The sequence below is a fragment of the Onychomys torridus genome, chromosome 3 (assembly GCF_903995425.1).
Source record: "Onychomys torridus chromosome 3, mOncTor1.1, whole genome shotgun sequence".
NCBI classification, from domain to species: domain Eukaryota; kingdom Metazoa; phylum Chordata; class Mammalia; order Rodentia; family Cricetidae; genus Onychomys; species Onychomys torridus.
Window position 1 is genome coordinate 104689123 of NC_050445.1, and position 71708 is coordinate 104760830.

Genomic DNA, 71708 nt, shown 5'->3' on the forward strand with positions numbered 1-71708 from the left:
CAGGTCTTTTTGAGGCTCAAATGACCTATAAATAGTACCTGTCATATAGTAGATGCTCACTAATGTTGCTGCTTCTTGAGGTGCTCAATAAGTGTTGGTTCTCAATGTCATAGTCATTGAACAGCTAACGCATGTTGGATACTGTCAACGGGATCTGATAGGATGGCTTCTCCTCTCTTTTCTGGTCAGTGAGTGCTATTCTCATTTAATGGCTTGCTCCTCATGGTTTGCTTTGATTGCTTATTTGTTTATTTGTTTGTGTTTTTCGAGACAGGGTTTCTCTGTGTAGTTTTGGTGCCTGTCCTGGAACTTGCAGGGTGTGTGTGTGTGTGTGTGTGTGTGTGTGTGTGTGTGTGTGTGTGTGTGTGCCACATGCATATATAGTGCCTGCAGAGGCCAGTCAAGGACATTGGATCTTCTGGAACTGGAGTTGCAGACAGTTGAGTGGATGCTGGCAATCTCACCTGGATCCTCTCGGGAATAGCCAGTGCTCTTAACCACTGAGCCATCTCTCCAGCCCCCTCAATATACATTTGAAGTGGTGTCTTTTCCATGAAGAGCAGTCAGGAGCCATCATTTATGGGGTGTCCACTCTCTGCCTGGCCTTCACCAGGGGTGTTCCAAATAGACGCTTCACTGAAATTCACAGTGACTCCTTGAAGTCAGTAGTACTCTGCTCTGTAACTGAGCAGACTGTGGACCTAAGATGCTCAGGTACTTTCCTGAAGTCACACAGTCAGAACTCTCTGGACTGTGGAAACAAGCAGACTGAGTACAGAAGGCCATGAGGAGGGCAAAGGGACTGAGAGACTGCAGTTTGTTACCCGTCCCTTGAGAGTGACAGGATTGTGAGCCATAGAGATGACAAGCATCCCAAGAGACCAGCCTCTTCCAACCAGCAAACAGCAGGCCAACTCAAACAGTCCCTTGAGAGTGTGGCACCATGATGTCACCTTGTTTATTCCCTGGGTGGGAATCAGGCCCACACAGAGGCTTGATGAACTGCTGGTCTCAGACAGCAAAATGACAATGCCTTGTGACTTACTCTCTGTGCCACCAGCGGCTTCTCAGCCGCAGGTCACCCAGAAGTAAATCACAGGGTTGCTTAATCTTTGCTCTAATTCCACAGTTTAGAAACCATTCTGTGTCACTTCCATCACTGACCCTACTTAAGGGCAGGGTGACAGCAGTGTGCTTAGAGACAGCAGACTCAGGGTTTCTTTCAAGCCTGGTTATGGGCTAGTTGCTTAAGAATAAGATTCAGCCTTACTTGTTTTCTTTAGAATTTAAAAATTTATAAAATATAAACATATATACAATCATATACAATCCAATATATAATAAATTATATATAATATATAAACATATACACACAAAAATATAGTGTGTGTGTGTGTGTGTGTGTGTGTGTGTGTGTGTGCGTGTGTGTGTGTGTTTTGAGAAACCCCCCCTCAGGGCTTATTCTTCTCCTTTTTCTCTTGTTAGTCCCCTCTGCTGGCTCCTTTGCTTGGGAGCCTGTGAGGTAACACATCTTGGTGACAGAAGAAATTGCCCTGTTTATGGCAGCTGGGAGGGAAAGAGGAAGAGAAAGGAAGGGCAGGGTCCCAGGACCTCCATCTGGACCCCACCTCTGCAGGCCTTCACCAACACCCATCTTCACTCTGACAGACAGGACCAAGCTGTCACATGTGCCTTCAAGGGACTAAAGTGTCAGGTGCACCTTGAAGTTATTTATTTATTCTGTGTTCATATATTCTATGTTCTAAGCTACAACTCTAGCTTCTTCTAAACTCCACAGGAGCATACACACACATACACATGGATAAAAATAAATCTTTACAAATTTTATTTAAGCCGTATATGAGCCTTTTCATGTATAAAGTAACACAAATCACACACACACACACACACACACACACACACACACACACCTTTTAGAAGCCAGTGTTGCTGAGCCAGATGGTGGCGGCGACGGCAGCACCACCAGTACTTGGGAGGCAGAGGCAGGCGGATCTTTGAGTTCAAAGCCAGCCTGGTCTACAGAGTGAGTTCCAGGACAGCCAGGGCTACATGGAGAAACCCTGTCTTAAACCAATCCTCCCTGCCCCACTCTCCTACCTCCCCAAAAAAGAAAAGAAAATCCAGTGCTGTGCTGGCAAAGAAAACTCAGTCAGTCCTGTTAGGCCGCGGCCTGCAGGCAGTGCTGTGGCTTAGCACCACTGACGTGTTACAAGCACCTGATCTTGCCGTGTTACAAGCACCTGATCTTGCTCTTCTGGAGTTTTGCTGTTCCCCTTTCATTTAAATCATAGGTGCTGGAACCATGGATGGAACCAGGCTTTGTTTTCTTCCCATCGTTTCTTCTGCAGAGTCAACAACAGAATATAAGCGTTTTGTGTGGTTCTCCTTAGGGACAATCCCATTATTAAATGGACTCAGGACCTACTGGGCTCTCAGCTTTTATGCCCCTACCACCACACACAAGCATACGTGGAAGCAGCTGTGCATCAATCACCACGCTTCACCAGTCACCATGTGTCAACCCCTAACCAAAGGGCAGATCATATCAGGCCCTTTATATGTGTTAGCCATTCATTAAACCTAGTCATCAAACGTCTATGGTGGCCACACCATAATTCCCTTTTCAATACATAGTCAAATTGAGATTTGAAGAAGTTATGAAACTTATGTGAGTTATGGATTTACAAGAGGTAAAGACAGCATTCTAAACCAAGTCACTTCTAGTTTCAAATCCTTAGAATATTCCACATTAAATACATATATGCATGCTACACATACAAACATACACACACACACACACACACAAATTTCTGCAGTTATTCTGTAAGCTCATATTAGAAACACATTCAACATTCACATTATAGCTCCGTTTCCTTCCTTCCTAACTCTGGGGACTAAAAGATCTCAATGCTAGGCACATGCTTAGAATATATGAGCACAGAATAACTAAATAACGTAAGCAGTGCATTAACACTTGGGTCTGCTGTGAAAATTTTTTATAAGCTGTATGGGCTCAACCTATGGTTCCTAACAAGTGTAAAATATCATCCAGCGGGAACACCACTTAATATTCTTGGGCTGTTGGGGCCAGTGAGATGGCTCAGCAAGCAAAGGAGGTTGCTGCTAAGTCTGACAACCTGAGTTTGATTCCCAGACTCACATGACGGAAGAATCCACTTCTGCAAGCTGTCCTCTGACCTCCACATGTAGTGCCATGTCATGTGCATACATGTGCATGAACACAAACATGTATGTATGTATGCATGTATGTATACTAGAAAGGTGCAGTGGTGCCTGCCTGTAGCCATAGCTTCTCAAATGCCGAGGCAGCAGGATTAGTGTAGTCTTGATAGCCATGTGGAGCCACCAGACTGCCATCTACAGCAGCTTTACTGTGTTACAGCTCCACTGGCAACGTGCCAGGGTTATGCCTTTTACCACGAGTGCCATCCTAGTGCGTGTGAAGCGCTTACGGCACTGTGCCTTTGATTTACACTGTCCTAGTGAGCATTTTCATGTGCTCACTGGCCACTGGCATGCCTCCTGTGGTAGGTCCCGAATGTACCTGAGGTGAAAGGAGTAGGACAGTTAGTTTCTTGCATCTTGTCAGAAGAAAAAACAGTCTGTATTTCTCGAGTTACACACCCATCCAGTTATCTTCTGAGCACCTTCACTGCTCCAGCCACCAGAAGACACAGAGATGAAGAAGGCCAAGGCAGGAAGTCAAACCATAGATACAATGCTCTGCTCAGCTTCCTGGCACTCTAATGAAAGTCTGAACCTAACTTGGCTTTTGTCCAGACAGTTTATCTGTTCCTGGCAGGGGTAGAATGGAACAAGATCCCTGGTTCCTCGTGGCTCATTGTCTCACACACCAAGCTCCAGGCACAGAGGCGAGAGCCATAGAAATGGCGGGGATGACAGTCTGACATGTCCCAGGCTGGTCTCAAACTCACTATGTAGCTGAGGATGGCCCTGAACGCTCTTGTTTTGCTTTTGGAGACAGAGTCTCTCTATATAGCCCTGGCTGTCCTGGGCCTTGCTCTGTAGACCAGGCTGGCCTCAAACTCCCAAAGATCTGCCTGCCTTTGCCTCCCAAGTGCAAGGCTCGGAGGTGGGAGGCACCACACCACACCCAGCTTGGGCCTGGCCTTTTTCCTTTAAGGATTTGTTTTATTTACATGTGTGCTTATGTATGTATTTGTGTTCAGGTGTCCAGGGAGGTCAGAAGTGGGGTGTCAGATCCCTGGGAGCTGTAGTTACAGGCATTTGTGAGCTGCCCTGTGGGGGTACTGGGATCCAAACTCAGGTCTTCTGATAGAGCAGTGGGTGCCCCTGAGCCTTCTCTCTAGCTGTTTGGATTTGGTCTTAAAGGATATTTATAAGTTTGACAGGACAAGACAGAGCATGGCCTTGAACTTCTGATTTTCTGGCCTCCCATTTCCTAGGTGCTGAAGTTGTAATGTGTACCATGGTGCTTGGTTGGTAGAGTGCTGAGGATTGAGCCCAGTGACCCCTACGTGATAGGCAAACACTCTGTCAATTGAGCCACATGGACAGCCCTGAACTGGGAGATTTATGGGTTTTTTGTTTGTTTGTTTTTTTGTTTTGTTTTTGTTTTGTTTTTGTGTGTGTGGCAGGGTGTCATTCCATAGCCCTAGCTGGCCAGGATCTCACTATTTAGCCTAGTGTACTTATCAGTTAGCTTAGGATGAAGACTGTGAGGAATGTATGAGTGTATGCAACGCTTCTGTGAAAACATGGCCCTGCAGAGGAGACTGGAGGGCAGCTGAATGTGATCTGCTCAGAACGCCTGTGTAGCCCCATCCAGCAGCTGAGCCTGAGATTGAGTCTGGGCTACACATTGTCTCTTGGCTGGGATTTCCCCAAGGGAGTAACAGGGTCCCCCGGCAAGCACTTGTAGGCTTTCAAAAAGACATTTTAAAGGCTCTGCTGCCTGATGAAAGCTGTCAAGTTTCTTTGCTTTTAGGATTAAGACAACGCAGGTAGAAACACTGGTTAGGCCAAGTTGATCAGCAGCTCTGATTGGCTGCTGATGACCTAATGGGGATTTCAGGAGCACCAGTGGGCTGGCAGTCACTTATAACCGGCAGAGCCACAAAGCAGGAAGGTGGAGCATGCAAACTGATAGCGTGCTTAAGGGCGGGCAGTGTATTTGAGGAGCTTATGGGGGCCACCAACTAGGGATTTTTAAAGCACATGGTATGTTGTAAGCAATAAAAGAGAGTCTCACATACGAGAAACAACGCTACTTCTCAGGGCCTCCTGGGTTCCTCTGTGTTGCCTCTGTCTTCTGAATATGCCAGGTGTCTTTCTCTCCAGAGAGCAGGCTGAGTATGCAGACAAGCACCAACAAGTCCCTCCTTCACTCAGTCCCCTCCCTCTGCCCAAACCTGCTCCCCACGGCCCTGAGGCTGCCATCCACTCGTACCTTGAACTCATGCCAAACTACCTACCCAGACCTTTTCTCCTCCAGGTGGCCACAAGGTCAGCATGCCAGGCTTTGGCCATATGCTGGGACAGGCTTAAAACACACGTTATGAATTCTCCAAACAGTAGGGAGGGAAAAAAATAACAGGGAATACAAACCTGTGGGCACAGTCAGGGAGGAGCGTTTTCTGTAACAGGAAGAGTCGCTGGGGACTGGCTCACCTGGTGAGTCACCGCAAGCTCCTTCCTCTTGGCTGGCTACCAAAAGAGAAGGGAACACAGGCAACAGCCTGTGGCCTCTGGGGAGGCATGTGGGGCATTTTAGAGAGACTGCGGTTTGTACTAGAGGATAGCAGAGCCGGTGGAGAACCACCAGGAGTGGGATTCCATGGGGCCTTGCTGTCTCTGGATGACCCAGGTCCCCCTCTGCATGACCTCAGCTGCCTCCTTTGCCGAGTCAGGAGCCCCCCACCCTTTCCAGCCCAGCTTGGCCCTCTTGGAGCTTCATGAGCTGGACAAAGTGCTCTGATACTACCTCAGATTACAGGCAGGATCCGTCATGGGCTTCACATGTACGCAAGCTAGTCCTGAGAATCCTGCCTCGTGCAGTGGGTCCCCAGAGGAGAATGTGGGTTCCTAGGACCAAGTTGTTCAGTGTCACAAACCTAAGGCTTTTGATTCAAACCTCTGGTCTTGTGACTCTGAAGTTTCCCAAATGTGATTTGCTTAAAACAAACAAACAAACAAAAACAAAAACAAAAACAAAAAACACCAACAAATAATAGCAAAAACCTAAGGCTGGGGAGCTGACTCAGCAGGTCTGAGTGCCTGCTCTGAATGTCTGAGGACTTGAGTGAGTCTCCAGCACCCATGTAAAAAGGTAGGCATGTCTTTGCAGGGGCCTTTAACCTCAGTGCTGCAAGGACGAGGACAGGAGAATCACTGTGGCTGGCTGCCAGCCTCGCTCTAGGTTCACTGAGAGACCCTGGTTCGGGAGAATACAGCAGAGAGCGACAGAGAAGAACCCCTTTGTCCTCCTCTGGCCTCCACACACATGGCCTCTCACATATGTGCATATACCACATACATACTCTTAGGAAAATAAATAAAACAGTTAAATAACAACAAAACACACAAACAAAAGACTAGTGGCAATTTTAAGTCTTCTTTGATGACCAAAACTATTGGCTGAGAGAGACACTTGCAAACATGGTCCTGGCCAGCTCACTAGCTTGTGTTCTTGAGAGCCACTGTGTTTATGGATGTGATTTTTCTCAATTTACAACAGCATACATATTTAATTAAGCAGAATGCTCCTAACTGGAGCTCAATACTAAACCCACTGATGTGTTCTGAGCTAAGTAGACACTTAAAACAGGTTTGGGCACCTTATGCTTTGATTAGATGGGTGCTCCGTGCATATACAGGGAACTTCCTGGAGAAAGCAGGGCCAAGGAGAGTTCTCTTAGCAGCTTGGAAGGCACAGAGAATCAGTAGGTACAACAGCCTTTTGTCTAAGGAGAATGCTCTCCTCAGAACCAGAGTGGCAGAGCAGGCCCACCACTACCCTTCTTCCAACAGTAACATTGCAGGATGAGCAGGTGTTAACTGGAAGGCTGCCCTAGGACCTGCCAGCTGTACCAAGGGCAGAAAAGGGAGTGTTTTCCATAGAACAGCCACATGCCGCTGTCCCATGGCCAGAATCTGCAGTCCCCAGACATAAGGCATGCTCTGGGCCCAACCCTACCCTTTCTCCCTTTGAGGTTTTATCCTCACCAATTTGGCTTCTTTAAGAAATTGCTATAACTGAGTGGCTTATAAACAATAAAAAAGCATTTTTCACAGTTCTGGAAGCCTTGGTAGAATTGATATCTGTTAAGGGTCACCTCCTCACAGTGGCAGAAGCAGATCATGTTGATTGGGGTCTCCTATAAAGGACTAATTGCCTCAAAGGCTCCACCTCTTTTTGTAAAGATTTATTTAAATTTTTTAAATGTGTGTGTGTGTGTGTGTGTGTGTGTGTGTGTGTGTGTGTGTGTGTAGGGGGTTTGTGTGAGTGTGAATGAAGCACCCACAGAGATCAGAAGAGGACATCAGAGCCCCCGAAGCTAGAGTTACAAGCAATTGTAAGTCGATGGATATGGATGCAAGGACTGAACTCAGGTCCTCTGGAAGAGCAGCGCGCATGCTCTTAACAGCTGAGCCATCTCGCCAGTCCACAGCCCATCTCTCAATGCAGTCATCTCAAGGGCAAGGGTTTCAACATGGGAATTTGGGGGAACAAAAACCTTCAGATGTAGCAAGGTTCAAGCTATGACTAGACCATTTCCTCATGGCTGCCATTCACTAATGGTTGTTCAACCACCATATTGGCCTCCGGCTTTGAGCTCCCTGCACCCAATTCATCTCAGTCACATTCCCAACTCCATCCTGGTGCTTTCCAAAACCCATATGAATGACCTGCCCTGAAGCTATGTTTCTCAGGGACACAGCTTCTCCATGTTAAACCTTCATCAACATGGGGTGAGCCCGGCCATTCATTTCCAACAGCTATATGCAAACCTATGCATTTTTTGTTTTTGTTTTGTTTTTGGTCTGTCTCTGTGTATGTATACGTGTGTGTGTGTGTGTGTGTGTGTGTGTGTGTGTGTGTCTGCGTGTGTCCATGTGTGGGCACGTGGAGGCTCAGGTTTATGTTGGCTGTCTTCCTCAGTTTCTCTTCATCTTATTTGTTGAGACAGTCTCCCACTGAACCTGGAGCTGCTGAGTCAATTAGACTAGCTGCCCGATTACAGGGACATGCTGCAGGGCCCGACTTTCTGCTTTGTTTTGAGACAGGGTCTTACTATGTAGCCTGGCTGGCCTAGAATTTACTATATAGATCAGGCTAGCCTCAAACTCAGAGATTCACCTGCCTCAGCCTCTCAGGTGCTGGAATTAAAGGCATATGACACCATGCCTAGCCACAACTTTTTTTTTTTTTTTAAATATAGGTTCTGGGGATCAGACCTTGGTCCTCATGCATGTAAAAGAATTCTTTAAGACTGTAAACTAGTCCTAAGAGGTTTGTATGTTGAGACGTTTTATAGAAAGCCACACTAGAATGCTGGTGGAAGTGACTTGGCTCATGCTGGGTTTACTGATTGCTTACCATGATCCAACAGTGCACAAGGTATTAGTTACAGTCTGTTGTCTGACCGGACCTGAAATTAACCATTTGAATAGGCTAAGTCACATCGGGCATGAAACAGAGACAATCGAAGCATTGCTGACTTACATATCTGTGTGTGTGCATGTATGTGCGCATGTGTACACGTGACTGGGCAGGTAGGAATGTACACATGAGTGCAGGGCATCGCATCTCCCAGAGCTGGAGTCCCAGGCAGTTGTGAGTCACCCAACAAGGTGTTGGGCACTGAACTCTGGTGTTCTGTAAACACAGCCCACACTCTTCATCACTGAGCCGGCTCTCCAGCCCTGTCGGCCAGGCCTCAATAATGCCGGAAGAAAAGCAAAGAGCTTCCTTGCTTTTTTTTCCAGAGTCACTGGAGCTCCAAGGAGTTTGAGGTTTCAAAAAGGAGTGGAGGGATTACTAAATGGTGTCAGGATTAATGAGACTACAGCTTCCCAGAGAAAGCCGAGGGCAGTGATTAGGATAAGTGAACTCCCCAAGGCCACACAGTAAGCGGTGAATGGAAACTTGAACTTGAGCCTACAAGGCACAGCGAGGCGAGTGCTGCACAATGGAAGTATCAGCAACTCCCCACCACCCAGGGCAGCTGAAGGAGTGATATGGCTTCCAGAAGGTGCCAGTCTGGTAGTGGGTACTTAGGTATTACGGCCCTCTCTCCCTCTCTTGACTCCACATCCAGCATTCTCTCTGTCAGAAGACACAAGCTCATAATCACCTGACTTAATCCAAGAAGACAACATCGGCATGCCTAAGGATGGAGAAGATAGCATGGCAGTCATCTGAGGCCCAAGCCAACCCTGGGAGAGAGATGTTATCCTTGTTTTCCAGAGGAAGAAAGGCAACTTCTTGGAGGATAAATGGGCTCCCGGGGCCTTCTGCTCAGGAGCAATACTCTGGGATTTGAACTGAGTTCTGACTGCCTGCTGAGGCCTGTGAAACCCACAGCCATTTTCTAAGGCAGAAAGTGAGCCCCGTACTGCGGAAGCATGGAAAGGCTGGGGACTTGCTTTGCGGAGGGAAGGATTGCATGCAGGCCCTGTTTTGAACTGCTAGAGTAGAAATGCGTGCTCTCCTGTGACTAAGGAAGGAGAAGCTGAAAGTCAGGCTGCAGGATCCTGTAACTATGTAACTATCTGCAAAATGACTACGTGCTCCAGCCTCATGAGACCATCTGCTTCCAGAGTCACCCAACCATGGACTGTCACATGTACACAGTGAAGCCTATGATGGTTGCCTCTGTACTGAATGAAGGTCTGTGACATTTTTCCTTCTCCTTATTTCCTAAATAATATGTCACAGCGATTTACATAAGTCTACACATTGAAGCCGGCATTACAAAGCACCCTAGAAGATATAAAGCATGCAGAAGGATGATCATAGGTTCAATGCAAACAGGACCCCACTGGCAACAGGAGGACCTGCAGATTTTGGTACCTTTGAGGCCCTAGAAGCAATCCATTGTAGATAACGGAAGACAAATGTACACTTTTACAAGATGATGTAGCTGAGGTACAGTTTAAGTGACCTACCAGAAGTAAGAGAACTAGTCAGCGGAGTCACAGGGCAAACCCAGGGAATCTCGTGTGTGTGTGTGTGTGTGTGTGTGTGTGTGTGTGTGTGTGTGTGTGTGTGTGTGTGTGTGTGTGTGTGTGTGTGTGTGTGTCTGTGTATGTGTGTGTGTGTGTCTGTGTCCAGTGGCCTAATCTGTTAGTACATGGTGCTTATACAGCAAGTGTGTCCTGACACACAGCTGAATTTGTTTTTTGTTGTTGTTTTGATTTTTGCTTTTCCAGACAGGGGCTTCTCTGTGAAGCCCTGGCTGTTCTTAAACTTGCTCTATAGCCCAGATCTGGCCTTGAACTCAGAGATCCACCTGCCTCTGCCTCCTGAGTGCTGGGATTAAAGGTGTGTAGCACTTGCCCAGCCTCAAAACCTGTTTTAAGCTAACATTGAAATCCATGGGTTTCATGATGGCATTTCATGTAGATGTCTCATCTATGTCTCCCCTAGGGTAACTATTTTTTTTGTAAGTGCATTTCACACTTATAAACGAGTTAAGCCTTCACTGTATTGGAAGAAAAGGCAGATGCTTTTTTGTGTGTGTTGATTAAAAATATCTGCAAAACATATGCTTGTTGTTCTAGTTAAACCAAGCCCTGCTATCTCCGCGCTTGTGTGAGCTGGGACTGCAGTCCTAATAAAAGCATCGAAACCCCAGCTCCCACCCTTCCCAGCCGCCTGAACTGGCGTGGCCCACCTCGAAGCGAATTCAGTTTTTTGCTTCCAATAGGTTCATATTTGGAAGTAGTTCCAAAATTTGAAGCACACAGCTGTTACTCCCAAAAAGGAAACTTTAAAATAACCCTTGAGTTAAGAAAGATACCTACCCCTGTCAGAGAAACAACTAGAATATATGTTCTAGCTCATTTTTCTGTTGTGGCAAGACACTGACCAAAAGCAACATGAGAAGAAAAAGGTTTATTTAGCATCCAGGTTACAGTCCATCATTGAGAGAAGCCAGGAAAGGCACTCAAGGCAGGAGCTTGGCGCAGAGAACCTGGAGGCACGCTGCTTACTGGCTTGCTTCTATGCTACACTGTTTTATGATGTCTAGAAAAGAAGGTTTGGTTGGAAAGAACTCTCTGAAGGTTTCTCCTGAATTACGGAGGCACCAAGGTTTCCAATCTTTAAAAAAAAAAAAAGTCCAGAAGGCTTTCTGAATTCAGCACTAGAGATTTTCTCTCTAGAAAGGGGCAGGCATTGCTTCAGCTGGCAAGCCTCTTGACTCTGAAGGCTCACAGCTGAGTCCTGCTGTGCAAACAGTAACACTTAAAGAAAGTCCAGGCTCAAGCCTTCAGCTCTGATAATATGGATAGTACCATACAAAGGCTGTCCGCCTTGCCTCAGTTTAGGACCAGCTTCTCAAAGGTCTTCTATGTTAGTAAGCATGAAGCACAATGACAACATACTTGATGGTCAACTGATGAGGAAAAAAGAAAACTATTTTGGCTCACTGTTTTGGAGGCTTCAGTTCATTCTCAACTAGTCCCATTGCTTTTGAGCCTGTGTGTGGTGGTGGCATGTTATGTCAAAGATGCTCACCTCATGGTGAAGGAAAGAGAAATGAGGAACTAGGGTTCCACGGCCCCCTTTATTGCTGCTCCCAATGACCCTTCATTAGGCCCCTTCTCTTAGTCCTCCACTACCCCAAATAGTGCCACAGACTGATAACCAAGCCTTTCACACTTACCTAAAGCACTGCAGCCAGCTCCGACACATCCCATGTAGCTGGTGAGGAGTCTACCACAGCTCAGTTATACTGTGGCCCAGTCTCTTGCTGCCCTCATGATCTCCCAGGTGTTAGTTCGATCCTCCCCAGTGTCTTCAGGTGAATCCCATTTTCAGAATCTGTTTCCCTGGGAACCTACCAGTGCCAAAGGACTCAGACACACAACTGTGGTCTACTATCCTTCAGGGAAACAGCTGTGAGAACAGAGTTGGAACTCGTTAGGCACTTAGGAGGATACCCAGGTCTGTGGGTCTCTTGCCAGAGGACTGCTACACATCTGCAGCAAGGGAGAAAATGCACCATCATGATAGACTCCCTCTTAAAACCTGAAGCTTCAGTGTGGCAGCAGTGGTGGTGCACACCTTTAATCCCAGCATTCAGGAGGCAGAGGCAGGTGGATCTCTGTGAGTCCAAGGCCAGCCTGGTCTACAGAGCAAGTTCCAGGACAGCCAGGGATATACAGAAAAACCCAGTCTCAAAAAAACAACAAAACAACTTCACAGCTTCAGAAATCCTATCATTTCTATAAAGAAAGGTGGGAACCTTCCCCTCAGCATGCAAACAAGAGATTAGATGCCACACAGCTGCCATTCCTGCCCTGCCTCCCTATCCACACAAGGTTCATAAACACTCAGCTCAACAACTGATTCATGATCAGCTCTGGAGATGGCCAATGGTTCCTATCTTCTGATAGAGTGCTGGAGACAGTGGAGTGGACACCAGGGATTTTTGCACAGCATTTGACAAAAGACAGACAAGATGACATTTTCTCATCTCTCTCTCTCTCTCTCTCTCTCTCTCTCTCTCTCTCTCTCTCTCTGTAAAATTACAGGTCTTAGACTCAGTTTGGCGATTTGGTAAAACTGAAGAGTCAATGTGGCGCTAGCTGGGGTACAGTGGTCATGGGGGAGAATGCTGAAGAGTCCCAGGCAGTTCAGTGATCTGAGTACATGCACAAGACACTGAAATGGGGAACTGTCTTAGTTTGGGATTTTACTGCTGTGAAGAGACACCATGACCATGGCAACTCTTGCTTCTCCATCTTTCCCACACCTCTTCATTCATCCTAATGGCATCGGGAGCTGCAGTGCATCACACAGTGTGTGAAAGGGACTGGTCCTGCAGAACTATAACTACAGAATCTCCACGATTGGGGCAACCCGCTATTGGAGAGGAGTTTTGATGAGGGCCCAGTGATGATGATGTGCCAGAAACCAGAGACCTTGAACCAGCCATAGCAACTCTTATAAAGAAAACATTTAATTGGGATGGCTTGCTTAAGTTTCAGTCCATTATCATCATGGCAGGGAGCATGACGGCATGCAGTCAGACATGGTGCTGAAGGATAGCTGAGAGTCTTACATCTTGTAAGCATCATGGTCCTTATTTTCATTTTATGCATAGAAGTATTCTGCCAGCATCTATGTTGGTGTATCATGTGTATGCAGTGCCCACTGAGGTCAGAAGAGGGTGATGGATTCCTTGGATCTGAAGTTGCCATGTAGGTGCTGGGAACTGAACCTGGGTCCTATACAAGAGCAGCCAGTGTTTTTAACCATTGAGCAATCTCACCAGCCCTTAGGCAAATTTTAAAAAGATTAATTTATTTAGAGACCGAGTCTCACTAACTATGTAGCCTTGCTGGCCTGGAACTCACTGTGTAGATAGGTTGGCCTCAAAATAACTAAGGTCTGCTTGACTCTGCCTCTGGAGTGTTGAGATTCAAGGCATGCATCACCATACTCAGTAAGATTTATTTACTTTATGTGTATGAAAGATTTGTTTGCATCTATGTATGGGAATCACATGTATACATACCTGCTTTCATGTGGGGTCTGAGATGCAGGCTAAGGTCCTCACACTCATGCAGCAAGTACTTTAAACACTGAGATGTCTCCTTGGCACTGCCTCCCCCCACTCATTTTTTTTTTTTTTAGAGAGATTATCCCATTACAACTGGACTGGCTGGCTAGCAAGTCCCAGGGATTCCCCGTCCCTCCCTCTGAAGTGCTGGGATTAGAGGCACACTCTGAGGTGCCCAGTTTTTACATGAGTGCTGGGGATTGCACTCAAGTCTGCAGGCAAGTACTTTTTTGGCTGAGCTATCTCCTCAGCCTCTTTATTCATTGTGGTTGCTGCTGACAAAAATAGTCCATTGCATGGCATTTTGGGTTTTGTTTGTTTGTTTGTTTTGTTTTTAAAGATTTATTTATTTATTATGTATACGGTGTTCTGCCTGCATGTTTACCTACATGCCAGAAGAGGGCACCAGATCTCATTACAGATGGTTGTGAGCCACCATGTGGTTACTGGGAATTGAACTCAGGACCTCTGGAAGAGCAGCCAATGCTCTTAACCGCTAAGTTATCTCTCCAGCCCCGACATTTGTTAATTTATTCACTCACCAATTGATAAAATGGGATTGTTTTCATTTAACTACGGAGGATGAGGGTACTAGGCACAGCCATGTCCAAGGTTTTGTATGGATATATGTACCCATTTCTCTTGGATATAGACCCAGGAGTGGAATCACCAGGTCATAGTAACTGGGTGTTTAACCTTTTAAGGAACTGCCCAAATGTTTTCTAAAGCGGCCTCACCTCTTTATGTTCCTATCAGCAGCAAAACTAGGTTCCCATTTCTCCACATTCATTAAAATGTTTTTTCACTTAAGCCTTCCTAGTGGCTGTGGAACTGTATCTCACTGTGGTTTGTTTATTTATTTATTTAGACAGTGTCTCGCTATGTAGGCCAGACTGGCTTTAAATTCACAAAGATTCACCTGCCCCGCCCCCAGTGCTGGGATCAAAGGCATGCAACCACCTTAACTTTCTTGACGGTGCACTTTCATCTTCAAACCAGGTCTGGTGGCATACAGCTGTAATGTAGAGGTAGAGGCAAGAAGATCAGAAGTTCAAGGTCAGTAACATAGTCAGTTTGAGGCTAGCCTGGGATATGAGACCCTGCATACATACATACATACATACATACATACATACATACATACATACATACATACACACACACACACACACACACACACACACACACACACACACAACTTTATTTATAGACAATGCCTCAATATAGTCTAGGCTGCCCTCCAACTCATATACAGCTGAGGATGACCTGAACTTCTGGTTCCCCTCCCTCTCCATAGGCTGGGATGACAGGCATTCACCACCACACCTGCTTTGTGCAGTGCTGGGGACTGGAGCCAGGGCTCTGTACACACCAGGCAAGCACGCTACCAAATGAGGTCATCCCTAGCCCCATGATACTACTACTTATTGATTACACTTTGGAGCTGTGTCTGAGAAGTCACTGACTAAGGTTGAGAAGATTTACTTCCTTCTTTTCCTCTGAACTTTGTTGTTTAGCTGTTACTTTTCAGTCTTTGACCTATTGAGTTGGTATGGTAGATGGTGTGTGATGAGGGATCAATGTCATTTTTTCGACGGTGGGTATCCTGTTGCCCAGTACGAGTCATTGAAAAGGTTACTCCCTCCTTCATTTATGTGTTGGAACCCTTGTCAAATCATCAAAACTTCTGTAGCCCCTTCCAACTAAGTGACTTCTCTGTCAGTCAGGCTAGGCTACGGGTAATAGCAACAAGTGATTCCCAAATCACACAGACTACAACAGATAATTCTCTCACTCAAGTTCAGGGGAGATCATGGGTCAGCTGTGACCCTGCTCAACATGGTCATAATACCAGGCCCCAGTTGCTAGCTAGAGCGGCATTTATCAAGACTCTCCCCAGGCTGTGGCTGAGGGAGAGTGAGTAAATTGGGGCTGCATGAAGGTTTCTTTTCAGGAGTGACACACACCATACCACTCTCACTTTATTGGTCAACCTAAGTCATGATGCCAAACCTGTTGGCAGCCAGGGAGGAAAATTGTTCCTCTCTCAGGGATGCAGTCATTTCAAGAGGCAACAGGCTATTCAGGGAAAGCACCGGCACCAACAGATCTTCACCACACGGGTATCTTGTGACCTCCAGGCACCACTCTGAGGACTTTGCCTGCTCCCTTCCCCTCGGATGGGTGCAATCTTGGCTATCTTCTCTCTGCTTTCTGCAGCCTTCCTGGATATATCTCATCCATTGTCATGGCATCGGTGACAGCCATCTATTAAATGCCGAGTCTCACACTGACATCTCTAGCTCTGGACATGGGTACATATTGATCTCCTAACACATTCCACAGTCATCCCAGGTGATGCTCAGACATGAACTATCATGGTCCTCATGCAACCCCTAAATCTATTCTTCTGGGTCCCCAGCTGCAACATATGAGTATCACTGTCCTCCTTGCCTCCCATCCAACCAGAACCTTGGTAACACCCACCTTCTTCCCAGTCAGCCATTGTGTGTACTGAGTCTACTCCTGTAACACCACCTCCATCAGCCCCTTGCCACCTATTCTCAAAGATTCTGCCATTGACTAGTTTTTCCCTTCAATCCATTCTCTATGTTGTGTCTATCACTAACACAAACTTCCCTGATGGCCATCACAGCTCTGGGGATCAGGACTGACCTAACAGGCCCTGTGAGGCCTTTCCTGCCTGGGCCTCTCACAGCCCCACTCCTGAACAGAAGCTGCCTGCTACTTTATTCATCTGTGGCCAGTCATTCCCTAAATCTGAGCCTCACTCTCCACACCCTATGCCTGGGACACTTTGCTCTCTTCTGGGCAACTTCTCCTTGTTCTTATGGCAAAAGCCAGCCATCACTTGCTTCTCCCTCCTGACTAAAACAGTAAGTAATTACAAGTGCTTTAACCCAGAGGGTGAGGGAGAAAGGGCTTTGGAACTGGATGGCCCGGTTTTGAATCCTGGCTTCCATGTATTGCCTGCAACACTGTACACAAGATCTTACATCTCTGAGCCTCTGTTGCCTCATGCAGAAAACAGAGATAAAAAGAGTCTTATTACATAAGGTTGTGGTCAGGATTAAATGAGTAAGTATGTAGAAGGTCCTTAGGACAGTACCTGACATACTGTAATGGCTCAACCAATGTTTGCCATTGCTTTGATGAAACTCCATAGCACACTATAATTACCCCTACAATTAAGCACTTATAGAGAAACAGATGCATAATTTACCCACGTGACCACTTTCTGCATTTTAAGATCATTTAGAGTTGGGACAATGCTCCAGGCCTCCAGATCCTAGCACACCATAAAAAAATTGTTCTGTTCTTTTTTTTTTCTTTTGGTTTTTTGAGACAGGGTTTCTCTGTGTATATAGCTTTAGAGCCTGTCCTGGAACTCACTCTGTAGCCCAGGTTGACCTTGAACTCACAGAGATCTGCCTGCCTCTGAATGCTGGGGTTAAAGGCTTGTGCCACCACCACCCAGCTTCTTTTCTTTTAAGACATGATCTCCCTATGTGTCTCTAGCTGGCCTGGAACTCAATATGAAGATCAGATTAGCCTTGAACTCAGAGATCTGCCTTTCTCTGAAGTGCTGAGATTAAAGGCCTGTGCCACCACACTTGGTTGAATTTGTTAAATTTTTGTTACTTATTTGACTAAATGAATGAAAGACCCTCATGACTCACATTGTCTTGTGAGGGGAGAGACTTGTCCTCTCTCCTCTTTATTTAGACAGGATCTCCACACCAGCCACCATGGCACACCTCTCCCCACCCCAGCGCTGATCGGTGGCTTTTTATTCTTGGCAGACCCTTGGCTGAGACCAGGTGGAACACACTCCCCCGTGAACGCCTTCTAGACTCTTCTTCGTTCCACCTTCTGCCAAATACTTCTAATTCTCCTAACACAACCTGCTGCAAGCTCACTTAGGTACACAGGGCTTGGTTAAGGACAATGAATGCAAGCCAGAGGGAGGAATCCATTTATGGATGTCCTGTACCATTTAAAAATACTTAGCCCAGAGACTGTGCTCTTTCAGACTCGTAGATGTGGAGGCCCTGGACTATAAAACCACCTCCTCCCTGGACAGTGGAAATGAAAGGGGGATAAAAAAGAAGACACTTGGGTTTGGTATAGGCTGTCAACAGATAGCTGTGACCCCGGAAGTAACAGCGGGTGACTGGCCTGCCTTACCTGCAAAGGGAGAGCACTTCACTGAAGTCTATTAATTCTGTCAGGTCATACACCATCTCTCCAAGGTGACTCATTCTAGGTGGGCTTTTTTTTTCCTTTTTCTTCTTTTTTTCCAGAGCTGAGGATCGAACCCAGGGCCTTGCGTTACTCTACCACTGAGCTAAATCCCCAACCTTTTTTTTTTTTTTTTGAGGACACAATGCTGGGGATGGAGCCCAAGGCAAAGGCATCTTCACACAGCTAAGTGCTCAGTCACTGAATTCCATCCTAGGCAGCCTTAGGAGGGAACTTTCTACAGTATGGTTTGGTATGAGAAGGAAATAGAAAATGGAAGGAAGCACAAGTGTCTTTATATTGTAGCCACCAGTGGAGGGCAAGGGACTTCATCTGGGTGAACCCGAGAGAAGGGACCATACCTTGAAGGTGAGTTCCCAAGGCCCCATGTGCTGGAGATGAAGACTTTGGAGGCACAGAACCCTGCTATGAGACTTCCCCTGTTTCTTGACCTTTACACTCCTGTTTCTCTGATGGCCAAGGAAAGAAAGGAAGATCCTAGCTTTGTTGTAGGATTAATGAGGTCAGTTACACATCATGTTAGCAGCTTACCATTAGTGCTAGGTCATCTTCCCTATTTAGGAAAGTGTTTACTGCACATGCCTGAATGTATGTACATATGTACGTACGTATGTGCATGCAGTGCCTGCAGAAGTCAGTGGATTCACTGGAGCTGGAGTCATCTTATGTGAATGTTGGGAACTGAACCCAGGTCCTCTGCAAGAGCCACAGGTGCTCTTAACTGGTGAGTCATCTCTGCAACCCCTACTTTGTCATGTGTGTCTCTATGTATACATGTGCATGTTTATGTATGCATGCATGCGGCGAGGTCAGTAATGCCAGGTGCCCATTGCTATTTTATACTTTTCTCTCTTTAAAAAAATTTTTTATGGGCTAGAGCTGGCTCAGTGGTTAAGAGTATGTATTACTTTTCTGCATGCATGCACGCACAGAGGCATGTTTAAAATAAATCTTTAAAAAAAAATTTTCCTGTGTGTGTGTGCCTTTTTGCCTTCTTGTTTGCAGGTATGTATACAGTGCCTGCAGAGGTCAGAAGAGGGTGTTGGATCCCCTGGAACTGGAGTTACAGATAGGTGTGAGCTGTCCCATGGATGCTGGAAACCAAACCCAGGTCCAGCTCTTAACCACTGGGTCATCTCTCAATCCCCAGGATTCGTATGGGAAGGCTGTCTTTGGGATGTAGACTACTTGCAATGGCAGTTCTGAGCTCTGCAGCAGTGTTTTAGGAAATTCTATCAGAAATAGGACAACAGCCTCTTTGCCAGGCATCACTTTAGTGGACTGTTTTAGGGAAGGGAGTAAAAGAAGATCCATAAATCCAAGAGGCAGTGCCTAGTGAAATAGCACCAAGAGTTACTGTTCAGAGCCTAGTGCTTGTTGGCCAAGGAGGGCGGTAGCTAAGGTACTGGCTGAAACCACACCATTTAAAGGAGTTGGCTTTGAACCCAGTCTCTGTTACTTAACTAAGTGGCTCTGAGTATGAATTACTTAACAGCTGAGTCTTAGTTCTTCAATTGTCAAGTTAGAATAAAACAGCACATGCCTTATAGGGTTGCTGGTTACATCAGGCTCACTGCTCAATAGAAGATCTTTTTTTTTGTGTGCGGTGGCAGGGTGGGGGGTTGGGTTTTTCTGGGTAGTTCTGGCTGTCCTCCAAACTCACTCTGCAGACCAGGCTGGCCTCAAACTCACAGAGATCCACCTGCCTTTGTCCCCCCCCCCCTTTTTTTTTTTAAAGATTTATTTATTTATTATGTATACAGTGTTCTGTTTGCATGTATCTCCACAGACCAGAAGAGGGCATCAGACCTCATTATAGATGGTTGTGAGCCACCATGTGGTTGCTGGGAATTGAACTCAGGACCTCTGGAAGAGTAGTCAGTGCTCTTAACCTGAGCCATCTCTCTAGCCCCTGCCTTTGCCTCTTAAGTGCAGGGATTAAAGGTGTGTGCCACCACCACCGGGCTTCAACAGTAGATCCTGATGGCATGTTCAGTGGCAGGACTACAAAGGCCAGCAGGGACACAGATGAAGAAATGTGCTCTTGATACCACGTTTCCACCCTCACACCTGCACTTCTCTATAGTTGAGTCTCTAGAATAAGCAGTACACATCTAGGGTTGTAATTTTAAGAGGATCACCACTGTCCAGAGCAGAATGGGATAGCTTTAAGAACTACATGTCTGTCCTTTCCAGCCAGCTTGAGCCCATTTTCCTTACAGTTGCTTCTTGTTTGAAGGTGTTGGCTGTGGCTGTTGCTGGACAGATGTCTCCATGTGAATGAAGGGCAGAGCAGATGCTAAGTCACCCCAGAAGGGGACCAGGCCAGGTGCTATCTGCTCCATTTTGTTCTGCTGGGGATCAGAGCCCACCAACTACGTTCTTCAGGCCATCTCAGTAGCCAGCTTTTCATTAGGCATTTATTGTCCACTGGGGACACTGTGGGAGACGAGGTAGGAGGAAGAGAGAGGTGACTTGCCTGACTTGTATCACAGCAGCAGCCATCATGGTGGTTGCCAAGTGGCATCTGGCAGTGGCAGGACACTGTCCCCTTTGTCTAACCTGGCACACAGGGCTCAAGCAAACTTACTGTGAACAGCATTCATTTGTTTATTTACCCTTAGACCAGGGAGGGAGCTGAAGGCCCAGGTAGGCAGAGGCCAGGCTGAGGTATCACAAAGCTTTACCCACTCACTTTCCTGCCAGGTCAAAAACACTGGGCTCTCTAAATGGTGGCTTGTGCAGCTTGGTTCTAAGAGCAGGTACTTAGGGGATGGAGAGACGGCTCAGCGGTTAAGAGCACTGACTGCTCTTCCAGAGGACCCTGGTTCAATTCCCAGCACCCACATGGCAGCTCACAACTTTCTAGAACTCCTATTCCAGGGGACCCAACACCCTCACACCAACATACATGCAGGCAAAACACCAATACACATAAAATAGAGTAGATATTTAGAGTCAAGTGGAAGCTGTCTTTAGGAGCTGGCCTCTGGAATCACATTAAGATCTTGCTCACTGCATTCTATCTATTAGAAGTCACTAAAGCCAGCTCATAGTCAAGGAATAATTCGATTCCGCCCACTGGTGAGGAGGGCCAACATTCATACACATTTTGAAACCTCCATGGGCAGTTACTTTAGCAATTCAGCAGCAGGTATGGGCCTGTCGGCTCCAGCCCAGGGGCGCCAGCAACTTCCTTGCTTTCTGAATGTCTCCCCTCTCCTCCTCTGAAGTACCCTCTTTTTTGTACTGGCCCCTCCAATGTTTGGGAACTAGCATTAAACTCGTTCTATCCGATACACCTAGGGAGTTTTCTTTTCTTCACAGGGCTCTGACAGATACGTATGGTTTTATCTGTGGTTATGCTGTGCAAACGCACCATCTGAACACACTAGCAGGCGCTTGAAGAGATATTGTGTGCTACGGAATACACTAGGTGCTTTATGGATGCCATCTCATATAATGCTGACACCAACCTGGACATACTGCTTTGAGCTGACAGTATTTTGGATGCAGAAAACTGAGGCTCCTCAGGTTGAACAGCCTGGATACAGCTGTGAAGAGGCAGAGCTGGACCTACCTCAGGTCTCTGGGTTGAGAAAGAACTTCCTGTCTAGAAGTTTTCCTCATACGACACCTCATTTTTCATTCTTATATACATGCTTGATGAGTTCCAATTTAGATATACATCTTCTGCTAGGAATGCACAGAGGACAGGCAAGAGTCCAGGGCAGGAGGAAGGGAAGGCTCACATGTTCATGACCTGTAAAACCTGCGGGTTGTATGTATGGGGAAAGCAGGGACAGAAGACCAGGGGCCAGGGCTGCTGTCCCAGCTGTTACTTAGCTGTGTTATGACCTTAGGCTGTATCTTCCTCTCAGGAGACCTCAGGTTCCACATCTGGAAAATGAACCTGATGCTCAAGCTCTATTGAGTGCACAGAAGTTACTGTGGGGCAGAAAAGACTGCCGGATATGGGACAGAAGGTGCAGCAGAGCTCTAGCAGAGGATGCTGACTGGCCTGAGGGGAGGTTCCTGTTGTTTCTTCTAAACAGCAGGGATCATATTAGCTTCCTATGGGAAAACAAAATCACTGATGCCAGGATACAACAAGACAGTGGCAGTAACCACCACTGAAAGAAACTGGTGGGCTTACAGCGCAAACGGGCAACAGAGAGCACCTGGAGGAATCGTGTAACGCCATCCCCATTTCACAGAGGGGAACACTGTTCACACAGACTAAACAACTTGCCTAAAGTCTTAGAGTTGGTAGTGAAGCTGTGTTCAACAGAGTTTACTCATCTGCTAAGTACGCTGGTCAACCTCACAGGCCAAGGTCATCTGGGGAGAGAAAACCCCAACTGAGAAGGTGCCTTAGCAAGGTACTCAGCCTGTAGGCCAAGTTTGTGGGATATGTTCTTGATGGATGATAGGGGAGGAGCCATCCCTCTCTGGGCAGTGCCACCTTTGGACAGGCTGAGCAAGCCAAGAGGAGGGCTACGGGAGGCGGCACCGTCCATGGCCTCTGCATCGGTTCCTAGTCTGGCTTCCCTGGGTGATAAGACTACAAACGGCAAGCTGGAATAAACCCTTCCCTCCCCAAGGTGGTCTCGGTCATGGTCTTTTTATCTCAGCAACAGGAAGTCAAGCTAGGGCACCAAGTACAAGCTTCTAATTTAGGCTGAAATGGGATAAATTCTAAGGTAGACAACTTACACTGTCAGAATTCACAACAGAATCGAAGGGTCAGCACCAAAGTACTGAGCACCGGAAATAGTATGAGGTGGACAGAGAGGACAGGAGGCTACAAAGACCCTGAGGTTTGATGGACCAGATAAGCCACCTGTGGTGGATGACGAAACTGCTTGCTGGTGTCCTTCCTCCTTGGTTCCTATCCAGGGAGCTCCTCTTCTCCTGCCATCCGAGCCTGGGAGGAAGCTGCCCCCGTGGGAAGGTAAGTAGCTCAGGGGGACTTATAGTCTTTCCAGGCTGCAAGTTGAAATACACTGCGCAGCATGCGTCATGAATCAGACTGTGTTCTCAAAGTCAGAACGCTTTCCCCAACCTGGATCACAAAACGCCCTTTCAACTCTGCACAGAAGACATTTCTTGGGATGCAAAGTCCTCTTACGTGCTTAGGTTGTACCTGAGTTAGTGTCTGACTCGTGAATTAAAAAAAAAAAAAAAAAGGAACAAGCATGGCCAGGCATGGTGGTGTACACCTTCACTCCCAGCACTCAGACAGAGACAGGTAGATCTCTGTGGGTTCGAGGCCAGTCAGGGCTACAGAGTGAAACTCTGTCTAACAGCAAAATACAAATCCAAAACAAAGCCTACCAAACATGATGCCAACCCTGATCTCCTCACTACAAGCAGCCAGTCAGTGACAGAGAAAGCCCCATCAAAAGCACGGAGCATTTATTCATAATCTATACACAACGCAGACACGGCAAGTCAGGGTGTTTTCCTCAACCAGCCTTTCCACATTTTGTTCAGTTTCCGTGAACTATAAATCACTGACTTCTTCACACCTGCAAGAGAAAAAGAAGTGTGGATGAGAAAATGAGCCTTGTTCAGTGGACACGTAGCTAGGGCGCCAGCGTCGCTTGGACCAGAGGCTTGTCTTTGGATTGGGGCTATGACGGGCTGACTGGACAGTCCTAAGAACCTGGGAGCTGAAGGCCAAGAGAGACGTGTAGTGGAGATTCTGAGGGGGGCCTCTGTTGTGCATACAATGCTAGACTTCCTGGGATAGCAAGTCTGAGTTAGGGGGGTACAGGCAGCCACTGAGTTTCACAGGTCTTTCAGAAGAGAGGAATTCCTGCACCCAGCCACAGCAGCTGGTGCTTCTGTGACCCACACATGCCCCTGTCTGCCTACAACAAATGCTATTCTATTTCCTGCTTAGTGCGTATGCCAGCTTGCTCTCATGCCTGGTGCTCATCTCTCACCTAACATTTACCACGTTGTACAGTGTTTGGAGCTGAGTCTCCTGCCTCTCTGCCTAGACTGACAGCGCTTCCAGGACAGGGACCTTGTTCTAGTCACCCTGTATCCCTTTCACCTGGTGCAGCACCTGCTACCCAGCGACACACAACAGGTACTCAGCTGAGTCTTTCGAAGTGGCAGAGGGAAGGCCGGCCCTCACAGCCCTGACTTCATCCCAACTGTCAGACTCCAGAGGAGAGGCTCGCTGGGGCTGATGGGAAACACATACAAAGGGGTAAGTGGTAGGCTAGTGTTCTCCAGCTCTGCCAGTGGACGTTATTACAGATCCGACTTCCTTGTGTTGAGGGTGAGGTTGCTCAGTGCTTTAGGGAGTGGCCTGAGGAGCTGAAGCCTTTTTCTCTTGGCCTTGTACACTGTGATCCGCGTTGTGGTTGGAAGAGCATGCTCCTGGCTGTGGGCTTGGTGAGCATGTTGACAAGGGGGCACAATCCATTCCAGGGAGTGATCTTTTAAACTACCTGGCCCTGTTACTTGGGAGCTGCCTCGCCTGCTTGGAACCTGTGGCTACTGCAGGCGGTGACAAAGAGAAAGGCAGGGTTCCCAAAACCATTAGTGATGAGTCTGGATGTGTGCTCCTGGCTTGACATGATCTTGTTGAGAAACTCAGAGCTTTTTCACTGCCTCCACCCCTCTTAATTTTCTCCCTGGAGCAATGACTCTGGCCAGCCTCACCCACCTGAACACTGGGGCTGGAAGATCATTACATAAGGTGCTGTTTCAAATTCCAGAGGAACCAACCAGAAGACTGAGTGGAAGCCAGCGAGTCATACAGGCAAGACTCAGCGCAGCGAGCCCAGGCTGCTGAGTCATGGCTAGAGGCCTTCCGAAAGCTTAGTGACAAGCTCCTCAGAGCTGGGACGGCAGGTAAATACTGAACACAGCTGCTGAGATGACGGAAAGCCTCCCTTGACTGAACACACTCCCTCCTTCCGCTCTGCCAGAATGGCTGCGGCAGGGAACTGTGCTACAAAGCACAGAGAGAGGCTTGGGTTGTGGCTGCGGCTGGACCAGGAGTGTGCCAGTGACTTTCCCTCTCTGGGCCTCCTTTGTAGGATGCTGCCCTAGGTAACAAAGGGTCCAGCCCCAAGACAGGCTTGGCTGTGAATGTGAGCTCCCTAAAGCTGCAGGAAAGTTGGCTGTGTTTATGTGTACTTCTGTGCAGAGGGGCCAGAGGTTAAACTTTCATGGGCTCTGTCTGCAGCCATACCACCCTGAAAGTGCTCATTCCCACCAGGTTTTCACAGGGGCTGAGTTTGCACAAGGTTAAGAACAGGTTAATTTCAACAAAGGCTTTAAAGTTTTCAACCATCAATTTCATGAAACAGGCCAAGCGTTCCTCAAAGGACAGCAGGGGCTGTGAAGCACCAGGGACAGGTCGGTGACCCTGACTGGGAAAGGGGAAAGCCCCATGAAGAGGCTTCGGGGAGTGCAGAGTGGAACTCCAGGGGCTGCTCTACTCTGAGGTATGTGCTCAGTGCTCAGCATGCAGGGGCCCTGGTCTAATAACAAAGACAGGCCAAAAGGAGAGGAAAAAAATCCATCTAGAGCGCACATTCAATTCAGAAAGAAAAGGCATCAACAAGAAGGGGCCATTAGTGCAGGGCATCCTCCAGAAAACACTCTAAGGCAGGGGTGTACCTCAGCTCTTCAAAACTCTAACCTGCAATTCTAGATTCACACCTTCAAGGAGGAAGCTGGTAAGCCTCCATATACTTGGAGTGAGTTCCAAATGAAGACCTATCCACAAGGGAAAGGCCATCTGAGGCAGAGCTACAACTTAATCTGACAGGTTTTAGATTTAGCTGGGCGTGGCAGTACACCTCTACAATCCTAGAACTCAGAAACCAAAGCCAGAAGAGCTGAGTTCACTGCAGCCTCAGATACAGAGACCCGCTGGGAGGGAGGGAGGGAGGGAAGGGAAGGAGGGACAGAGAGAGGGAGGGGAGATGTTCAGGATTAAGTGATAAACATTAGAAAGGCGATGTAAAAAGACAATAACCATGGCTCCACTGTTTTTCAGGAAAGGGCTGAGAAGCAGTGAGGCATGCTGGGATATTTTTTAGGGACAAGACTAAACCTGTCTTGTTAATTCAGCTGAATCTTTTGAAGTTGGGAGAGGGATCTGCCCCTAGAGTTAACTCTGACTGACCATAAAGACAGGTGGGGAAAAATCAGCAAAGAGCCTTCCCAGCCCCCAGCACCTCAGAGGGTGGCCCCACTGCCTCCCAAGGCGGGAACTTTTTGAGTTGAGTTTAACTGCTTGCCTCCACTCATGTGGCCCAGACACTCCATTCTGGGCGCTCTTCTCCTGTCTGTGCTGCCCTGGACTGGCCTCGGGCTGCAGGGGTCCCTCGGCTGGCTGGCTGGCTGTAACCTTATCTGCAGGTCTCTCTGGCAACAGCTCTCCCCTCTCCATCTGCTGCTGACATCGGCCAATGGCTTCCCTCTGGCCTCAGGAAGCTCTGTACTCCAGAAGGCCAAATGCAGCTTTGGGGGCCATCCTTTATGGGGCTCTGGCCTATCTCTCAGGCTGGCCGCTGCCTCTCCCAGTTGTTACCTCCCTGTCCCCACACCAGCTTCCTCAAACTGCTGCAGCTGTCTCTAGCCAGGCAGACACTTAGTAAAAGGGCTGCTGCTCAGACAATGGCAGCTGGCTTAGCTAGTCTTTTGTTAGCAGAGATGTGATACCCTCAAAGCAAAGACCTTTCTTCAGGGGCACCCTGCTGGCCTCGGTTCTTTTTTTCTTTTTTTTTTTTTTGGTTTTTCGAGACAGCTTTGGAGGCTGTCCTGGAACTCGCTTTGTAGACCAGGCTGGCCTCGAACTCAGAGATCCACCTGCCTCTGCCTCCCGAGTGCTGGGATTACAGGCGTGCGCCATCACCGCCCGGCTTGGCCTCCGTTCTTGATGACCCACAAAACTTGAGGAGAGCCCTGCTGCTCTGCTAACAACTTGGTCTAAGAGAGACTGAGACCAGCTCCTAAAGAAGAAACTTCCAGAGAAAAGGAACAGAGTATTTCTGTACTCAACAAGAACGAGTATGTTTGATGGGGAGAAGAACTACAAAGGGAAGCCATGAAGACAGAGGGGTCGGGCCCACACCACAGTGGCCACGCTTCCCAACACAATCTGAGGGGCTGGTTACAGATGTCACAAGCCACAGCCATCCACAGAGAGGCCAGGAGCAAGGCCAGAAGACCCACGGAACTGCAGGACTCATCCTTTCCAATACTTTCCTTAGCCTATGGGCTCCCACAGTGCAGTGTGGGCCCCTTGGAAAGGAGGGTGGAGCAAGTCATTGTCCAGAGCCCTGAGGGACCCGGGTGACAGGTTCTGCTGGCACTGCCCTCTGCTGGCAAACAGAAGGAATTAGTGGAAAGAGGACCCAGGCCCTGGCTCAGGTGGGAGGTTATCAGGAGGTGGGGCTGGGATTCACACTGATTTTTTTTTTCACTCCTATCCAATCTTCACTATTTAAACAGAAGAAGCAATTTTTGGGTTTATTTTGGTATGTGTCATGATGGGACCATTATTCAGTTTTTGTTGTTGTTGTTGTTGTTGTTTTGTTTTTTGAGGCAGGGTTTCTCTGTGTAGCTTTGTGCCTGTACTCTAACTCGCTTTGTAGACCAGGCTGGCCTTAAACTCACAGAGATCCGCCTGCCTCTGCTTCCTGAGTGCTGGGATTAAAGGTGTGCACCACCACTGCCTGGCCTCATTATTCAGTTTTTACAGAGGCTGCTTTTCTCAGTAAGACATTGCCACAACTGAAGTTACTTTCATTAAAATCAGGCACACAATGACAAACACAAAGACAAAATCCTTCAGTTTCTCCATTGTTTGGACCCAAAGTGCCAAAAAAAATTTAAGTGACAGTTTAGTTCTATCCTCCAGTGTACGTGGCTGGAGCAGTAAAGCTTCTCATTGGCCAAAGTGTCCAGTGAAGAAAAAGAGTTTGGTTTTTCTAAAACCCCCAGCCCTAAATCTTTAATTACAGAGAGACTCAAACATGCTCACAAACTGACATTAACAGACAGAAATTCCAGCATTCAGAGGCTCACCCTGTTCTACATAGTAACATACTGTCTCTCAAAAAACCAACAAGGTCTGGATGTGGCTCAGTTCCAACACCTGCTCAGCATGAACGAGGCCCTGGATTTAATCAGCACTACATAAACCCAGGTGTGGTGGTGCAAACCTGTTGTGTCTTAGTACACGGGAGGTGAGGCAGGAGGATCAAGAGTTTGAAGTCATCCTTAGCTACAAAGCAAGTCTGAGGCTGGCCAGGGCTATACAATACCCTGTCTTAAATAAAAATATACAAATACTGACAGAATAACAGAATATTGATACAGCCCTACTTATCTTTACTGGGTTTCAACAACACACCAGCTCAGAATCAATCCAGAATCCACTACCTTCCATCATTTATTATAAAGCAAATCCCAGGCATCATATTATTTTATCCATAAATATTTTTGCATGTCTCTCTGAAAGAACAAGATTAAAAGACAAACCCAAATAACACCATTATTACAACTAACAGCATTAAATGTTCCTTCTAGGAAGTCCCCACTCAAGAAAATCAATCTGTAAGTCTCACTCAAGGATGATCATGACAAGGAGCAGCTAGCCACAGGCACAGCACAAATCCTGAGCCTGGTTCACTCAAGTAAACAAAAGCACCCCCATGTCAGCCTTGCCAGGATACACCAGCAGGAGCACAGAATAAATGACTATCTTAGTTAGAAATACAAGGCTACACACTGAGTTGTGGGGGATCTTTTCTGCAGCCGACTTAGTGTTACTACTGTTGAAACCTGGCCAGGTCTTTCCACAGCCTCAGGAAGGCAATGCCGTATCTTGGGAACAAGTACTCCAAGGGGCATGCACTGGGCTGTGAGATTCTAAGAAGTGTGACCACACCAGCTCCAGGGCAGTCTCACACCCAAGGAGCAAGTACAGGGTGAAGGGTCACTCGGTTTGGGAGCTACCTCTGTCCTATTTCCATTAACACGTGTGTCTGTCTCCCTTTCCAGCTCAGGAGGCAGGCTGGCCAATGCCCACTTTCATATCCTGAGCAGCCAGCCCAGGAAGGTGCTTAGTGCATGGGTCTCTGAACAATGGTGATGAGGCTAAGTGCTGGAAAGAGGAGAAAGACGATCTCCCACACCCCCCTCATCGACAGAGCCACTTTGGTGGGCAATTGGCAGTATCTGAGGATACATCTGACAAAAGTGCTGGAAATAAAAACACAAAGGAGCAGGGCCAGGGAAGGAATTCAGTGGGAAAGTACTTGTACAGTGTGTGACACCCAGCACCCCCAACACACACACACACACACACACACACACACACACACACACACACACACACACACACACACAGAGTTGAGAAAACCTCCCAGAGGGCAAGGGAAAAAGACGACAAGGCTAACACATGGGGACAAGAGAAAGAGCAACCCTGGTCTAGTCTAGAGCACCAGCATCTGGATAAAGGACTGGAGCAGAGGACTGAGAAACAACGGGGAAGGAGAGACTATTCTGGGTTTCCCCACTGAGAGAGTGGCCAGGAAAAGAGATCCAAACAATCACATCACAGCATGCCACTGAGCCTCCAGAGCCCCGGGGAAGGAAGACTCCACATGCTTCCAGAAAGAACACAAGATGGATTAAGGAGCAGCGAGGCTTTGAACTTCAATGGTAGTCTGGAAAGGGAGAGAAATATTGCAGTAATTATTTCAAAATTCTGTCTCTCCCTCCCCTCTCTTTTCTGCTCTGAAACAGGGTCTTGCTATGGAGACAAAGATGGCCTTGAACTGTGAGTTCCTGGGTGTTGGGATCATGGGTGTGCGCCCCCAGACCCAGTGACCTCAAGGTTTGAAGGGCAGTTATGTGTATTCTCTACCTGGCCTAACTGCTAACTACGCGTAAGGACAGAGAGAAGGTTTCAGGCACGCAGTCTCCAGATTCAGCTGCTCATCCAAAGGACACTGTGCACGCACCAAGAGAGGAAAAGGCAGACAAAGGGGTCCAGACAGAGCCCGCGGGGCAGCCGAAGACACTCCCTGGGGCGGAGGAGGAAAAGCACACCACCTGCCACGTCTCTGCGGCAAACCTTCAGTAACGACTAGGAGTAGCAGGAAAGAGGCTGTGAGTGGGTGGGCCGGACAGGAGGACAGGGAACAGGGACAGAAGGGAGGACAGAACTGGTGGCCCAAGCACTGCCTTTTGATTACCCACAGGAGATGGCCCTAGAGCTGGAGAGCAGAGGAAAGGCAACAAATCCATTATTCAGGGAACAGCAGGGAAAGAAACCCCTCACTGAGGGCCGAGCAGGTCTCTGTGAAGAGTGCTGGGGAGGGGGCCCGGCACCACAGCTTCAATACAGGGATGTGAGGGCAAAACCCCACACAGGAGCTCTCAGAGGGAGGAAGAGGAGAGGCCCAGCCTCCTGCCAGCACCTCAGACAGTGACCTGGTAGACGGTCCGGGCACACTGCAGTCACAACTGTGTCTACGGAACTGCAGTGCCCCAGTGTAGGGTGGTGAAGCGTGAGGGTTTCGGCAGAACAGGGGAGATGCATGTGCAAAGCTTTGTAAGCCATTCTGTCCGGCGGGCGCACCACAGGCGCCTATTGCCAAAACTCTTACCGGCAGTAAAAATGCCTTTGGTGCTCTGCCTGATGCTCGAAGGTCTGACGATTGACGAGACCCCTGCGAAACACAAAAACAAGAGGACATCAAGAGACGCCCAGGCGGACGGCTGTCATCTGAGCTGTCTTAAAAATCTGAAACGAGGTATTTGCACCTATTCAACAGAACGAGCGGAGGAGAGCTGTCCTTGCCGGAAGTGACTCTGACCAGGGCGTTAGAACAGAGGTTGGGCACTGTGGAGGCCAGCTGGGGTCGGCCTGAGCTGTGCGACCACGGCTTGGGCTGCTCTACAACTTGGCCACCTCAAGACGAGAGTGGTGGCAGGTGACCCTCAAAGGCCACCTTAGGAGCTTAAAGCTCCTTGGGTCTTCTAGTTCTCAGTTCCAAGATGCAGAAAGATTTAAAGAAATGTTTCCTTTTTATCTAGGAGAAAAGCATCCACTGTAAAAGTAAATGAAAAGAATATTCTAAGACGCAGGTTCCAAATCTTCCATTGCCTTACGACAGAGGCAACCCAGTAACCGCAAGGGAGCGAGCACGTGGGCACACACAAGAAACCTGGTGCAGGTTCCTGAGAGAGAGGGAGAGTAGAGTCAGCCTCCAAATTCCTTACTGCAAACTGCATTTCCAATCAATAAATATTTACTGAGGAAAAGCAGGAAAATGGACTCATTTGAGAGACGGGTTCGTTTCCAGTTTCATAATTACTTCTTCCCTACTGTTCCTTGCTACCTTAGAGAGAGGTGGGTCTCTCAAGAAAAGGGTGAGATTTTTCTGTTGTTTTTAGACAGAGCCTTGCCTTGCTCCTTAGCCCAGGCTGGCCCTGAACTCGCTATGTAGTCTCTGCTGGTTATGAACTATGGGCAAATCTCCTGCTCCAGTCTCCTGAGTGCAGAGATTACAGGTCTGCCCCACCACACAGATTTCAATCTTTTGACAAACATTAGCGAAGTCTGGACCTGGGGCGAATTTGGAGAAACACTGCCTGAGAGGCACCAGAGGGTAGATGTGGTGATATATTGTGTACCCTAATAGACTTCGCGTGACAGGTAGACAGAGCCTGGGACCAGTCAGAGAGAAGCTGGAGATGGCAGCGGTCTCTGACCTTCTCATACCACAAGGGACAGACACATCTTTCAATTGACATCTGGAAGTTATGGTCTTGAAACCAAAAGCATTGCTTCAACCTCTGGCCCAGGATCCTGAAAACGTTCCCACTGCCTGCTTCAAGCAAGTAAACACTGAGATTTGAAAAACCCCAAATTGTTCATGTGTTTCTTCTCCCCAGACGGAATCACTCTCTTGACCTCGTTAGGCAAGGAGGGAGAAAGAATGAGTGTGAAGGACACAGGGCTGCTTAAGACCACAGCCACCACAGCCACCACACCAGCCCTTGCTTAACGCCACACGCGTGCACACACCGAGCCGCACCACGTCACCACAGTCGGGGTCTTGAGCCACTTGTAGTAAGGTCTCTTCTACATCCCTGTTTCTCCCAGGAGGGTCCATGATGTGATTGATTTGCTGCTGTAAGGTTCTGGGCAATGTCATTAGCTGAGTGAACTGTCCTTCTGGGCTTTTATCTATCTGGGAAAAAGAGAGAGAGAGATGACATCTTTGCAAGTGCTCTGAAGTCTAGACACAGTACGACACATGGCTTCTATTTAGAAATCCTACAGAAAGAGTCTCACACTATGTGGGACTCCCATGCATACATCTGTGATCAAATAAGGTTTTCTGTCCTCTGACGTAAGCGCCACACCTACCCCAGGTGGCAAAGGAAACTGAGTATTTATTTACATGGTCAAAATTACAGTCCCTTCAAAAAGGACAGTCCTGGTTCTAGAATATTTCACTTCTTCACGAGTAAGAAGAAAAGTCTTTTAAACATTAAAAAAAATTATTTTATTTATGCATTAGTGTTTTGACTGCACATATGTCTGTGCACCACATGTGTGCCTAGTTCCAGAAGAGCCCACAACTGGATGTCAGATCCCCTGGAATTAAGAGTTAGACAGTTTTGAGCTACCATGGAGGTGTTAGGAATTGAATCCAGGTCCTCTACAAGAAGAGCTCTTAACCACTGAACCATCTGTCCAGCACCTCCCCCCCTTTTTAAAAAAGATTGATTTATTTATTATGTATACAGCATGTATGACTGCAGGCCAGAAGAGGGCACCAGATTTCATTACATGGTTGTGAAATGTAATGGTTGTGAGCCACCATGTGGTTGCTGGGGATTGAACTCAGGACCTCTGGAAGAGCAGTCAGTGCTCTTAACCTCTGAGCCATCTCTCCAGCAAACCAACAGCTTAAGGAGGTGGGGCTGCAGCTAACGAGTCCAGATCAAATCCAGGGCTCAGGTTCTCCTTCACACTCTGGATGCTGTGAGGGAAGTGAGTAGGAGACAATGGGATTGGAATTATTACGCCTCTGCTCTGGGCCTCGCTGCTGTACTTCACAGATAACAAAGGCCGCCTCACTCTGACTTCTCCAGAGCACAGGAGGTAAGTGGCTGTGACTGATCATTACAGCTCAGCTGTCATTACTTGTTACACAGGACCGAGGCACCCCGATGGTTCTGTTCCTAATGCAGTCTAAATACAGCAAGCTGTTCAAGGACAAAGACAGAAATAAAGCTATGTACTGCTGGAGACCCCTGAATCAAAAGTTAGCCCCACTACCGAGTCCAGCCCAGCTCCCTAGTACAGTGTATTTGCCTCACAGAATTGAAATATAAAAACAGGAAAGTGACACATGAGTGCAGATGCCTGCTCCCTCTGCAGCAGCAGCCGCGACCTCTTCCTCAGCAGCACCTTCACAGATGTTGCGATTCTAGCACCGAAGGAAAGAACAGTTTCAGGGCCAGCTGAGATGGCTCAGCAGCCTGGTGGCCCAAGTTCCACCCCCAGGATCCCCGTCAAGGCAAGAAAGAACCAACTCCACAAAGTCATGTGGGGCCACACGCGCATCACTTAAGATCAGGGCCACCTGGTCTACACAGTGAGTTCTAGGCCAGCCAGGACTACAGAGTGAGACCCTGTCCCAAACATTAACAACAGACAAAGAAAAGGAACAGTCTCAGGATGAATGCATTCACTTGACTTGCTGTGTAAGTAGGTTGGTCAGAGGTAAAGACCTGGCCTCTGCCCTGAACTGGAAGAACTCTGAAGGGCTCTCCAGCCCTCAGCAGCCTCGCAGAGCCAGATGAGGCCCTTGGGTGCAGAAGCGCCTGACCTGCGATTGGTACTAGGAGCGTTCCCGGGAGCGAACGTCATGGACGCACGTCAGAGCTGCCACTGTGGAAGACTGAACGGAGGGAGGCTCTGAGGCTGCCGCTCTCTCCCCCCCCGGCCAAAGCAGTAAGAGAAAGTAAAATCACATCTCCAGAGGGGGGAGATGAGTGCTACCCGCACACACAGAAGATGTAGGGTTGTGGTGGCCATTTTGTGTGCCTCGATTAATCTGCAGTGCCCAGCTACTTGGTCAAATACCAGTCCAGATGTTGAGGAGAATGATTATTTAGACCAGGTGAGTGTAAACCAGCTGACGACCCTCCACCACAGCAGGGTGGGCTCATTGAGCAGCTGAAGGATACAAGAGAAACGTCCATGGTCCCTTGAAGAAGGCAGTCTGCCTCTAGACTCAAATCTACAGCATCCACTCTTCCTTGGGTCTCTAGCCTGCTAGCCCGACCCACAGATTGATGAACTAATGAAGTGGTCTCTTTCCTACCCAACCTCCATCACCCCAACAATGCCATCTCTCTAGGGAGCCCCAGCAAAGAAATTAGTGTTGATGGCCCCCATCACGTCTCCAGGAAGTCTGGTCTTTACAAGAACTTAATGAATCCTAGTGGGTTACAGCACATGACTGTCAACCCTAGCAAGCAGAAATCCTGACAAGACGGTTGGATGTAGCTCAGTGGTAGAATACTTGTCTAGTATGTGTGAGGCACGGCTTCAATCACTACCAACTCAGAAACCATAAATAAGGAACGGATACACAAATACTAGCTATTCCTTTGGGAGTGCGGAGTCAGGGCCCACACAGCTCACCTCTAGTCGGCCTTGCTGCATTTTATATACCACCTGGGGGTCCTCCTGTAGAATGTTCTCATAGAGCTCTCGGAAGTGGGCCACGTTGGGCTTCACGATATTCAAGACTTTTGCTTTTTCCTCGCCAATCACCATGCGAAAGTCACCTAATTAAAACAAGCAGGAAAGTCAGTTTTGAGATGAATTCACACCTGATCCATGAACAACCATGGCTCACTGGAGCAGTGTGGCAGGATCCCTCAGCAGAACACCTTCTTTTTTAAAATGGCTATTATGGTATAGAAGGCATTCGAGAGTTTGGGGAAAAAGAGCCTCTGAAGTCACAGAACCCTGTACGTCAGCTACTGTGCAGTGATCCTCTCACAGAAGGCACTGGTCTGGCCATGAGAGCTTGTTTTCCACTAAGGAAACCTCTGGGTTGGCAAACACAGAGACCCTGCCTATGACTGTCACTATAGGTTCCCAGCACCCACATGACAGTCACAACCAACCACCTGTAACTCCAGATCTGGCAGATTCAACACCATCTCTGGCCTCTGAGGGTACTGCATGCACGTAACACAAAGGCACACATGCAGGCAAAACACTCATTCACATAAAATACACTTTTAAAAATTTCAAGTGGAAAGAAATGAAGGATGTAACATTTGCTACAGGATGAATTCTGGGCAAAATAATTACTCTGAAAGAAAAAGAGCAACTTCTATTTTGTTTACTTTTGACTTTTTGAGTCAGGGCCTCATATAAGCCTAGGCTGGCCTAGAACTTGCTATGTAGCTCAAGTTGGTCTTCAACTCACGACTCTTGCTGTGCTGGGGTTCTAGGCACATGCCACCAGATCCACTGGAGCAACTTTTGAAGCAAATGAGAAGTGACTCCTCTGCCCCTGAGGATGACCAGCCAGGCCTAGAGGGAAGCATGGCAAACTGGACTGTTGGAGTGAATGCAAGAGGCTGGTGGGCTGGGGAGGGTATGTGCCCTAGGGGTGGAGCACTCTTCCGGCAGGCACAAGGCTCTGGGTTACATCCTGGTGCTGCCAGGAAAGAACAGGTAGGACTCCCAGGTGAAGTCAGTCCCATGAGTGACGTCCTGAAGTCCTCATTGGGCAGACAGATGCCACAGAATAGGATGGTGAGAGAATCTATCACTCAAAAGAGGCACCTCTGGGGGTAAAGAGAGCACTGTGGTAATTATATCAGAGCCTATATTACCTTTGCCAATTTCTTTTCTTGGAGGGAGAAGGATTCTAAGAGGCTATGGCCTGCCATAGTGGAATTTCCTTGAGCAAACTGGTGGCTTCTTGGAGAAAAGTACAAGCATGGGCAACTGTGGGCAACAGGATGAGTGTGGCTCCCAGGCTCATGTTGGGGTACAGTCTCTACTGTGAGGAAAGAGGGTGGATACTGTCTGTCCATGGAGTGGAGTTCCCAGCACTGGATATGGGTGGCCTCGTAGGAATACTGAGCGGAAGATAGTTATAAACCTGCTCTCACCCTATGTGCCATCTTGGGACACTGCCAGCAAGCTCACCAGATGAGGTGCTATGACCTTGGCCAGAACTGGAAGCCTAAACATCCTTCCTTAGTAACTGTCCAGCCTGTGGGACTGTACTACCAGCAACAGAAAACAGACTGAGCCAATGCCCGATAGCATGTACTGTAGTGAGGAGTATGATACCCTGACGTTTAAGCATCAAAGGCCCAACTTAGACTATAATATGATGGACACACAGCTGAGGAGGGAGAGCCTTCTAAAGAGCCTGTGGAAGCTGACCTTGGTACAGATGAAGTCTGCCTATTCAAGTCTCTATAAGCTGCCCACGTTTGGGTGAACTTGGTTTTTCATTACTATTTACACAGTGAACGCCAAGGGATACTGCCAAGTGTGTCAAGACATTGGTTGTCTCAATGCTGCCGCTGACATCATGATCTGCCAAAGTCCTTCCGGAAAGCAGGCAGTCGGTAAAGCCATCTCTGGAGAGGAAGCCTGAAGACAGCCGCAGTGGAGATCAGGCGGTGGTGTCTCCTGAGCACCTGGCAAGCAGTGGTGCCAGCCCAATGTGTCATGTCATCTACAGTGCAGACAAGACTCAACTCCCAGGGAGAATGCACAGCAACAAAAGATGGATGATTAGGCCATGTGCCTCAGACTTTCCAGGGTGCAAATTAACACGCTACGTGTAACATACAAGAAAAATCTGCTCGTTAGGCTGAGGGTATAGCTCAGTGGCTGAGTGTCTGCCTAACACACACAGGCCCTAGTGTCGGGGTTTAGGCACGATCCTCCCACCCCCAGACAAAAGCCCACGTGTTAAAGGCTTGGTCTCAGTGGTGCTACCGAAAGGGGCCTGGAGTGCAAGGGTGCCAACATTATCAAGTGGTTACTCTACTGATGGGCTCACACTTTGGTGGGCTAGTCAAGAGACATGCCTTGAAGGGTCTATCTTGTTTCTCAGACCCTTTGTCTCTCTGATTCCGGGCTGCCATGAAGCAAGTGGCTCTCCTTTACCATGACTTCCATTGATGCTGCAGCCTAACCACAGGCCTAAAAGCAACGGAGCAAGCTGACCACCAGCAGCCTCTGCGCCAAGACATTTCTTCTGTCTTTACTTCTTTTGCCTCATTAGTGAAAAGTGAGATGTGGTGATATTGTGTTCCCCAAAATATTGTGCACCCTAATAAACTTATCTGGGGTCAGAGAACTGAACAGCCACTAGATATAGAGGCCAGAGAATGGTGGCACACATGCCTTTAATCCTAGCATTCCAGAGGCAGAGATCCGCCTGGATCTCTGTGAGTTCAAGGCCACACTGCAAACAGCCAGGCATGGTAACAAGAGCCTTTAATCCCAGGAAGTGATGGAGGCAGAAAGGTATATAAGGCGTGAGGACCAGGAACTAGGGTTGGTTAAGCTTTCAGGCTTTCGAGAAGCAGTTCAGCTGAGATCCATTTGATGAGGACACAGAAGCTTCCAGTGTGAGGAAACAGGATCAGCTGAGGAATTGGTGAAGTGAGGTGGCTGTGGCTTGTTCTGCTTCTCTGATCTTCTAGTATTCACCCCAATAACTGGCACCGGGTTTGTTTTTATTAATAAGACCATTTAAGAACACTGGTTCAATCCTTCAGCTCCCCCAATCCCAACAGTTCACTACAGCATTATTTATAGGGAAAGAGCTCAAGCATCTGAGAGGCGCAGAAAAAGCTGTAAACTAGATGGTACACCCATACTCTACCATGAACATTACCACTAAAAAGGAGTCATCTTACACAGCAAGCTAGAAAACTATATAAAAGTTGGTAGAAAATGAGTAAAAAATGTATAAAAGATACTGACAAAAATATATACAACTAGGGGCTGGTAAGAGGACTCAACCCTGAAGAGTGCTTGCTGCTCTTGTAGAGGACGGGGTTTGGATCTCAGCACCCACTTGGTGGCTCATAACTGTCTGGGACCCTAGGCCAAGAGGATCTGATATCCTCTCCTAGCCTCTGCAGGTACCAGGCACACATGTAGTATAAATACATGCATGCAGGCAAAACACTCATTATACACCTAAAATAAAATTTAAAAATCTTTAAAATATATATACAAAGCAAGACAATGGTGTAGTCTAAACTGAAGGGTGTCGGTGGCAGAGGCTTGCCTACCATCAGCAAGGCCCTGGTTTCTACCCTTAGCACCACATATGCACATGACGGTTTTCAATTGTTTAATTATGTCCCTATGTGTGTGAGTGTACCCATGCCATAGCATGCATGTGGAGGTCAGAGGGCGCCTTTTGGAAGTTGGTAGGGTTCTCCTGTTTCTGCACACCAGGTTAGCAGGCCCTGGGCTCCGTCCCCCACTTTACCAAGGAATGCTGAGATTGCAGATTTAAGACACTGCATCTGGCTTTTTTTTTTTAGGGCACAGCACGAACCACATCTGACGGGGTTCAGTTTCAGTTTCTCACCTTCAGAAATCACTTTGCAACTAAACGCAGAGCCTGAGAGAAACAGACGACTGCCTTTTCTTTTGTATCTCTCAGGCTGGTTTTAACCCTTGGCTGTTCTACTCAGGGAGCTGCCAGGATAAACCGCGGAGGGAAAATCAGTCTCTGACTTGGACAGGAGCTGAGCTCAGAGGCTTGGGAACCCTGGGTAGCTGGCCAGTTGGGATTCAGACATGCTCATCAGGGGGGGAGAAGAGCACCTGCACACAGATTCCGGCTTTCAGACAGACAGTGCCCCATGGTGATCTGAGTCAAGTTACTTCATCTTCCTGAGTAGAAAGATCTCAAGTTCTAGGCTAACCTGGGCTACACAATGAGGCTCTACTACCTCAAAACACACACACAATCTCCACCTGTGCTGGCTAGTTTCCCATCAACTCAAGCTAGAGCCATCTAAAAGGAGGGAACCTCAATTGAGAAAATGCCTCCATAATATCCGGCTGTAAGGCATTTTCTTAATTAGTGATTGATGGGAAGGGCGCAGCCCACTGTGGGTGGTGCCATACCTGGGCTGGCAGTTCTATAAGAAAGTAGGCTGAGGAGCAAGCCAGTAAGCAGCACCCCTCCATGGCCTCTGCATTAGCTCCTGCTTTCAGCTACCTGCCCTGTTTGAGTTCCTGTCCTGACTTCCTTCAATGATGAACAGTGCTATAGAAGTATAAGCCAAATAAACCTTTTCCCCCAAACTTGCTTTTGGTCATGGTGTTTCATCACAGCAACAGTAACTCGACACTACCCGAACCAGTTTCCGTTTCAGTAAAATGCCTGAATCACATTGTACGCAAGTCACAAAGTCTGCAGCTGCTTTCAGATTTTGGTTGGGGAACAGATGAACGATTAAGGAATACGCAGATACTGGTGGTGGGAAAAGGACAGTGGGTGGACAAAGCCCTTGGTCTAAAGTAACAACTACTGGGTCCCTTTGTCTTTTGAAACTAACACAGTACCAATATCACTGCAGTACAATGAGCATTTGGGTGGCTGCTAAGCACCAGAAGCCGCACTGGACCCTAGAGACATACAGACCCTACCCGATGCAGCATGCACAGGTTTCAGTGCAGGCTGGTATGTGACAGTGTTTAAAAATTGCAGCTTGAACTGGATCTGCCATGGCAAAAATAAAACATCGACTTTTCAGTTTCTGAACTCACACACCAGACAATTCATCTACCTAAGGTGTACGACTCAAATGTTTTTAATGTCTAGGCATAATGAAACCATCACGTCAGCCTAAGAGCATTCTGTTCTCCCCACAAAAAACTCCATGCCATTAATAACCACCCACCATCTCCTGTCAACCCCTACCCAAGCCTCAGGTAGAGGCTGACAGAGTGTCTCCACAGTTTTAACTTACTGGCTACCCAACTCAGGCTGGCCTGGAACTCATGATCCTCCTGCCTCAGCCTGCCAATTTCTGGGCTTGCATTTGTGGCCCTCCATTCCCGGTTCTTCACTACCCTGAGGATCAAGCCCAGGAGTGTATGCACTCTAGGTAGGCGAGTGCTACCCTACTGAGCTGCATCCCAGTTCCTCTGGTTCATGTGGAACCACTACCTGTGGTCTCGTGCAACCTTAGAAATGTTTCACGATACACCATGCTGTTGGTAGTAGATCAGTCCTCAACTCCTGTTTATAGAGTTAACTCTACTGTGAGGATGTACCCATTTTATCTACCCATTCCAGTAGATGAATATTGGTTTGTCTCAACTTTTAAGCTATTCATTATCAACGATGTGGTGGACATTCACGGAGAAAATTTCAGGTAAATATGCTTTCATTTATCTTGAGTTACACATGTGGGAGTAGGCCGGGGGTGGGGTGGGGTGGTGGTCACGCTAACATGCTTAGTATTCCGAGGAAGTGCATCCTGTACCACTTTACTTTCCCATCAGCCACCAGGAGGGTTCCAATTTCTCCTTATTAGTGCTCACTCCTGCCTCCTTTCAATGACACTGTTTGGAGGTTGAAGGCGGTATCTGGCTCTGCTGGCTGTCCCCTCACAATGATGGCTGAGCCCCCACGCCTGCTGCAACTTCACAATTCTTCCCCAAGGACAAGCCCATTCCAAGGCTTTGCCTGGTTTTAATTTGGGTTATTTTTGCTGGAATTCTAAGGACACTGGTCTGAAACATCCCATTTCACGTGTCTTTTCACCTCCTGGGATGACACTATTTACAGGACATTACAATTTTTAATACCGTTCCATCTATTTATTTATTTTTGTGACAAAGTCTCATCATGGAGCCTGGCCTCAAACTCACAGACTCCCTGCCTCTGCGTGCTGGGATTAAGGGCATGCTGTTTTTGTTTCTTTTTCTTCTCTGCCATTTCAGCTTCTGGTGTAATCTCAGAAATCATTTCCTAATCCCAAGTCTAAGAGTTCTTCAGTTTTAGCTTGTACATTAGCTCTATGTCCAGGATCCAGTTTGAATTCATTTGGAATATGGTGTGACTTAGGGACCCGATTTCATTCTAGTGCAAGTGGGCACACGATTGACTTTAACGGATGTAACTAAGGCAGTGTTTTCAGGAGGTGGCCCTGATGCTGCTCTGGGAGGTTCTTCCCTAGCTGCAGAAAAGACACTGGTGTGGCTAACCGACATGAGAGAGTGAGTGCAGAGAACGCTGAGCGGCTGTTGACAGGCATGTTTCCCCTTCACATTTCACACAAATCAACACAGCTGAGCTCTGAGCTGAACCACTACATGGTTCAGGACAGAACCCCCCCACAATGGCCTTCTGCCTGAGCACATAGTGTGCACAAGAAGGGTTCAGATGAGTGAGTGAGTGAGTGTGTGTGTGTGTGTGTGTGTGTGTGTGTGTGTGTGAGAGAGAGAGAGAGAGAGAGAGCACACACACACATGCACACACAAGACAAAAAGGCAGGTTTTTTTTTTTTGTTTTTTTTTTTAAATCTCATCCTAGTTGTTGGAACAAAGGCTAAAGATAAACCAAAAAATTAAGATACATGCTGTCTCTAACCAGAACGTGAAACAGAAAAGTGGGGATGGTGCTGGGGGTGGGGGCAGCAGCCTGTACCCTGGCAGAGGGCGACCTGAGAAAACCCATGGCCACCCTCAGCTCAGCACTCAGCAGCTATGGACCCGAGTATACAAATGCGGCTTGGACCCAGTTTGTAATCCCAGGACTGAAAGACTCAGGCCTGGGACACAGTGATAGGGGGTGGGGGGCACCCAGGAGCCCAGGAGCTGCTGTGTGCAGACCGGCAGCCAAGCGGGGTCCTGTAACAACTACCCAGTCCACAGCACCCATGACCCCGCCCAGGCCCTGGCAATGAAAGCCACACAAAGTGGCCCCTTTAGTGGCTCTCAGCAGAGCCCATCACTTGTGGGTCCCCTCAGCTCTGGCATGGAAAGCAGCTGGTTCTCTCTTACCCAAGCACCTAACAGTCCTGTCACCCCTTAGATCTAAAGAGCAGGAAAAATGGGGCCGTCACCCCATGATCTAAGTGCTCATCTTGTTTTGCCCAATGTTTTATCAGCATGTACAGGGCTCATGACTGACAGCTCCACTCCAGCCTGGAGATACACCCAAGGTAAGTAGTGCCTACTTTGCCCTTTCCTACCTAGTAATTCATACACATGGACCTGCCAAGATTATCAATAAAAACGATAAAGACAGCCATGTCAACCACTGACTGGAGTAAACAGCGGTGCTCCAGCCTGAGGAAGTCCACACAGCCCATAAAAATGACTAGAATCAACAGCAGTCATTACCTGAGCATCAGCTATCATCAGCTAGCTAGCGTAGCTTTGCATTATCACATTGGAACCGTCTTTATAATATACGCATTTCTGTTTTACAAACAAAACGGAGGGGGAGACTTTGAAAGGGTTAAACACCACAGAAAGGCTGCCCCCTACTAGATGAAGGGAATCTCAGTTCTCGAATCTGTAGAATGGGCGACACCACCACAGGCAGATGCAAAGCCGTTGTTTAATTGGTTGTCACACCTGGAACTGCTGGGCTTGTTCTATCGCACAACAACACACGCCGTTTCCTCCCGCTGTCAGTCCCAGGCTTCAGGCACACCAGGTATCTCCCCTAACATTCCTTCGCCTGTTCCGTGCACCGGTATTTCCCTTTGTAAAGATTTATTTTGATTTTGTGTGTGTACATACTACATGCATGAGTGCAGGTGCCTTCACCATCAAGAAGGGGGTGCTGGGCCCCAGAAGCTGGGGCTATAGGCAGTTGTCTGTTGTGGGAACAAGCCGGGGTCCTCTACAGGAGCAGTGCGAGCTAAGCTGTCTCTCTCTCTCCAGCTTTTGAAGGTAGGATACTAAACTGTCAGAATGCTACACTGGGTTCCTTGCCTGAAACTAGTCATTTTAATACTTTAAACCCACATAGGAAAGTTCAAGGTGATCCCATTCATTAGGACTCTTTCTTCTGTCATTTCTTAGAACATCTGAAGGGCCAGGCAGCTCTGCCGACCTACTCTGTCCTTACCTGTCACTTACATGAATGCTGCCAGCAAAGCGGTCATGGGTGTCACACAAAATGTACAGGCATAGTCCTATTCCTGACAATACTGGCCCAGCTTGCCTTGGCCAGTAAGTACTGGCTGGAACCTGTCCAATCACAGACAGGTCCCCCCCCCAAAAAAAACACCCCACATTACATTTCAAAGCTTTCAACCTGGAAGACTATAAAATGGGGCAATTTAAATGTTGGAACATTTTGAAAACTTGGGAGATTTGGCATTTGCCAAAGGGACAGAATCTGAGCAGCTCAAGGACACTGGGTTCTCAAGAGCCCAGAAAAGCCAGGAGGAAGCAGAGCCGCCCACACACGGCCTGAGGCGGTGGTCCGTGGTGAGCTCCCCGCAGACTGCTGGGTCCTTTACTTCCTGAAGAAAAACCAGCTGCAGGTTCAGGGCGGTTTGAATGTTCACTTGTGAAATGGGGATTCAGGGACAGTGGTGCCCACCGGTAATCCCAGGAAGTGGAGGCAGGGGGTACGCAAGTTCAAAGTCATCCTCAGCTACAAAGCAAGTTCAAGGCCAGCTGGTGCTATAGGAGACCTTGTCTCAAAACAATATATATATTTTAAAAGGTCAGGACCTGGGGCTTTAGTCCAGTGTTTGAGTTTATGTGGTCAGCAGGCAGGAGGTCCCGGGCTCTATTCCGGGGCGGGGTGGTGGGGGGGGGGGGGAGGGACGGGGGACGGACAGCCCGTAAATAGATGAAAACTGCTTCATAATTTAATAAACTTCAGTCAAGTTTCAACATTTATAGATAACTACTCCCAGAACTCACCCAGCACAATGGTGACATCGATTTTATTGGAACAATGGAGTGATTGCAATGCTGTGGGCCAAAGACAGAAGTCCTGCATCAGCCACAGTCAGCCAGGCACAGAGGACTTGGGCCCTTTTTTTCCCAGCAGTTTGGAGGAGGAAATTGTGCTAATGAGAAGCTGCTCTCTCCCACTCAGTGCTCCCAGGCCTGTGCGTGGGGAGTACAACCAGACCATTCCGCCTGTGCTTTCATGAAGGGCGGGGTGCTGCCAGGTAAAGGGAGAGGCAGCCAAGGCAGAGCTGAGCCCATTTCCTTTCTCCCCAGCTGCAATTACAGCTGTGCTGTGATGGACGAGGTTTAGGAAGAAGACCGGAGAATGGGGCCTCCAGAGCCCCCCAAGGCATTCCATTTCCATGAAACCTTATCTGTGCACTGGGCTTCAGAGAATCAGCCCACCACTGCTGTGCATTCAGGGTTCCTTAACCTAACACTGGGAAACAGGGTATTTATTTAAGGAAGTCATTCTCAAATCTTTTTTTCTTTTTGTGGTTTTGGGGATTGAATCCAGGGTCCTGTCTGTGTGAATCAAGCACTCTCCACTGGCTACACTCTCAGCCCTCAAACTAAAAAGAAAGGAGAAAATATATATATATATTTTAATTTCTGGTGTGTGCACGCATAGGATCAGAGAACAACCTACCAGAACTGGTTCTCATGTGGGTCTCAGATCATCAAGCTCTGTGGCAGGCACCAGACACCCTTACCCACCGAGTCATCTGCTGGCCACAAATACCTTTTTTAAAGCATCACTTCTGTCAGTAAGATCTGTGTGTGCATGTGGTGCTGGGATGGAACCTGAACCGAGGGCATGCTGGCGAAGCACTCTATTGTTCTCTGTACAGGAAAGCTTGCTATGGTGAACAGTTCTTTTTTGCACGGAAGCTTACTGTGTTGAACAGACAACTGTAATATCCCCTTGCAGCTAGGGTGAGGCAGGGACTCTGTCCTCTCTGCTACCCTCTAGACTTCATTGGGGTGAGGGGAGTGGTGTGTGTGTGTGTGGGGGGGGGAGCTTTGCCAAGACTGAGGGACACAACTGGTTGAAAGGAAAAGTAAGTGAACATTTAGACAAATAACACAAATGAATCAATGGAGGAGAAAGAAAAGCCTTTAGTTTAAGTTCGGGAGGAAGTGGACCGGAGGAGCTGCCACACTGTCACTGGTACAGAGAAGTGTAGTGTGAACTGAAGAAGTGTAGGGCGGCTGAGGCAGCGGCTAAGTCAAGGATGGCGTGGGAATGTCATGTGCACAAGCTTCATGCCCGCAGATGGCACACGATCAGAGAACATTGCTGGCATGAAGAGAATCTCTTTACTCTTAGGAAACACACACTGGGACGTATGACCTAAAGGCTATATGGTGGTACAACACAGCTGTGGATGTCTTTCTGTACGCTGTGAATCTGTGTTGCTCTGATTTGTTGATAAATAAAGCTGCATTGGCCTATGGCAAGGCAGCTTAGAGGCAGGCAGGAAAATCCAAGCAGATCTATGGAGAGAAGAAAGGAGAGGGGGGAGGCCGAGCTACTGCCCAAGGAGAAGCAAGGTGTCAGCAGACAGACAGCGCCATGGCCAGGTGGCAAAACACAGATTAATAGAAATGGGTTAATTTAAGATGAAAGAGCCAGCTAGCAAGCAGCCTGCCATAGGCCACACAGTTTGTAAATAATATTAAGCCTCTGAGTGGTTATTTTATAAGCAGCAGCACCATGGGCCAGGCGGACTGGAGAAACCTTCTGGCTACACAATAGGGCTCCAATAACCAGGTGGGGTGGGGGTGGGGCAGGATGGTGAACACCAGCAGACAGTGGTTCTCAAATGGGGACCCCTGGAGAGGCACCAGTCATCCACAAACTGGCTGGAAATACATGTGCTTGGGCCACACCCCAAACGTACTAACGGCTGCCTGGGGGTGGGGCTGGTACCATAAACTCTCTGGAGGTCTCCCTGGGGAAGGTCCGGCACACACCCTACAAACCTGAGTAGGAGAGCCCAGCAATCTCTATGAAGAGGTCTTCCTCGGAGAAGCTTTCAGGGAGCATGAGGCAGGCGGCGGTCACCGCGCTCTTCAGGTTCTTATCCAGGGCCGATCTAAGAACCATGTTCTCGTTCATCGATACAATCTTCACCTGGAAAAGGTAGACCATTGAGAGGCAGCATGGCAGAGGTGGGTGCTGCTCAGACACTGACTGTCCCCTCTGCCGGCCACGGAAAAGACAGAAACACGCCCAGTGACACAAAGCCGTCAGGACTCCAACAAGAGTCCCGGAGTCTCCTATCAAATGACAGAGAAAATGTGACAAGGCAAAGGATCACGACCTCAAGGAAAATCAAAGGCAATATTCTTATTAAATACATATCTTTATATTTCTGAGTGTTGTGCCTGCATGTGAATACATGCAGCATGTGCATGCAGTGCCTACAGAGGCCAGAAGAGGGCGTCAGATGCCCTGGAACTGGAGCTACAGGTGGTTGTGAGGCCCCAAAAGGTTGATAGGAATGGAACCCAGATCCTCTGCAAGAGCAGCCAGAGCTCTTAGTCACTGAGCCCTCTCTCCAGCTCCTAATATTCTTCTTAAATGAGGAAACTCATAGGCTTTGGAAAAGAAAATGTTCTTGGAGGAATTACATTCAAAAATTTTATAATTTCATTTTTCTTGCACTGACTGTATTTTACTTTTTACAGAATTCGCTCTCTTCTTGCCCACATGTAATCTGGGTAGTTCATGTTTTATTATTGAGAGATACACAGATTTATACTTGATTAAGTAAAGAGAAACTCAGTCATAAAAGAACAATTGTGGGGCTGGAGAGATGGTTCAGCGATTTGGGCACTTGCTGCTCTTCCAGAGGACCGGGATTCAGTTGCCAGCAATCACATCGTGTGGCTCGCCACAGCCTGTAACTCTAGCTCCAGGGGATCTGACACCGGCCCCCACAGGCTGACAGTCACATAAATAAAAACAATAAAAGGAAATCTTGACAAGACGCACCCTGGGTTTCGAAGCTGTCTGGAGTTAAACTGAGGTCTTTATCACCTGTGGGAGCCTAGGGCCAATTACTTTCTCAGCACTCAAGTCCAGATCCAAATCTACCCAAAGAGTTGTCACAAAGGTTGAGTATAATTCAAGCCATGGTACCCACTGTACTACAATCACCTCACTCAATACAAGGGCTTTCTCCATCTAATGCAGCAGGAGCTGCTCCCCGACTCCTTGTGTGCTGCACAGCAGCTGCCTGCTCTGAGACTCTAGGTTTAAAGTCTGCCATGGTTAACAGGACCTTCCAAATCCCAGCTCTGTGGCTTCCCACTCTAGAGAGACAGGCAAAATCCTTAGCAATAAAATGGCCTCACCAATCAATCCCACAAGTTTGCTGGTATAACCATAGGAGACATTGCAAACAGCCCCAGGCTGATAGAGCCTCTTTGGCTTTCTAATGCACAGAATGACTTTCTCTGGTTTTATCTTTTTTAAGGGTTTGTTCTTTCACTCTTTCTTTTTTTTTTGGCTAGCATTAACACCAGTTTATCATCATGTTCTAATAGACAGGCCTAGGAGAACCCTGGAAATAAGCCAAACAGTCCCCCTTCCTTCCTTTTTTCTTTTTTAAAGACAGGGTCTCACCATGTAACCTTGGCTGGCCTGGAACTTGCTATGTAGACCAGGCTGGCCTCAAACTCAGATCCTCCTGCTTCTGCCTTCTGAGTGCTGGATTAAAGGGGTGAACTACTATGCTTGGCTCTTTAAATCTGGATAGAATCACGTGTGGATGTCAGAGGACAGCTTGCAGGAGTTGGTTCTCTCCTTCTACCACGTAGGATCCAGGAATCAAACTTGTGCGTTACCCACAGGGCCACCTCACTGGCCTCTTACTTGATAACTCTCTCAGGCCTTGCATTCCATCTAAAATCATGGATCCAGGAAGGCAACTTTCATCTCACTAATGGGGAAACTGAACGACAGAGAAGTCCTGCTGCCTCCAGAAGTCTGACTCCTGATTTGTCCCATGATGCCTCTCGACATCCACATTCCCATTCTCGGCCTCATCTACCAGGTCCTTCTTAACAGTGCCACAACCTCTTTGTGTACATTTCCGTGGCTTTTACAGAAACCCAGTGGAATCAGAAGCTATTTTGGGATGTGAATAACTAAAAGATGCAGAGAAATGAATAACCTTGGGCGTCTTTTCCTGGTTAACAAAATACCACTTGTTCTCTAAGAAGGCCCATCTCCTTGCATTGTCAGAGAGCAAGTCTGCTTGCTATTTAAGTTAAGAGAGTGAAAATAAAAGCATCCTTACTCAAGGGGAAAATGTGTGGATCTGGTTCTCCAACGAAAGGTGAACCGGGACCTCGTCTCCGGGTCTCTGTAGCTCTGCTATTTGCTGTTCAGAGTGAAAAGCCAGTGAAAGCTTGGGGCCCTGCCAGAGAGGCCTGGGAAAAGAAAAAAGCCCTCAGATTTGTGAATAGCTGTTTGTACCTACTGGGAATGCTCCGACCTGGACTGCAGACGGCATTAGCAATCTGAACTGCAGGGAGGAGGGGGTGAGGCTTGAAGGGTCTTTCAAAGGGAGATTTGTGAGTACCTTTCAAGCCAGGAAAAAGAGGGTCACACGAGGGACTCCAGTATAACACAGTGACAGGCAGAGACTACTCAAGTGCAGAGTGAACTTGTAGTCTCAAAGTACCCAGACCCTTGCAGTCCTGTGACACTGGGTTCCCACCAGAACCTCCCCATCTAAACCCCGGGGCAGGTGACTGCTTGCTCCATCTGCTGCACTGGGGGCCCTGAGGACAACTGATATGGGGGTCTTATATTTTTATTCTTTCAGCATGCACAGAGAAGCTTGGCTGCCTCTGAGTCACTAAATGAACGGCTCAATCTTTGCATTTCAAAGGTGAGATGCCCAAAGGCTAGCTCACAGTAGGGCAGAGCCGGAACTAGGAAACCAGGTCTCCCAATTCCTAGTTCTAGCCTCTCTTACACCACTGAGATTCAGAATGTAAATCAATGAAGCTGCAACCCAGAGAAAACCACTTAAGTGTGAGCATCCTAAAACCACTCAATTTTATGCTTTATACAGATGGACCATATGGGATATGAATTCTCATTTTTTTTTTTTTTTTTTTTTTTTGAGACAGTGTCTCACTGTGTAACTCTGGCTGGCCTGAATGCTAGGTGGGCCAGGATGGCCTGGAATCAGAGAGCCACCTGTCTCTGCCTCCTGAGAGCTGGGAATAAAAGCTTGTACCATCATGCCTAGCTCCATTAAATACTTCAAATTCCATGATCCTTTACTGGAAAACAATCTGTTGTAGGCCTTGGGATATAGCTCATTGCTGGCCTTGGGTTCCATGCCCTGCACTATGCATGGGCAAGCACACCCACCCACCTACATTAACACATACACAGACAGCGAGTGACTCAGAACTTAAAGCTGTCCAGGAAATAAAAATAGGTATCTTTTCAACCATGAGGCAAGCTGACAGGAAGTAGGAAATGAAATTTTTAATTTTTTTTTTTCTACTTTTAAGATAGGGTCTCACTTATGCACCCCTGGCTGTCCCTGAGAGCAGGGGTAAAAGCATGCACCACCTTACCCAGTGGAAGTGTAATATAAGTATAATTTACAGTCAACCCTTTCTAGAAATGTCCATCTTTTCAAATCCTTTATATTCCTTTTGAACACTAAGCTTGCTAGTGGGTGAGAAATCCCTTTTCAGTTTGCAAGACACAGATACTTTGGAAGCTTCTGACAATATAATTTGATGCGATGCCTTTTAAAACATAAAAGACGAGGAGCTCACACATTTCAGAATTCTTTGAGACGTTTGCTCATTTTCTTGTAGAAGATGCCAAAAACCTGTATCAGCTTTGCTCAAGCGTCACAAGTATTTGCTGCCACCTACAGGTCAAATGTTTATCTGCGGCTCCCAATGGGGAGAGGCTGGCAGATTTATTCCTATAGGAGTGTGTGTGTAGGTGGCGGGGATGGGTGGTGGTGGTGGTGTGTGTCTGTGTGTGTGTGTGTGTGTGGGGTGTTGTTAATGGGGCTCACTAACTGTCTTCAATGATTTATTCAAAAGATTTAATTTTAATATGTACAAGTAAGTTTTGTGTCCATTTGCGTACACGAACCACATGTGTGCAGCGCCCGAAGAGATCAGAAAAATGTATCAGACCTTTGCAACTAGTTATAGACAGCTGTGTCCACATGCTTAGCTCACAGGAAGATCTAGGTCCAATACCCAGCATAACAAATAAATACCACCAAGAGCATTTAGAATGTGTTCATTCTGTGATTCCACAGCATTTTGGTTTTTCTTCGTTTCTTTTTCTTTTTTTCTTTTTTTTTTTTTTTTCTTTTTGAGAAACAGGGTTTCTCTGTGTAGCCCTGGCTGTCTTGGAATTCAATTCTGTAGAGCAGGCTGGCCTTGAACTCGGAGATCTGCCTGCCTCTGACTCCCAAGTACTGGGATTAATGGCATGCACCACTGCCCAGCTAGCATTTTTGGTTTCTAAAGGCTAGTTTAAAAAACTTTCTTTAAAGGGCTGAAGAGAAGGCTCAGCAGTTGAGGGCCTAGATTCGATGCCCAGCACCCATATGGCAGCTCACAACTGTCTATAACTTAATTCCAGGGGAATCAGACGCCACCTCCTGGCTTCTATAGGTACTGCATGCACCCGGTGCACAGAAACACAATTTATATAAAATAAAAAATAAAATTTTAAAACAAGTTTTAAAGTATTCCAGGAAAAATTATTGTAGGTGGAGTTTTCCTGCCTGGTCCACAGTCAGGACAAATCTCTCTTACCTGCCAGTACCACAGTCGCTCAGACCCAACCAAGTAAGCACACAGAGACTTATATTGTTTACAAACTACATGCCGTGGCAGGCTTCTTGTTATTTGTTTCTTTTATCTTAAATTAGCCCATTTCTATTAATCTATAAGTTGCCATGTGGCTCGTGGCTTACCAGTACCTTATCTCTTTCTTGTCATGGCGGTGGCTGGCGGTGTCTCTCTGCCCCAGCCTTCACTTTTTTTGAAAAAAAAGAAAAGGGGAAGTGCTGTGGGATGTTCTGTATGTCAAATGTGTTGCTCTGATTGGGTAAAATAAAGTGCTGATTGGCTAGTAGCCAGGCAGGAAGGATAGGGTAGGCGGGACAAGGAGGAGAAGAATTATGGGAAGTGGAAGGCTGGGGGAGAGACTGCCAAGCAGCCGCCATGAGAAACAACATGTAAAGACACCGGTAAGCCACAAGCCACATGGCAAAGTATAGACTAATAGAAATGGGCTAAATATAAGAGTAAGAGCTAGACAATGGTAGGCCTGAGCTGATGGCCAAGCAGTTTAAATAATATAAATGTCTATGTGTTTATTTTACAAATGGGTTGTTGGACTAACAGGGCTTGGTGGCACCTGGAAAGAAGCTCTCCAACTACAAATTACAGCACAGAGACTATTATATTTTGATTCAAGCTCTTTTTACTTGGAAAATAACAGACAGCCAAGAACACTGGGAAGGAACCAGCTTTTTCTGAGTGTCTACTAAATCAAACACTTTGGAATGTCCACCCACAGACAGAATGTCCTGAGGTGAGGGAGACCCAGCCATTGGTGTGCGGCATGCAGTTAGATGAGAAGCAGACACCAAAGACTAGATGTGTTGGGCTCTAAAAAGCTGTGTTCTTTTGAGCACACCCTTCTTCCCAGGATTGCCACACCCATTTTACAGACAGGTTACCTGAGATTTAGACACAAAACCCAACTGTGCAAGTTTATATGAACAGCTAACAGCGGCAGAAAAGAGTAGGACCTAAGGTTTCTTATTTTAGTCACTACTCCCCATCAAGCTACAGATTTTGCAAAAACAAAAATAAACGCCCCCTCCAAAAAAAAAACAAAAACAAAAAACCACCAAAATAAAATCACAACAACCTCATAGGTCTGAGGATGCCCCCCAGTGGCAGAGCACTGCTGCTCACACTCTTGGGACTGGGTACGCTGGTGCATACCTGTAGTCCCAGTTACTCTGGGGAACACACCAGGACCATGTCTCAAGGAAAAAACCAAAACCAAAACCAGAAAGAAAACTTTGGACAGAAAATGTGTATTTACAAACTTCCAACTGCAGTCATTTGCTTAATGTCAGGTTTTACTTGTTATAGGACCTTAAAGTGATTTGTCCACTGTGGTGGTTTGAAAGAAAATGGCCCCCAAAGGGAGTGACACTATTAGGAGGCGTGGCCTTGTGGGAGGAAGTGTGTCACTGTGGGGGCGGGCTTTGAGGTCTTTTTCAAGCTTCACTCAGTGTGACTGTCAGTCAACTTCCTGTGGCCTGAAAGATGTAGCACTCTCAGCTCCAGAACTACATATGCCTGCACACCACCATGCTCTCCACCATGATACATGGACTAAACCTCTGAGACTGTATGGGAACCACCCCAATTAAATGTTTTCTTTATAAGAGTTGCCACAGTCAGGGTGTCTCTTCACAGCAATGAAAACCCTGAGACATCCACGAAACATAAATATTATTTCTTATGAATACTTGTGAAACAATTTCAGTATGCCTGTTGCTCATGGACATGTACAAATGCTTCTCCTGGGATAGGGATGCTGCTCAGCTGTAGGGTGCTTCAACCAGTCTGCATCAGGCCCTGGGTTCCAATCCCAGGACACCCACATGCTCTACCTGAAGTAGAGACTATAGCACACGTAGGGAAGGGACACCCTGTATGTGTTTACCTGATCACATACATGTGTAATATGCATACACATGTGTCATACTGCTTCAAATACATAATCCTGGCCATGTGAATGAGCTGCACTACCACATTCAAAGTACAGATTGTAAGACGGGAGACTCTTTATAGAGTTCACATCCATCAATAAAGAGTGTTCATGCTTTCTCTCTCTCCCTATCTCCCCAAATACATAAATAAATAGAAGAAAAAAGAAAGAAACCACCTCCAGCACTGTGTTCACCAACATGACTCTGGATCTTGCTGTTTAGGATTTTGTTTTTGAAGATGTATTTATTTTATGTGCATGAGTGTTTTGGCTGCATATATATGTATGTGCCTGGTGTTTGGGGTCAGAAAATAGCTTCGGATGCCCTGAAACGGAAGTTACAGATGGCTGTGAGTAACCAGGTGGGTGCTGGGAACTGAACTTGCGTCCTCTGGAAGAGCATTGCTCTTAACCACTGAGCCATCTCTCCAGCTTCCTGTTTAAGGCAGTTCTGTTATCTGAGTATGACTGATTAATTCACAGCCTTTTCTGAGTAACTCAATCTCCAGTACCCCTCACTTCCTGGAGCTGGGGAGCCTTCTGGGGAGTCTGGAGTCTTCCTATTGCATGGTTGGTTCCTCTGCTAAGCACATGCTCATCCAGTCTCAGGGCCTGGGAATGTGGCTCAGTGGTGACAGCCCTAGCCCCTTTGTTTCACTGAGGAATTCCAAAGGTTTTAAGAGCTCTCTGCCAGGAGCCAGGACAAAGCCCACTATATGTCTTACACACACACTACATGCACACAGATGCATGTCTACATGTTACGCACAAAATCTCTTATAGTATAACACCATAGAGTAATCTCTTTATACTGTGGGGTAATGAACTTCATGGAGGGTAAGAGGACCACCAACATTTCCATTTCCTGGAATTTCCTATCTGTGAACTCATGAAGATCAAATTGAGGTCAAGTTCAGAGACAAGTGGCTGTGCCAGCTGTGGTGGCATGGGGGGCACAGACTCACCGGCTTTTGGAGGCGTCCAGCGATGTACAAACTATTCCAGTTCAGGAGGTCATCAATTAGGGTGCCAGTGGTAATGACCCCGTATTTGATAAGCTGAAAGCAAGAGAAGACATGAGTATGACAAGTATCAAACCACCGGGCTGCTGCTTCCACAGGCAGAAGGGGGAGGGGCTAAGGTCTTGTTCAGGAACAGGATGCTCATCTTCTTAGCAACTAAAAATACCTACCCTTCAAAAACCCACATCTTGCTGGGCAATGGTGGTACCCATCTTTAATCCCAGCACTTGGGAGACAGAGGCAAGCTGATCTCTGAGTTAGAAGCCAGCCTGGTTTACAGAGCAAATTCCAGGACAGCCAGGACTACACAGAAAAACCCTGTCTCACAAACAAACAAATAAACAAACAACCCCCAAACAAACAAGCCCAAATCAAACTAAAAAAGAAAACCCATTATCTCTATCAAAACTGCCCAGAGATTTAGTGTCAAGACTGACCTGGCTCCCAAGGTACAGGAAGTGAGGTGAGCAGTATTTTAACGTATATGATTGTTAAAGGCAGAACGGCTCTTAGACACCATCTAGTATCAATCCTCAATGCTAGATCCTTCCAATTTCAGAAACGATGATTTCTCATTTGAGAAATAAGAAACTGAGTGCCAGGGGCCAGTGAAAGGGCTCAGTAGGTAAAGCTGCTTGCGGCCAATCCTGATGACTTGAGTTTTACCCTAGAACCCATGAGATGAAAGAGAGAACTGAATCCCGCCAGTTGTCTTCTGACTGAAACACACACACACACACACACACACACACACACACACACACACACAGTAAATCTTAAAAAGAAATTTGAGGTCTAGCCACAGTAAATGACATGTCACAGTGCCACTGCACCAGCAGATTGAGAGTTTGGTCCTGCAGCTGGGCAGAGCAATGCATGCCTCTTAGGTCCTGCAGCTGGGCAGAGCAATGCATGCCTCTTAGGTCCTGCAGCTGAGCACAGTAATGCATGCCCACACGCCTGCTATCCCAGAGCCTAGTGGAATGCTGGATTGCTTCAACCCAGGAGTAGTTTGGGACCAGCTGGATAGCAAAGTGTCTCAAATAACAGAAAACCATAAGGGCTTAACACTTACATCATAGAACTACAGCCTGGGCTTCCCACATTCTTTGCATTACAAAATACTAAAAATTCTTCAACTAAGATTTTCACTGGCCTTTTCCCCAGTGACTTTCAGTGCTGTTGACTCCTTCAAATGGGGACAAATTGCAAATGAACATCCAAAGATGGAAACCCTCCTCTTAGTGCTAAGCACATGGAATTACGGAGGAGGCCATTTCCACAGTAATGTATATACATCTCCAATGTGGATTTCCTAGCTTACTTACTCTTACATTGTGTCAACAAGTATCTAAGCAGCCTTCTCAGGCTGCAAATATTTAAAAAGTAGCTAACAGATTACAATTAAAAAGTACAGCCCTTGTGGCACACAAGCTTGTGCAAACATTTGGTTATTGGAGCTTATAATATTGTTTGGAAATTATTAATCCAAGACAGGCTTGGCAGAGTACTAATTATGAAGGAAGAACCAGGCCATGTGCCATGCATAACAAAAGGGGAGGCAGAGGCTTTGCTGTTCCAGACAAGTGACAGCTAGGGGGCCCCAGGGACACTGTGAGCCTGGAAGTTCAGGGGCCTGTCACTAGGTAGCTGCAGGACCTTATAACGTCACTTGCCTTCTCTGAACTGAGGTTTCCTTGTCTGCATAGAGCAGGAAGGTGCTCAAAAGACCAGAAAGCCCATTCATATCTGGGTATGGTGGTGCAGAACTTTAATCCCAGCACTTGGGAGACAAGAGGCAGGGGGGGTCTCTGAGTTCAAGTCCAGCCTGGTCTATGAGTTCCAAGACAGCCAGAGGTACACAGAGAGACCCTATCTCAAAACAAAACAAAACAAAACAAAACAAAACAAAACAAAACAACAACAACAACAAAATAATAAGGAAAAAAGAAAAGGCACAGCCTGAAGACATCACTACACAGCCACATAATCACTTCTCTGCCAAGTTCAGACAGGTTTTCAAAGCCTTCTCACGCCATTACACCAACCTCCTGCCCTTCACAGCCTGGTCCTTTGACCAATCGTAGGATCATTTTCTGGGGCTTGTCAAATACACAGAATCCCAGGTTCCATCCCAGACTAACTGAATGCGGAGCTGCATTTCAACACGATCCCTAGGAGACTCACACTATGAAGGTTAGACCGCCCCATGTTGGGGATCAAACCCAGGACCTAGGAAAGTGCTGTCACTAAGCTACATCGCCAGTGCCCTAAGTGCTATGTTTATGTAGGGTTCCTGACATAAGACGATCTATTGGGGGCGGGATCTAAACATCTTACCTGCCCTCTGACATGCAACTCAAATTCTACCCACCTGCTGACACCGAGAACTGCTCCCAGGCAGCAGACAGCCTCTTCACTTCCTGGTAGTACCTGCTCCTCCTTCTAGATGACATCACTCTCTGTCCTGCTCCTCAGTGGCCCCACTGTTTCTCCATACGTCCCAGAAAGCAGTCCTCAAAATGTGAATCCCTACCCAGGACCCACTTAGCAGTGTGGTCAACTGATTAAAACCCGAGAACTACTTGGTCAAAGGTCCAAAGATAAAGTCCAGTCTCTGGCAGCCATTTTCTTACACCCCAGTCACAGCCTAAGAGATCGAGACTCTAGTTCTGTCTGTGCCTGAGTTTAAGAAAGCAGGATGAGATGTGACTGTTTCCTGAGAAGGTGGACACACATATTTCACCAGGGTTTTACCGCCAAATTACAGCTTCCCAGTTAGGGCCAAGGGCTGAAGGCACTCACCTTCCCATCACACATGATCAGTGGGTTGAAGTAGACTCCAGCACCATAGTTATTCTGGACAGAAGAGATGATCCTGGGCCCCAAGAATTTGAGGAAAGAGTAGTGGCCCCAATTCTTCTTTAGGTTTTTGGCGTGCCAGGCGACAGGGTCATCTACTGTGAACACTAAGTCTAGCATGGGGTTCTGGAAAGTGGAGGAACAAGGAAGTGTTCAGCACCAACACCTGAAGAAAACACTAGAGAAATAACAAATTCTAAAGGGCTTCAGTATTCCATGCCATGGTCAGAGGACTAAGGGCTGTCATCGGAACCTGAGCACGTCCCACAGAGCAGTGCTACCTTGGCTCTATCCACACAAACGATGACACTGCACACTCACTCACTGTGCGCGGTGGTGCCAGCACTCGTCTGTCTGCTTGACATACAGTGAGTCAGTTTATTTCCAACATGATCCCACACACGGCAAGTATGTTATCCCAACTGTATAGAAAGGAAATGAAGGGCCAGGGAAAGCGCTCTGCCCAAAGGTGTAGAGCCCAAGTGTGGTGAGGAGAGGTGGCTCAGTGGTTAAGAGCACTGGCTGCTCTTGCAGAGGACCTGAATTTTATTCCCAGCATCCACTTGGTGGCTCCCAACCATCTGTGGCTCAAGCTCAAGAGGACTGATGTCTTCTGACTTCTGTGGGCACAAGGCATGCATGTGGTCCACATACGTTCACATTGGTAACAACTCAAACACATAAATAAATCTTTAAAAAATCATTAAGGAAAAAAAATCAAGCTCTGATAAGTTTCAGGGCGAAGATCTCAAGAGTCTATCACTGAAGATAGACAAATTATGCCTAAATTGACTCTATGTAGGAACATATACCAACTTCACTCAGAACCGTTTAGAACAAGAGAATAAGGACAACTTTTCTTGGACACGACACATATGCATTCTTAAGAATGTAAGAGAGAGCCGGGCAGTGGTGGTGCACGCCTTTAATCCCAGCACTCGGGATGCAGAGCCAAATGGATCTCTGTGAGTTCAAGGCCAGCCTGGGCTAAAGAGTGAGTTCCAGGAAAGGCGCAAAGCTATGCAGAGAAACTCTGTCTCGAAAAACCAGAAAAGAATGTAAGAGAGAAACCCAGGATGGAGAAGTAACCCAGGAAGCATGGAAAAAGGTAGTCAGGTTAGTGGAAACCGCTCCCCACAGGCTGGTGGGCCAGGTGAGCTCCAGGACCTGCAGTTTGATGCCAGTGTAACAAAACATACTTTGTTAGTACTAAATGAGACCAGGGTGACTTCCCACACTAAAGAATTTTCCAGAGTAGCTGAATGGAGGAAGGAGATCACAGATGAGGGAAATCTGCTAGAGAGAAACCGAAAGGTTCCACTCAAGAAAAAAAAAATGGCTTTATTAGCTAAGGCACTGAGTAGGAGAGAGAATACACCAGACTTCTTAGCATGAACGTAGAGACTGGACGTTAAGGAGAAAGAAGGACCCTTTCTAGGAGAGAATCCTAGGTCAGCTCAAAAACAAAAAACAAAACAAAACAAAACAAACAAACAAAAAACCCTCATTGAGTACAGGATGGCTATCAGGAGGCTAAGGAATGCTATGCATTTCCCAGGGCAACCTCAAACCATTGGTAATATTATTTAAGATTTGGAGGTAACGTGGATAGGGCACTGTGTGTGTGTGTGTGTGTGTGTGTGTGTGTGTGTGTATACAGATGCCTGAGTCCATGTGTTTACAGGCCAGAGGATGCTGGTTGTTGCTCTCATGTGCCATCCACTTTGTTTTTCTGAGACAGGGTTTCTCACTGGCCTGGGGTTCACCAAATAGTCTAGGCTGGGAGCCAGGAAGCTCCTGGGATCCACCTGTCTCTGCCTCCCTAAGGCTGGGATTACAAGTGTGCACCACAATGCCTGGCTGATGGACAATTGTCAAAAAGTGGTAATTATGATAATGTATATATATGCAGCCAAGTTACAGAAAACAGGTGGGAGACCGAAGAAATTCAAGCAACACCAAGAGGTGAATTTTAAGCAAAGACAGATGTGGCTAGGTGCTAAACCCAGGATGCCCTACTGTAATCTGTACACTTAAATCTGCAGACCACATTAAGATGTGTACTGCTCTTCTCAGTCAACTCTGAAAAGCAGTAAGGCTCAGTCATAACCAGACTCTGGCTACATGTGTTGAGCTGAATAAACGCAGTGTCTCCTGCCCCAGCCCTCGCCCAGTCTACCAGCTTTCATGAAGCCCAGGAATCTTTTGTATTTTCTCCTTATCTTTAGATGTGATTTTCAAACTTGGCTGCGAATTGGAGTCACCTGAGATGTTTTACACACTGCTCAAGTCCAAGCCTCATCCTAGGCCAGTGAAATCAACCTGCAGACAAAACCAGTCTTTGTATTTCTAAAAAAAAAAAAAAAACCTCTGGAAAACTCCAATGGCAAAGACTGAAAACACTTCAGTAGGATCTGCTACTTTCCCCCATCGCCTCTTCCTAACAGCTCCCGATTTAGATTTAAGTAAATAGATTACTTATCCTTCACTTATCCTATCAGCTCAGGCCAGAGAGGTGGCTCAGTAGATGGTGGCACTTGCTGCCCAAACCAGACAAACTGAGCTCAATCCCCCCCTAGGACCCACGTGGTGCAAGGAGAGAACCAACCCCTTAAGATGTCCTCTGACCTTCAAGTGTACGCTGGTTATGCATGTGCACCTGCCACATAATCAGCAAGTAAGTAAATGGAAACGTTAACATAAATATAATCCCAGCACTGTGAGTTCGAGGCCAGCCTGGTGGTCTACGTAGTGAGTTCCAGCCAGCCCCGACCTGAGAAACCCAAGAATGCAGCTCACACCGAGGTCACTTTGGTAGGATGAACACTTTACTGGTTGGCGCTTGGCGTGTCCGGGGTTCTGCGGGACGGAAGGCACACAGGAACCGGCAAGCCAGGCTGGGGCTAGTCGGGAAGGCGCGGGACTGGGGACTCACCTCCTGGTATGCACTGGGTCCCGCCTGGCGGTACACCGCCGAGCCGTAGGCGAAGGCCAGGCTCAGGTCCTCGGGAAAGTGAGCCAGAATCCTGCGCAGGCCCACGCCCGAGCTCTGCAGCGCCTGCACCGCCATGGGCCGGCGGGCAGGCGGGCGGGCGAGCACGCCGGGAGGGTAGGGAGTGCAGAGCCTACCCCGTGTTTCCAACTCCGGGCCCCGAGGACCGCGCTTCCGCCTGGGCCCCGCCCCTCCACGCACACGCGCTTCAGAGCGGGCGGCTGGCGGCCGGCGGGGAAGCCGGGACTCTGTCCCGCCCCCTAGGGGGCGGAGGTGCGCGCTGCAAGCCCAGCCTGGGACTGCTAACTAACCTGCTATAAAGCCTTGCAAATCCTTTGTAGCACTCAAGCCACGAACGATTTTTTTAAAAGATTTGTTTATTATGTATACAGTGTTCTGCCTGCATGTGTCCCTGCAGACCAGAAGAGGGCGCCAGATCTCATTACACATGGCTGTGAACCACCATGTTGTTCTGGAAATTGAACTCAGGACCTCTGGAAGAGCAGTCAGTGCTCTTAACCTCTGAGCCATCTCTCCAAAGCCCACTCTCCCTTTGCTTTTTCTACTAATGATTTTTAAATCATGCATTTATTGTGTAAGAACTTCTTTCTTTCCTTCTTTCTTTCTTTCTTCCTTCCTTCCTTCCTTCCTTCCTTCCTTCCTTCCTTCCTTCCTTTCTTTCTTTTGACAAGGTCTCACTATGCAACTGGCCTGGAATTTGCTATGTAGGCTGGCTTTGAACTCATAGCCCTCTACCTGCCTCTATCTCCCAAGAGGTGGGATAAAGGCACGGGCTACCATGTTCAAAATATTGTGCACTTTATCATCTCTAACTTTAAGCTGTAGATTTTAAAGATTTAGAGAAACAAGAAATTTTAAAACATGCCCACTCTACCACCAGGAGATTGTGATTGTTAGAAACTGGCTGTGGTTTCTTCACATTAAAAGTTCCATTCAAGTCTGATAATATATAAAATGCTCCATAAATGTGAACACGTGAACACATTGTACACACATTTCCTCATATTTTCCTTCAATTTTAGGATTGGAGAAGAGAGTCCATGCCCCTTTGGGGATGGTCTCACAAAGGGCTCTTTAATTTACATGCCTTTTCTGGAGAAAATGGGATCTGGTAGAAGATACCATAGAGTTCTTTGCACCCCAGAGACACTTGCTCAGGACGGCAGGAGCCTTTGGGCCATGGTTGAGCTCCCAGGCTCTTTGAAGCTGTGCTTTCTCCTCTGACTTGCACTGCCTCTCAAAGATGAGCATGGCCACCTGCAGTCCAAGATACTTCTGGGGCTACAGCAGGAGGACGGTGAGTTCTCAGCAAGCTTTGGCTACATAGTGAGTTTTAGGTTGGCCTGAGATATTCTGAAAGAGGCAGGAGGTGTCTCAGGGGTTAAGAACACTGACTGATGTTCCAGAAGAACCAGGTTCGATTCCCAGGTCATCCAGAGTCTGATCATGCCAGGCTTAAAAATAAATAAATAATTTAAAGGAAAAAGGGACCACGTGACCCCTTTCTCCTCTCTTTTAAGAGGTCATGGGTGGATGAAATACACACACACACACACACACACACACACACACACACACACACACAGAGAGAGATGAAAAAGATAAGTAGTAACATCATCTCCATCTTACAAGTGAAGCAAGCTCAGGAGAGAGCAACCTGATTGAATTCACATAAGCATGTGGTTTCAGGCCTGGCCACACGTCAAGGTCTCTCTTGTTCTAGTCCATCCCTGAAGGACTTTGAGCAGGGACCCAGTGGGGTCAAATGACCTGTGAGGAGAGGCAGGGAAACTGAAGACAAAGCTCTTGCCACAGGGTCACCATAAACTAAATAAAAAGTGGCCAGGCCCAGCAGGGCTGGGGACAGAAGCAGGAACAGCACAGACTAATTCCACTGGAAGGTCAGTTACCTGGATTCACACTCTCCACACTGCAGTGAGGTCGGCACTGAGAATTTTGCAGGAACCCAGGGTCCGTGGCAGACAGACAGTTAAGCAACAAATGCAGCAGGCACCCAGTGCTGTGAGGGACTAGCTTATCCTTCCAAGAAGGAGATATGAATCAGCTCTGGGGGAGCAGAGGGGCCGCAGAGAGGAAGTGCAGGCCACAAAGCCAGGTCTTGGAATGGCCCGTGAGATGCTTTGCAGGCATGGGAAACCAGCTGGGTGGAAACATAAGTATAATTTCAGGAGAGGGAGTCGGGAGAAAGGCAGGTTGAAAGACTTGGGGCTTCCAGCTCCCCGTGTGGCAACAGGCATTTTGATTCATGCTGAAGAACCCTCACCCTTGTCCAGATGGCCTGGATCTGAGATGCACTCACTGTGGAAGTACACAGAACCCTTCCACCTAGAGACTGAATGAACGAGGTTTCCAGCCGTTTCTCATCTTCTTTCTCCCCTGGAGGAAATAATTCAACATTCCTCCCACCCCTTCGTTGGCAAGAGTAATGCTTGCTCATAAAAATGTAAACATTATAAACTATGTGTCTCATCTCCCCCCTGAGATAACCACTGGTAATCTTCAGTACACATTCTTCCAGATATTCTTATGAATATATTAACATTAAAAACATTTTTAAATGGAATTGGATGATGGATATTATTTTTCAATTTGCTTCCCCCCCCACACCTCATGTGCCAAGGGCATCTTTGTCAGAGTATATAGATTTCATTCCATTTGCTAGCAGAGAATTATTCTAAAATATGGCTATGCCATGTTGATGGACATAGATTACATCTCTTCTTTCATTTTTGCAATCCTGGGAGTGCGGCCCAGGGCCTTGCGTACACCAGCCAATACTGTGACACCGAGCCAGACCCCCAGCTCCGTTTCTAGTTTTCACACATGAAAACGGTACTACAGTGAATATCTTTTTGGCTATTTCTTTAACAATGTTTTTACATTTATGTGCATGTGTGTGGGCACATACATGCTATGGCATGCCTGTGGAGGTCTGAGGACAATTTGGAGGAGTTGGTTCTCTCTTTTCCCAAGTGAATTCCAGGACTTGGACTCAGGTCATCAGGCTTAGTGGCAAGTGCTCTTGTCTGCTGGGCCAGCCCTCTGGGTCTTTTTTTTTTTTTTTTGTCCATGCCAAGTACTGTATTGATGTAAAGTTGATTCCAGGGCTGGCAGGATGACTCAGCAGGTAGAGGTGCTTGTTCTGAAGGCCCAACAATCTGTGTTCAATTCCTGGAACCCACAGAAAGGAGAAGAGAGAGAACCGACCCCACAGAAGTTGCCCTCTGACCTTCACACATAACCTGTCACCTGTGCATCCCCATACGCATAACACACACACACACACACACACACACACACACACACACACACAGACTTATACATCATCTCTAAAAAGCTTGCTGCCTGGAAGTGGAATTGCTGGGTCTAAGTGTCAGCACATTGCTAAATCCCCTGCAAAAGACACATGAATTCACACAGGCACCGGTAGACTGTCCCTGATGGAAATAGAGAGTCTATAACGCGACACCATTTTTCTCCCTTACAGGCTCTTATATCTAATTATCAGTAATTTTCACTTTCGAAGCACACTCCCTCCTGCTAACACAAAACCTCCAGCTGGAAAGTTCCATCCCACTCCTGTGTGTGTGTGTTTTTGCCTCTGCCCAGGCAGAAGCAGAAGCCGAGCAACAGAGAACACATTTGTTTTCTTCAGCAGAAATCCCCCTGCTCCCTTCAGCTCATCCGCTCTCTTCTAAATTACCGTGGCTCGCTGCGTTAGGAGCCATTAAAAAGCCCTCGTGTTCTATCCAATAGCTCCAAGGTTCTGTTGGAAAGCTCATGCCAATGAAATAAAAATGTTTGAGAGCCATTTCCAAAGATAAATGCCACTTGATTTCAGTGAATGCCGGGCCTCCTATCTAGCTTATCTAGCAGGCGTCTCTGTGGCCCTTAACAAGGACATTGCCAGGCTAGGATTTGCCTACAAGAGTCACCCAGGCTGTGTGCCAGTGCTCTGTATAATGCCTGTACCTTATAGGCCTTGGTTTTTCTTTTCATCGGTGCTTTAAAAGAACAGGAAAAATAATTTGGGGAAAAATTCTGGTTATACTATTCCTTCACTTTTTCCTGTGATGTTGGGGTTGGGACCCAGGGCCTCATACTCTGCTGTTGAGATGCACCCTGAGATCTGGGGTCCCAGGGGTTTTTACAATTGAACCGCTTGTTTAGGCGTCTGCTGCCCAAAGCAGAGAGGGGTCTTGGTCTGTCTTGCTTTTGCTTTTTAAATAAAGGTGTATACTCTTTTTTAAAAAAAATCAGATATAAGTGTGTGTGTGTGTGTGTGTGTGTGTGTGTGTGTGTGTGTGTGTGTCCTCCTCAGTGCTGGGAATCAAACCCAGAGCCTGAAGCATCCTAGGAAGCTGCTCAAGTGTCCCCACCTGAGCGTACCAAAACAAACAAAGCTTTAGTTTCTGGTCAGGGGCTCTGGACTATCACCTGAATTTGAATCCAGACCCCAGGATTTCATAATAGCTATGTGACACTGAAAAAGAAAATTTAACCTCTCTGTCTTTGTTTTCCCCCTTCAAGACAGGGTTTCTCTGTGTAGCCCTGGCTGTCCCAGAACTCACTCTGTAGACCAGGCTGGCCTCGAACCTACAGAGATCTGCCTGCCTCTGTCTCCTGAGTGCTGGAATTAAAGGCGCACTACCATGGCCAGCTTCCGTGTCTTTTTTTCTCCCCACACCTTTTATCCCTGGTTTGTAAAGTGGGGTTAGTAGTGACATCTATCTCAGAGGACTGGGTACATAAGATGCCGCCTAGAAAGTACGTAACCTGGTGCCTGCCGTAGAGTAAGCTCTCAACAAGAACTCTACATTTTACTCAGTTCTCTCAGTGCTGGAGACAAAACCTGGGGCCTCAGCCACAGTATGCAGGCACCCCACACCAGCCACACCCCAGTTCCTGAACTCTTAAGAGACAACCTATGAAAGGAAAGGAATTTGATGTAATCATCTTTAGTGTACTTGTGACACTTAGAACGTCTACATGGAACTTCTCCGGACAATTTAATCTCATTCTTTTTGTGGTACCTAACGTAGGTCTTCATCATCATGTTCTTCTGCTAATCTACATTCTGGGCCCTGCAGAAGGAAATTTACATCTCTCTGCAATACTAAACAATGGATTTGGTAGAGACATTCCTGTGTGACACTCCCAAGACTCTTTTTGCTTTAGAAGGATATTTTCACAAGAACAGCTCGAAGGAGTGGGGGGGGGAGGGGGGGCTGGGGAGAAGGGGTTTGACAGCCCAGACAGATGAACTGGGAGACTTCACACATGTATTAATACAGTCCATGGGCTGGGGCTTAGTAGCAGAGTGTTTAGCTGTGTGAGGACCTGGGTTTAATCCCTGAGCACTGAGATGAAAGACAACAGTGTACCTAAGGCCTTTTCTTTGGACCACCAACCAGCTCCCAAACCATGACACGGAGACTTGTTATTAGTTTTGAATGCTCGGCCTAGCTTAGGCTCGTTTCTGGCTAGCTCTTTTAACTTAAATTAACCCATTTCTCTTTATCTACCTTTTGCCTCAGGGCTTTGTACTTTTCTTTCTGTATAACTTACTTTCACTGCATCTCTCTGTCTGTCTGTCGTCTGTCCGGCAGCTGTCTGGCTTCTGGCCCCAGATGTGTCCTTCATTCTCTCCTCACCTTCCTCACTTCTTCAGCCTAGATTTCTCCTATTGATTCTCTCTGCCTGCCAGTCCTGCCTACCCCTCTCCTGCCTAGCTATTGGCAGTTCAGCTTTTTATTAAACCAATCAGGTGCCTTAGGCAGCAAGGTGAAACAAATGCAACACATCTTTAGATAATTAAACACACATCCTTACATATTAAACAAATGCTGTATAAACAAATATGACACACCTTTGCACAGTTAAAGTAATATTCCACAGCATAAACAAATGTAACACATCTTTATCTGGTTAAACAAATATCCCACAACACAATGAAAAAGGTAATCCTTGCTTGCTGCCCTCCTCTTCTCCCTGGCCTTCCATGGCCTAAAAGCTGTACCCCCTTTCCTCCTGAAAGCTGTACCCCTTCCTCTGTACACTCCAGCAGGAGTTCAGCTATCTTGTCCCTTTGTGAAACTATTACCAGATATGTGTGGCTCTTACATTTAAACATGGGGAAAAAAATCTGGGTATTCTTTTTTTTTTTTTTCTCCCTGAGACAGGGTTTCTCTGTGTAGCTTTGGTGCCTGTCCTGGATCTTGCTCTGTAGACCAGGCTGGCCTAGAACTCACAGAGATCCTCCTACCTCTGCCTCCCGAATGCTGGGATTAAAGGCGTGTGCCACCACCGCCCAGCCATCTGTGCATTCTTTTTGCTGTTTTTTTTTTTTCTTTTGAGTGTCAGTTTATTTCATGGACTGAACTGAAATCATTAAAACTTTGGAGGGAAAGAGTAAAATTGAAAACTTCTCTACGTGTTTGACTTATGACTTGAGGAGTGACTCTGCCTCCATTTTCATGTGTACATGATATAGTTCGGTTGTCATGACAACTAAAATGGCTGACAAACCAGGAGTGCCGACAACTCCTGATGTGTAGTGGGCCCCATGAATGTGGTTGCTGTTACTCTTTACTGTCCCCAACACTGGACTAAAGTTTGGGAGAAAGCGAGATGGCAAAAAAATATAGTCTAAAGGAAAGAACTAATTGCTACATACAAAATCCAGACACCAAGGTCTGCAATGAGATCTGTAGTCTGTCCCCAAATGGGTTTATCTGACATTTTGGAAAAAATTGCAAAGTCAACTGAAATTTGGAAATTCTGGGTTAAATAGAGAAAAATGGGCCCCTTCGTCACGAAGTTATCAGGGCATTACAGTGTCAATAAGCACTAGGGACCTTCATGAGAAAAATGGAACAGGTATCATTTGGAGATTTCCAAGACGGTTTCCTCTGGTCTCCCTCGCTCTCCCCACTCCTCTCTTACCATCGGGGTGCATATTCCGTGGTGTCAATTTAGGTTGGTGCTAGTCACTCCCTACTCACAGAACTGTCTCAGTCTCTCAAACTAATCAAGGCCAATTTGCACAAACTTCTTTTGCCTGAAGATGCGGGAGCATCCAGTGGCCGGGAGAGAAATTGGATAGCTTCCCGGCACATTAATTACTGTTGTCAGAGAACAAAATGACCAGAGTTTACTTTAGAGTTCTTAATCAGCTCTATTGTTTTATTCTAGCATTGGGTAATACTTCATTTTCTAAAACAGAGCCAGTGTGCCCATGAGCCAAGCAGGGCTAAGCTTCACAGACAGAGAAGGAACAAATGCATAGTGTTTATTGTGAATTCAGTTCCGGGTCAGGTGGGGACAGCTAGACAGAACAACAGGCAGATATCTGATGGGTTAGCACTAGGTAACTTTAGGTTCCATATCGGTGTGACAATTAAGGCAGAGAGAATTTTGGTATGGCAGTTGGAGCTATCATGCCTGGGGAGTTGGCTGTTAGCTCTCCCTTCTGCCTAATCAGGTCGGCAAACAGCTTTCAGTGGGTGATGGGTGACTTTAGCACCAGTGACTCCATTTTGATTTTTAGCTTTGGCCTGTTCAGGAGCCCTGTCCAAAACAATGCCTCCTGCCGTTTTCACTTAGTACTCACAATCTATGGCTATAAAACCCCAAGAACTTGTAGGATATGCTTGTGAGCCATTCTCTTGGCATCTTACTGTTTTGGATATCACTGGGGCCTTTCATGGGCAGAGAGGAATGGAGAAGACACTACACCAGAGGTAAGCACCCTGTAGAAGAAGTCAGTTCACTCTTTTCTTTGGTTTCTGGCACAGAATTCCTAAAATCCTTGGAATTTCCTCTGAGATTTGAGTGTCTTTTACTACTCAGAGAGCCCCTCAAGCTCACTAGCTAAACTATCTAGAAGCAGGGGGCTCTGGCTCCAGCGAGAGACTGCCTCAATAAAAAAGAGGAGTGACCATGTCAACTTCAGGCCTCCATACACATGTGTACACATCTGCACCTACACACATATGCACCACACACGTGGACAGGCGCACACACACACACACACACACACACACACTCACACACTCACACAACAAAGCAAAGCGCTCCCTTTTGATCATACCTGAGGAGACTCAGTCTAGAACGAGACTCTCTGAGATGAGACTGGTCACAGGAAAGACCAGACGATTGAAGGGTTGGAACCCTCAACCCCATCCTCTGGGCCAGATCTACAAAGGTGACACAAAGGCTGGAGAATAAGTGTTATTAAGACTCTGACATCAGGGGCTGGAGAGACAGCTCAGCAGTTAAGAGCACTGACTGCTCTTCCAGAGGACCCAGGTTTGATTCCTAGTACATGCATGGCAGCTCACAACTGTTTGTAACTCCAGTTCCAGAGGCTCCAACTCCCATACACAGACATGCATGCAGGCAAACACCAAGGCACATAAAATTAAAAAGAAATAGATTATTATTAAAAAAAAAAAAACCTCTGACTGAGCATATTTGATGAGCTTCTGGGTCAATGACCACATCAGGATGCTGGGAGGAGGGCATGCCTAGGAGCACACAGAAGCTCGGGGTATATTCCTAGGAGCACACAGAAGCTCGGGGTATATACCTAGGAGCACACAGAAGCTCAGGGTGTATACCTAGGAGCACACAGAAGCTCGGGATATATACCTAGGAGCACACAGAAGCTCGGGGTATATACCTAGGAGCACACAGAAACTCAGGGTATATACCTAGGAGCACACAGAAGCTCGGGGTATATACCTAGGAGCACACAGAAGCTCGGGGTATATACCTAGGAGCACACAGAAACTCAGGGTATATACCTAGGAGCACACAGAAGCTCGGGGTATATACCTAGGAGCACACAGAAGCTCGGGGTATATACCTAGGAGCATACAGAAGCTCGGGGTATATACCTAGGAGCACACAGAAGCTCGGGGTATATACCTAGGAGCACACAGAAGCTCGGGGTATATACCTAGGAGCACACAGAAGCTCGGGGTATATACCTAGGAGCATACAGAAGCTCAGGGTCCATGCCTAGGAGTGCACAGAAGCTGGGGTCCATGCCTAGGAGTGCACAGAAGCTGGGGTCCATGCCTAGGAGTGCACAGAAGCTGGGGTCCATGCCTAGGAGTGCACAGAAGCTGGGGTCCATGCCTAGGAGTGCACAGAAGCTGGGGTCCATGCCTAGGAGTGCACAGAAGCTGGGGTCCATGCCTAGGAGTGCACAGAAGCTGGGGTCCATGCCTAGGAGTGCACAGAAGCTGGGAGTCCCCTCCTTGTATTCTGTCCTTTGGTCCCTATCATCTCACTCTTCTATCTTCTTCACACTCATTTTCCTCCTCACACTTCAGTCTGGGGGTCTATATTGACTTGTGTTCAAGTCGGGGGCTTTTCCTAGCCACATCCATGGTGTGGTGAGCCCCATCAAAGACATTTCTTTTTCTTCTTTGCTGCATTAAATATTTTTCTTGCATTTCCTTCTGATTCTTAGCATTTCTGCCATTGCACTTCCATGGCCTACCTCTTCTTGCATGTAGCCTATGTTTTCCACTAGGAGCCCTTGCTTGGCACATAATGATGAGCACTTCAAGTTTCCTATGTGGTAATTCCACCATCTGTGTCACATCTGAAACATCTGAGTCTGTATGCTATCTCTCTCTGTGTGTGTGTGTGTGTGTGTGTGTGTGTGTGTGTGTGTGTGTGAGAGAGAGAGAGAGAGAGAGAGAGAGAGAGAGAGAGAGAGAGAGAGAGAGAGAGAGAGAGAGAGAGGGAATGCGAGAGAATGCCATGGCACATGTATAGAGCTCAGAGGTCAGAGGTCAACCTCAGGTACCCTTGCCTTCCACTTTGTTTGAGGCAGGGTCTCTTCTTTACCACTGTATCCACCAGTGTAGCAGGCAAAAGTTTCCCAGGATTCCCCTCTGTCTACCTCCCATCTCACCCTTGGAGGCTTGTAAATTCACACACCACCGTGTTTATGGGTTTTTGGGATGGATCCAAACTAAGGTCTTTGTACTTTTGCATCGAGTCATGCCCCTAGTCCCTAGATTGTTACTTTCTCTTGCCCTTTAGCATGCCTTGTAACAGTTTGTTGTAGCTGAAGTTTTCCTGGTCCTGCTTGGCTCCTGTGGCCCTGTGGCTGCTTGGACCCAAGTAAACACACAGAGGCTTATATTAATTATAACTGTTCAGCCATTAGCTCAGGTTAACTATTGGTTAGCTCTTACACTTAAATTAATCCATAATTCTTATTTATGTTCAGCCATGTGGCTTGGTACCTTTTTTCAGTTCTGCCTTGTCATCTTGCTTCCTCTGTGTCTGGCTGGTGACTCCTGATTCAGCTTTCCTGTTCCCAGAATTCTCCTCTCTGCTCATCCTGCCTATACTACACTTTCTGCCTGGCTACTGGCCAATCAGTGTTTTATTTATCAGCCAAATCAGAGCAATACACATTCACAGCATACAGAAGGACATCCACAGCAGTGTGTGAAAGTGGTACGTGTGAGTCAGAAAATGGAAGCTGAAGTATGTCTTTCTTTTTTCTTTTCCTTTTTTTTTTTTTTTTTTTTTTTTTAAGACAGGTTATCGCTCTGTAGCCTTGGCTGGCTTGCAACTCACTATGTATACCAGCCTGGCCTTGAACTCACAGAGATTCACCTGTCTCTACCTTCCAAGTGCCAAGTATGTAGTTCTTTAGAGGGGAGTTTCCATGTTGACCTGGCTGTGGTTTGGGCTGTTGGTTTGCTTTAGCAGCATGTGCGGAAGCTTCTTGTTCCTCTAAAGTTGTTTTTCTGTCTCCCTTGCTGTCTTGTCCTCCCTACTAGTCCTCCTAGACCAAGTCTGTGTCTTCCCAGGCTCTGTGGCTGGCATTGCACTGGGGCACTGCTGGTCCAGGCTCTGTGGCTGGCACTGCACTGGGGCACTGCTGGTCCCAGCTCTGTGGCTGGCACTGCCACTGGGGCACTGCTGGTCCAGGCCGGGGCTTCCTGCACTGGGCCTGCGGGTCCCCGGCTCTGTGGCTGGCACTGCACTGGGGCACTGCTGGTCCAGGCTCTGTGGCTGGCACTGCACTGGGGCACTGCTGGTCCCGGCTCTGTGGCTGGCACTGCACTGGGGCACTGCTGGTCCAGGCTCTGTGGGCTGGCACTGCACTGGGGCACTGCTGGTCCCGGCTCTGTGGCTGGCACTGCACTGGGGCACTGCTGGTCCCGGCTCTGTGGCTGTCACTGCACTGGGGCACTGCTGGTCCCGGCTCTGTGGCTGTCACTGCACTGGGGCACTGCTGGTCCCGGCTCTGTGGCTGTCACTGCACTGGGGCACTGCTGGTCCCGGCTCTGTGGCTGTCACTGCACTGGGGCACTGCTGGTCCCGGCTCTGTGGCTGTCACCTGCTGTCACTGCACTGGGGCACTGCTGGTCCCGGCTCTGTGGCTGTCACTGCACTGGGGCACTGCTGGTCCCAGGCTCTGTGGCTGTCACTGCACTGGGGCACTGCTGGTCCAGGCTCTGTGGCTGGCACTGCACTGGAGCACTGCTGGTCCCGGCTCTGTGGCTGGCACTGCACTGGGGCACTGCTGGTCCAGGCTCTGTGGCTGTCACTGCACTGGGGCACTGCTGGTCCCAGCTCTGTGGCTGTCACTGCACTGGGGCACTGCTGGTCCCGGCTCTGTGGCTGTCACTGCACTGGGGCACTGCTGGTCCCGGCTCTGTGGCTGTCACTGCACTGGGGCACTGCTGGTCCCGGCTCTGTGGCTGGCACTGCACTGGGGCACTGCTGGTCCGGCTCTGTGGCTGCACTGCACTGGGGCACTGCTGGTCCCGGCTCTGTGGCTGTCACTGACTGGGGCACTGCTGGTCCCGGCTCTGTGGCT

General features: G+C 47.5%; 1 protein-coding gene across 5 annotated transcripts; it reads right to left on the bottom strand.

Annotated features, from left to right (window-relative positions):
- Positions 1-23485: 23485 nt before the first annotated feature.
- Tamm41 (TAM41 mitochondrial translocator assembly and maintenance homolog) lies at positions 23486-59989 on the bottom strand. Of its 5 annotated transcripts, none has more exons than XM_036182701.1 (8): positions 59750-59989; positions 56758-56940; positions 53896-53988; positions 46111-46261; positions 34819-34964; positions 32182-32347; positions 30758-30820; positions 23486-23632 (listed from the first exon to the last, which is right to left on the bottom strand). In XM_036182701.1, exons 1-8 carry the CDS (start codon positions 59882-59884, stop codon positions 23556-23558), a joined length of 1014 nt encoding a protein of 337 aa, XP_036038594.1. In that variant the 5' UTR covers positions 59885-59989; the 3' UTR covers positions 23486-23555. The 5 variants fall into 5 exon arrangements, with proteins under 5 accessions (XP_036038594.1, XP_036038597.1, XP_036038598.1 ...); XM_036182704.1 differs by lacking the exon at positions 59750-59989 and adding an exon at positions 54390-54619 and having other exon boundaries at positions 56758-56819; XM_036182702.1 differs by having other exon boundaries at positions 23574-23632; positions 32192-32347.
- Between the last annotated feature and the right edge of the window lie 11719 nt (positions 59990-71708).

What these genes read in the sequence shown, in the direction of transcription:
- Tamm41 (XM_036182701.1), bottom strand. Translation starts at nt 59,884, where the DNA reads ATGGCGGTGCAGGCGCTGCAGAGCTCGGGCGTGGGCCTGCGCAGGATT. An exon ending in TGATCATGTGTGATGGGAAG is followed by an intron (nt 53,989 to 56,757) that starts GTGAGTGCCTTC and finishes TCTTGCTTTCAG; the next exon opens with CTTATCAAATACGGGGTCAT. An exon ending in TGCAGCAAGGCCGACTAGAG is followed by an intron (nt 32,348 to 34,818) that starts GTGAGCTGTGTG and finishes TCTTTTTCCCAG; the next exon opens with ATAGATAAAAGCCCAGAAGG.